The sequence below is a fragment of the Malania oleifera genome, chromosome 8 (genome assembly GCF_029873635.1).
Source record: "Malania oleifera isolate guangnan ecotype guangnan chromosome 8, ASM2987363v1, whole genome shotgun sequence".
Lineage (NCBI taxonomy): Eukaryota > Viridiplantae > Streptophyta > Magnoliopsida > Santalales > Ximeniaceae > Malania > Malania oleifera.
The window spans coordinates 9,917,293-9,989,381 of record NC_080424.1 but is presented as its reverse complement, the minus strand read 5'-3'; the positions used below and the strand labels follow the sequence as shown (position 1 = coordinate 9,989,381).

General features: G+C 38.3%; 2 protein-coding genes across 4 annotated transcripts; one reads left to right on the top strand and one right to left on the bottom strand.

Annotated features, from left to right (window-relative positions):
• Window positions 1–14,398: 14,398 nt before the first annotated feature.
• LOC131162577 (uncharacterized) lies at window positions 14,399–23,606 on the top strand. Its single transcript, XM_058119192.1, has 2 exons — window positions 14,399–14,473; window positions 23,136–23,606. Exons 1-2 carry the CDS (start codon window positions 14,399–14,401, stop codon window positions 23,604–23,606), a joined length of 546 nt encoding a protein of 181 aa, XP_057975175.1.
• A 12,316-nt stretch (window positions 23,607–35,922) lies between these two features.
• On the bottom strand, window positions 35,923–55,520 carry LOC131161494 (uncharacterized). 3 transcript variants are annotated; one of them, XM_058117298.1, is made up of 3 exons: window positions 55,088–55,520; window positions 37,336–37,471; window positions 35,923–36,529 (listed from the first exon to the last, which is right to left on the bottom strand). In XM_058117298.1, exons 1-2 carry the CDS (start codon window positions 55,184–55,186, stop codon window positions 37,337–37,339), a joined length of 234 nt encoding a protein of 77 aa, XP_057973281.1. In that variant the 5' UTR covers window positions 55,187–55,520; the 3' UTR covers window positions 35,923–36,529; window position 37,336. The 3 variants fall into 3 exon arrangements, with proteins under 3 accessions (XP_057973281.1, XP_057973280.1, XP_057973279.1); XM_058117297.1 differs by lacking the exon at window positions 35,923–36,529 and adding an exon at window positions 36,879–37,254; XM_058117296.1 differs by lacking the exon at window positions 35,923–36,529 and adding an exon at window positions 36,879–37,168.
• Window positions 55,521–72,089: the final 16,569 nt, after the last annotated feature.

Genomic DNA, 72,089 nt, shown 5'->3' with positions numbered 1-72,089 from the left:
GGACCGCCATGCACGAGACGCCCGAATGCAGAGGCCCACCCCCCGGACTCCTGGATAGTTGAGTGAGAAACGAGCAAGGAATGCCAGACGAGGCTGAGAAGAGTGAGAGAGAGAGAGAGAGAGAAGGAGAGAGTGAGAGAGTGAGCCGAAGGGGAAGAGAGAGAGAGTGTGTTAGCTTCTTTGAGAAGCTTAAATTATCCGGATTTTCATATATATAAAACAGAGGATTTCGTCGACAAGCCCGTTCTTCGTCGACGAGTCCTTCACAAATTTCATTAACGAGACCCTATATTCGTCGACGAAATTCATGCTGCCTCAAAACCCCTCTCAGTCTTTTCTTATCGACGAGCCCCTCTGTTCATCGACGAATTCTCTTAAGCCTTCGTTGACGAATCCCCTGTATTCGTCGACGAAGTCCTACTGATCCCCCATTTTTCCGTTAGTCCTTCCAAAGTTCAATGTCGTTAACGAAGTTGAAGGCCTCCTTCTGTTTCTGGTTTCCAAATTCCTTTTCTTTTATTATTTAACTACCATTTGATTCGGGTAGTTACATCCTCCCCTCCTTATAAAAATTTCGTCCTCGAAATTTACCGTCCACATAACTCGTCATCCCTTATAAGGCTAAATGGTCTACTTATTTTTATTACCTACCCTCACTTGTGGCGGAGGAATACCGTGGTTACACTCCAAGTCCTGGAAGATTACATGTACAAAAGAAAACTTCTCCCAGAACTAAAAATACCACACTAATTAACCATTACATGTACCTGCAAAAGAAAATATTATCTATCCACTTGTATTTTATCCAATCCGATCTACTGGAATAAATGCGGATATCTCTGTTTCATCTGCTCCTCAGACTCCCAAGAAGCTTCTTCAATCGTATGATTCCTCCATAAAACTTTACCTGAGGAATCTTCTTGTTATGTAACTCCTGCACCTTCATATCCAGAATCTGTATTGGCACCTCCTCATACCTCAGTGAATCACTAAGCTCCAATTCATCGTAACTGATGATATGAGAAGGATCTGGGGCGTACTTCCTCAACATAGCAACATGGAATACGTCGTGGATCCTGGACAACATAGGTGACAAAGCTAGCCTGTACACTACCGGTTCCACTTTATCTAGAATCTCAAATGGACCGATAAACCTAGGACTAAGTTTACCTTTCTTCCCAAATCGTATAACCCCTTTCATCGAAGCTATCTTCAGAAACACATGATTGCCCACATCAAACTCTAAATTCCTGCGGCGATGGTCGGCATAACTCTTCTGTCGGCCCTGAGCTGCACTGATCCTATCCCTGATAAGCCAAACTTTATCACACGCTTGCTATACAAGCTCTGGCCCCACAATTCGCTGCTCACCCACTTCATCCCAAAACAAAGGAGAACGACATCTCCTACCGTATAGAACCTCAAATGGTGTCATACCAATGCTAGACTGATAACTGTTATTATACGCAAACTCTACCAATGACATGTACTAAGTCCAACTACCCCTAAAGTCCAATACGCACGCACGAAGCATATCCTCTAGTATCTATATCGTCCTCTCAGTCTGCCCATCTGACTACGGATGGAATGTTGTGCTAAACGATAACTAAGACCCCATAGCCTCCTGCAAACTCCTCCAAATCGTGATGTAAATCGCGGGTCTCTATCCGACACAATCGATACTGGCACCCCATGAGAACGAACTATCTCTTGAACGTAAATCTCCACTAAACGGCTGAAGAAGTAGCTGATCTTGATAGGGATAAAGTGGGCAGTCTTCCTCAATCGATCAATAATCACCCACATGGCATTCTAGCCATGCAACGCCGTCGGCAGTCCTGACATGAAGTCCATGGATATATGATCTCACTTCCACTCCGGGATAAATAACTGCTGCAACTGCCCTGCCGGCCTCTGGTGCTCAGCCTTTACCTCCTGGCACGTCAAACACTGGGCTATATACTCGGCAATCTCCCTCTTCATACCACTCCACCAGTATGACTCTCGCAGATCTCTATACATCTTCGTACTACTAGGATGAACTGTATACAAAGATCTATGAGCTTCCTCTAGAATGGTCTTTCTGATCTCAATATCGGCAGGAACACATAATCTGGTACGGAACTGCAAAGCTCCGTCATCTACAATACTGAATTCCTCCCCCTGACCACTCTGCACTCTGTCCATCACCTCTACCAATTCTGGATCCTTCTTCTAGGCAGCTTTAATTCTTTCCTGCAAATTAGACTGTACTACCAAGCTAGCAATACACACTGGAAGATCACTCTCCACCAACTCTATGCCGAGTCTCTCCAGATCCATCATAATCAGATGCTGGATCTCCATAACTACTAACACCGGTTCCCTGGATTTTCGGCTCAGCGCATCAACTATCACGTTTGCTTTCCCTGGGTGATAGCTGATGGTACAGTCAAAATCTTTAATCAGCTCCAACCACCTTCTCTGCCTCATATTTAGTTCCTTCTGCATGAAGAAATACTTTAAACTCTTGTGGTCGGAAAAGATCTCACACTGCTCGTCGTACAGGTAATGCCTCCAAATTTTCAATGCACGTACTACTGCAGCCAATTCAAGATCATGGGTAGGGTAGTTCTTTTCATATTCTTTCAACTGCCTAGACGCATACGTAACTACCCTGCCATGCTACATCAATACACAGCCAAGTCCTTTCAAGGATGCATCACTATAAATTACATACCCCTCACCCCCAGACGGGATGATCAATACTGGCACTATGACTAATCTCTGCTTCAACTCTTGAAAACTCTACTCACAGCTATCGTCCCACTCAAATCTGACATTCTTCCTCGTCAATCGTGTCAAAGGTCCTGACAAAGCTAAGAACCCCTCAACAAAACAACGGTAATAGCCTGCTAGACCCAAGAAACTCCTAATCTCCTGGGCATTCCTCGGTCTAGCCCAATTCACTACCGCCTCAATCTTGCTAGGATCCACAGAAATACCATCTCCAGATATAACATGCCCCAAGAACACAACCCTCTCGAGCCAAAATTCACATTAACTGAATTTGGCGTATAACTTCTTCTCCCGAAGTGTCTGCAAAACCTACCTCAGGTGCTTCTTATGCTCCTCATAGCTCCTCGAATAGACCAGTACATCATCAATAAAAACAACAACAAACCAGTCTAGGTACTGGTGGAAGACTCTGTTCATCAAGTCCATAAATACCGCAGGAGCATTCGTCAATCCAAACGGCATAACAAGAAACTCGTAATGCCCGTACCTGGTCCTAAAGGCCGTCTTTAAGACGTCTTTTGCTTTCACCTTCACCTGGTGGTAGCCAGATCTGAGGTCAATCTTCGAATACACCCGTGTACCCTGGAGTTGATCAAACAAATCATCAATACAGGGTAGAGGATATTTGTTCTTGATTGTTACTTTATTAATTTCCCTGTAGTCCATTCGGTAAGATACTTTAGAAATCGGCGTCATACCGGAAGGTAGATCAATAGAGAAATCTACCTCACGATCGGGTGGCAAGCCTGGTAACTCATCTAGAAAAACATCTATAAACTCCTTCACTACAGGCGTGCTGGCAAGTTTCGACTCATTCTCTGACATCTCTTTTACAATAGCCACAAACCCCTGGCACCCACTCAATAGTAGTCTCCTGGCCTGAATAGCTGAAACTAGCTGGGGCGAGGATTGCACTCGCGACCCTACGAACTTAAATTTCGCTTTCCCTAGAAATCTGAATATCACCTCTTGTGCACGGCAATCTATGCTGGCAAAATTAGCCGCTAGCCAATCTATGCCAAATATAACGTCAAACTCGTGCATGTCTAAAACTATCAAATCAGCAGACAATATTTTCCCCTGAATCTCTACTGGGCAGTCGCGGAGTACCCTACCACACCTCACTACTGATCCAATCGGTGTAGATACCAACAATTCAACATCTAATGACTGTGTTTCAGCCCCACATAGTTTAACATACCCCGAAGACACAAACGAGTGTGTAGCTCCTAAATCAAATAATGCAATAACTTTAAAAGAAAGCATAATCACCATACCTATCACCACGTCACCTGCCGTCTCAACCTCGCCCGGCGTCAAAGTGAACACCCTGGCTGGAGCCGTATTTCTCTGCTGGACCCCACGTGGTGCCTAATAACCTCCCCGGTATGGTCTAGGAACTGGAATTGCATTCGGTGGGGTAGGGCAGCCTCGTACCATATGTCCCGATTTATCACAACGATAACACACTGGAACTGCATTTGATGGGGTAGGACAGTCTCGCACCATGTGCCCCGATCTACCACAGCGGTAGCACACCATACCATTAGCTCGACACTCCCCCCAATGCCTCCTACCACAAGTCTAACAGACTGGAGGACCCTGCCCTGTCTGCATCTCGCGTCCTCCTATCTCCTGTCTCTGTCCTCTTCCATGGTTTCCTCTCCTCCACTAACTCGGTCTATGACCCTGCTGGTAACCAGTAGATGCAGATCTCTTCCTCTGTCCCTGCTCCTCTGCATCAAGACGCTCACCAACCTCTGCCAAAGCTGCCCTATCAACAAACTCAGCAAAGTTCTGGATCCGCAGCACCACCACCTGCTTAAATATACTCTGCCTCAAGCCTCTCTCAAACTGTCTCACCTTCCTCACCTCTTCCGAAACAATATACGGGGCGAAACGAGAGAGCTCGATGAAAAGTACTGCGTACTGCTGAACGGATAGCTGTCCCTACTTCAGACTCAAGAACTCTTCTACTTTAGCCTCCCTAATAGTAGCTGGAAAATATCTATCAAAGAACAACTCTTTAAATCGATCCCATGTCATAGCTATCGGAGTCACCCTCTGCTGCTCCAATAGTCTCACCATAGTCCACCACCTCTTAGCCTCTCCTGCCAGTCTATAGGTGGCAAAGAGGACCCTCTATTCCTTAGTACACTGTAGTACAGCCAAGATCTTCTCAATCTCCTGCATCCAGTTCTCAGCGGCTACAGGATCAACTCCGCCTGAGAATGCTGGAGGATTCATCTTCATGAACTTCTCTATGGTGCACCCATGGCCTGCAAATGGACTACTCTGCTCTTGAGCTCCTAGCGATCTCAGCCATAACCTGCTGAGCCACGCTACGTAATACTGCGTCAAAGTTGGTCCCAGCTGCACCTGATGGTCGTGCACCATCACTACCACTCGCATGGGCACTATTTCCTTATTCTGGATCCATCCTAAAACAACAAACACGACTTAGAACTTCTATCCTTATAGTTTACCGTCCTATCCTCACCACTTATCTCAAAATTCCTAACATATTTCTAATCCCCAATCCTACATTCTAGGAACACAACCCGACAATAGCTTACTATGGATTTTCTGAATCGTCACCATAGGAAAAGCATAGAAACTACCATGGAAGTCCTGATTCCAGACTATAGAACAAAACCTTAAATTATTTCCTAAACTCTGGTATTGTTTCTGCTGCACTCTAAAGTCTACAGAACCTAACAACCTAAGCTCTGATACCAAGCTGTCAAGACCTGCTCATTTTCACATTTTTAAAAAAAATATATATAAAAATCAACATCACACATCTCACATTCCAACTCAGCAGGTCACAATCTACCTAGACCCGTGGATACCAGGGATACATCAGAACATACAGCAGAAGCCTAAATAGTAGAAAGTATAAAATCATATACATCTCATCATAATGTGCAATACAACATACCAGAGTTCTACAATTACTATCTCTCCACATATACATTCCAAAAATGGAACCTAGTGACAATTCCCACAAAAACCCAACTGTCCCTACCAAAAACTTACCCTTCCAAAAAGGGCTGATAATCCACACTATGTTAGCAGGGCTTTTCTCACTCTCCTATCTGGGCTCCTGAAAAGTTGATGAAATTTAGGAGTGAGACAACTCTCAGTAAGGGAAATAACTAATACTAATGTTTGGCAACATGAATATTCTGTGTTCGACATATACCATACATAACATATTCAATGTTGTTTATTAAATCGGGGAAAACATAAGTACATCAAAACATGACATAACATACAACATTTCATAAACATATCTCATCTCATATCATAATAATAATATCATAAAAACCATCCTGGTAGGTTAGCTGGCTGTTGTCATGTATTACCCCTACATGACTGGGTTGTGTGGCCTGAAGGCGGGACCTGACAATGGTTGGTCAACCACTGCTAAATCAATAATCTAGTCTGTAGGTCCGATGGGTCTACCCAGACTGGTCCGTACACCAGGGGCGATAACAGCACACTTTTTGAAAATAACCACATCGACCATCCAATCTCACACCACTCCGTACAGCGGCGTTAACACAGATATCATGATCACGAGGACCATGGACACATAGCAACGGTACCGTGCAAGTGCTAACCTAAACCAAGCCGACCAGGTTCTGATATCATATACATATACTAAAATCATGATACATAAATATCTCATATCATTTATTTTCACATCAATCATATCATTTCACATATATACATGTATAATGAAAATCATCGGCCCGTACGCCGATATTACACATTTTATCATAGCTCGACCCGTATGCCAGCTACACATAGCACAGCCTGTATGCTGGCAAACAATAATCACATGGCATGGCCCGTACACCGACAAATCACATCTCATAGCACGGCCCGTACGTCGGCGAATCATAGTCACATAGCATGACCCATACGCCAGAAAATCACATAAAAATCTCAGCCCGTACACCGGTTTTCCATCATAAAATCATCCACATTCCCAGAAAATAGTATTTCTCAACATTTTTACTCATGCCACACAATCGATTTTCCACATATTCAACATACGATCATTTTCACAATATTTTGCAAATATAAAACATATATATGAAAATATATACGTTTTCCATAAATCAAATGACAAGTATATATATAAGCATTTTCTCAAAAATAGAAACTAGCTTAGTTTATCCCCTTACCTGATTCCTGGAAAGCCCCTAATAAAACTGCAGGGTTCCTAACTCTACACCCTGAAAATGAAAAATCCCATAATTAAAGTTCAGTATTTCGAAGCATACAATATTTTCCTCAACTACCAGAAACCCAAATATTGAGTAGAAAGTTTTTACCCAAAAGCATTCAAGTTTAAAAAACCTGAGGGGTTCCCTGACCAATACCCTGAAACTGAAAACCTCTAATATTAAACTTCAGTATTTTCATGCGCACAACATTTCTTATAACTAGCGTAAGACCAAATATAGCTTAAAAAGCCTCACCCCAACTTTGGGATGATTTCCAACTAACTTTCTCCCACGATCCGCTCCAGCAGATTTGGAGAGAACTCCACCAGGAGCGTCGTGGTGACTTCGAATTGTCGATCCGGCGTAAAAATAGCCCAAAAACAAAAAGAGAGAGAGAGAGAGAGAGAGAGAGAGAGAGAGAGTGAGTGAGTGAGAGAGAGAGAGAGAGAGAGTGAGAGAGTGAGCGAGCCGAAGGGGGGGGAGAGAGTGTGTGTTAGCTTCTTTCAGAAGCTTAAATTATCCGAATTTTCGTATATATAAAACATAGGATTTCATCGACAAGCCCGTTCTTCGTCGACGAGTCCTTCACAAATTTCGTCGACGAGACCCTGTATTCGTCGACGAAATTCAAGCTGCCTCAAAACCCCTCTAGGTATTTTCTCGTCGACGAGCCCCTATGTTCGTCGACGAATTCTCTTAAGCTTTCGTCGACGAATCCCTTGTGTTCGTCGACGAAGTTCTGCTGATCCCCCCTTTTTTCGTTAGTCCTTTCAAAGTTCAATGTCGTCAACGAAGTTGACGACCTCCTTCTGTTTCTGGTACCCATATCCCTTTTCTTTTATTATTTAACTACCATATGATTCGGGTCTTTACAAACACACTACTTGCTTCTTATGTAGGAATAAGGGACACATAAAGTTTAATTGTCCACTTAAAAAGAAGTATGTCAAAATAAAAAATGAATGGAAAGTAAACACTAAAAATAGATATGACTTAAAATGAATTAAGAAGGTTTGGGTTCCAAAAGTAACACCTTGAATCCTTCCTTGTATGTATGCTTTTGGACCATTCCATCAAAAGAAAAATGGAACTTGGATAGCAGGTGTTCAAGACACATGACTGGAGATAAAATCAAGTTCACCACACTAGTTCAAAAAGATAAAGGGTATGTCACCTTCGGCGACAATGCTAAAGATAAGATCATCGGAATCGGAAAAATAGGTAATGAATCCTCATTAACAATAGATGATGCTTTACTAGTGGATGGGTTAAAGCATAATCTTTTAAGCATAAGTTAACTTAGTGATAAGGGATTTGACATAGTCTTTAAGCAAAATAAGTGCATAGTTCAAAATTCAAGAAAACATGAAGTTCTATTTACAGCTTATATAGTCAATAATGTATATTGTATAAACCTTGAAAACCTAATTTCTCAAGAAGTAACATGCTTGGCTGCCATGAATGAAGCCAGTTGGCTTTGGCATAGAAGACTAGGATATACAAGCATGGATTTATTCTCAAACTTATCTAGAAAGAAGTTAGTCAAATGTTTACCAAGCACAAAATTCATAAAAGATAAAATTTGTGACGCTTGCCAACTTGGGAAGCAAATTAAAACAAGCTTTAAAAAGAAGAAACATATTTCTACTAGTAGACCCCTAGAATTTATTCATTTAGACATGTTTGGTCCTACTAGAGCACAAAGCATAGGAGGAAAGCAATATGTTTTTGTCATAGTTGATGACTACTCCAAGTTTACCTGGGTACTCTTTTTAGCCTCCAAGGATGAAACTTGTAATATGTTAATAAATGTGTGTATGAGACTTCAAAATGAAAAAGGATACTATATCTCAAATATTAGGAGTGATCAAGAAAGAGAATTCAACTACAAAGAAATTGAAAAATTATGTAATGAACATGGAATAAGTCATAATTTTTCAGCACCTAGAACTCCACAATAAAATGGAGTTGTTGAAAGAAAGAATAGAACTATTCAAGAAATGGCAAGAACAATGCTCAATGAACATAAGCTACCTAAGTATTTTTGGACTGAGGCGGTAAATACTGCATGCTATGTGATAAATAGAGTATCAATAAGATCAAATTTAAATAAAACTCCCTATGAACTATGGAAAGATAGAAGGCCTAACATATCTTACTTTCATGTTTTTGGATGCAAATGTTTTGTATTAAATGATAAAGATGATTTAGGTAAATTTAATACAAAAACTTATGAAGGAATATTCTTAGGATATGCATTAAAGAGTAAAGCTTTTAGAATCTATAATAAAAGAACTCTTACAATTGTGGAATCAATTCATGTAACATTTGATAAGGAAGATCCATCTAATAAAACAATAAATGTTGAAGAAGTGTAAACTACTCAAAAACCAGAAGACATAGAAATTATAGAAGTGAAAGAAGAGAAAAATGAATTAACTTCAAATGATGATGCCACAAAAAATTCTGAGTTACCCAAAGAATGGAAATTTGTAAGAAATCATCTTAGAGATCAAATCATAGGAGAACCATCATGAGGTGTATCCACTAGATCTTCATTGAAAATTTATGTAATCGTTATGCATTCTTATCTCAAGATGATCCTAAGAACGTTGAAGAAGCTCTAAGTGATGATTCATGGATAGTGGCTATGCAAGAAGAATTAAATCAATTTGAAAGAAACAGAGTATTGAAATTAGTTCCTAAATCAGATGAACATTCAATTATTGGAACAAAGTAAGTATTAAGAAATAAAAAGGATGGAAATGGAATTGTGGTAAGAAATAAAGCTAGACTTGTGGCTCAAGGATATAACCAAGAAGAATGAATAGACTATGATGAGACCTTTGCTCCCGTAGCTTGAATGGAAGCCATAAGAATGCTATTAGCATTTGCATCTCACAAAGAATTCAAAAATTTATCAAATGGGTGTGAAGAGTGCATTCCTAAATGGTTTTATAAATGAAAAGTATATGTAGCACAACCACCAGACTTTGAGGATATTCAAAATCCTAATTATGTGTTTAAATTAAAAAATGCCTTGTATGGATTGAAACAAGCCCCTAGGGCTTGGTATGAAGGGTTAAGTGGATTCTTACTAGAAAAGAGATTTTCTAGAGGAAAGGTAGATTACACATTATTTATCAAAACTAAGAAGGAAGACATGCTCATTATCCAAATCTACGTGGATGATATCATATTTGGTGCAACAAATAATGATTTATGTAAGGAATTTTGTAAGTGTATACAAGATGAATTTGAAATGAGCATGATGGGAGAATTGAACTACTTCCTAGGACTACAAATTAAGCAAGCCAAGAATGACACTTTTATAAATCAATCCAAATATATAAAAGACATACTTAAAAAATTTGACATGGAAAGTAGCAAGCCCATTGGAACTCCCATGAGTACCTCCATAAGCCTTGATAAGGATGAAAAAGGAAAGCTAGTAGATATGAAATATTATCGAGGTATGATAGGAAGTTTGTTATACTTGACAGCTAGAAGACCGAATATAATGTTTATCATATGCATGTGTGCCCAGTTTCAATCAGCTCCTAAGAAATCTTATGAGATAGCCATCAAAAGGATTTTAAGATACTTGATAGGTACTATTGACCTAGGACTGTGGTATTCTAAGGACATTGGTTTTGAAATGATTAGTTATTCAGATGCAGACTATGCAAGTTGTAAGATTGATAGAAAAAGTAAAAGTGGGATGTCATTTTCTAGGATGATCTCTAGTATTGTGGTTCTTGATTACGCGCTTAAATTGCATAATTAGGTGGTTTAATTCATGCACTAAGGCCTATATTTTTAATTAAATATCTAATTACTCTCAATATTTTAACACGGTGTCCTATTTATAATATTTGGGTTTTATTAAGTAATTTATGAATTTTTGGTATTTTTTTTTATCACTAGGCAATTATTAGGAGCTGAAACCAATGCTACTTTGTAATTTGTACGTAATTTTCTTGTTCAAGTTTTGAGCGAGACGATTTGAAATGCTGTGAAAAAATGAGAAAATTGTCTACAACTTTTGTGTTTTAAGCTTCAAGAGAAACGAGCTCTAAGATGGTCAAACTCGGGCTTGTTCAAGGAGAAACAAAAAGAAGAAAAACAAGAAAAAAATAAAAATAAAACACCTTGATTTGACCTATCCATGCAGCCAAGTCCGGGTCCTCGTGGTGCGCTGGGTAGGGCTGCCAAAGGGGGGCCTTGTATATATATATATTTTTCTCCTTCTTCCTTCTCCAGCTTCCCCCCCCCCCCTCTCTCTGCTCTTCTTTTTCTTCTTCTCCCTTTCTCTCCTCTCTTGGCTCCCCTTCCCTCTTTCTCCTTTTTCTTTCCCTATCTCCTCTCTTGGCCCTGGCTACATTCCTCCTTCTCAACCTCTCTAACTCTCTTCTCTCCTTTCTTTTCTCTTCCTCCCTTCTCTCCCTCTCTTCCTTTCCTTTGTTTTCTTTCCCTCCTTCTCTAACTTTCTAAAACCCTCCTCTCTCCTTTTTCCTATCTTCTCTCTAACTCTCTCTTCTCATCTCCCTACTCTCCTCTTTTATCTCCCTTTTTTTCCTAGTTTTTTTTCCCTTTAGCTGCAACTGAAACCTCCCTGCTAATGCCCTACTGCCCCTTCTTCTTCTTCTTTGCTGCCGTGAAGCAACAACTCGAGAAGCCCCTTGATGTGCTGTGTTGCTGCACGAACCTGAGGAACAAGAAGCCACCAACCCGAGAAGCCCAGCTGAGAACTGCCAGCTGCTATGCCACCGCTGCTATTCTTGCTGAAGGTCCAAAGCAGCTGCCTCGACCCTATTGTTCCATGAGTAGCTACTGCCTCTTCTTCAAGCTCCTCTGCTACACCTGCTCCCAGTTTCTGCTCCTTGCTTCCATCTATTGCGCTACTCCTTTACTCACGGCCAACAACAGCTTTGCTGCTTCCTTCTCTAATGGCGTGTTCTCTCTCTCTCTCTCTCTCTCTCTCTCTCTCTCTCTCTCTCTCTCTCTCTCTCTCTCTCTCTCTCTCTCTTCCTTTGTCTTTTCTTTTGGTTGTCTTTTGTTATTGATATTAAAGATTTGAACACTTGTTAATTTTTTTTTTTGGGTGGAAATTTACTTAAAGTTTTAAATTTTTAAATTTTTTTTGGGTGTTATCATTAAAATATATTTCTTTCTTTGTCTCTTAATTATCATCCGCATTTGATTTAATTTTATGCTTGAGTAGTTTTTAGTTGATTAAAGTTCAGGTTGGTCTCTTGAAAGAAAAAAATAATAATAAAATATCAAAGAAAAAATAAATTTTCTTTATGATTTAAATTTGTTGTCTTTCTTTAGAAATTAAATTGTGTTGGGTTTCTTTAAGTTAAGTATAGGTTAAACAAAGTTTGGTTTTTTTTATTGTGTTTAGTTTATTGCTTAATCGTCAAAGTTTTAAATTTGGTTAAGTTCTTGATTGCATTAAAAATTTAGTCTTTGTTTGAGTTTGTGTCCGATTGAGTTTTTTTTTTTATTTTTTATTGCGTGCTAGAGTTATGCTTAAAACTATTGTTTTCAATCTCTTTCCGAAGTTCAATGCGTGTTTCAATTCTTGTTTGGTTATTAAACGTAGGATTTCCATTTCTCATTGTCAATTTAGTGCTTTTTAGGATTTAGAATTTAATTTTCATGTTCTTTTAGTTCGTAAAAGAAAACCTCAAACATCCTGAAAAACCTGAATTTGAACTGTGTTTAGTGACTTTTCATTTTCGATTGGAACTACACAAAATTTGAGATTAAACTGCATTCCCTAAGGAGATGATTTAACCTTTGGGCTAAATATTACACGATAGAACTCCTATACTTGGGATAGCTTTCGAGCTACTCATTTTTTTAGTGAGTCAAGTTTTTGACGCCGTTGCTGGGGAGTGCTAGTTTTAATTTCAAAATTTGTATTTTTTCAATTATTTTTTATTTTTCGTTAAATAAAAAATTAAAAAAAAATTGAAAATTTTGATCATGCTTGCTTGCTATTCTGTTGGTAAATTGCTATTGTCTACATTGATGTTTGATGCCCTGGATCCTAAATAATTCAAATAGATTGTCCAAAATTTCACTTAACACCAATAGTGACACACAAAGCACAGAATCTGACTATTCTCCTATTACTTTTTCGAGTGATTCTGAAATTGATTTGAACAGTCTGTTTGAACATTTTTTTGAGGAAGTCATGGCTACACCTGCACCATGTACACTTCAGGATTTTCTACAGCCTATACGCATATCTACACCTTCCTGCATTGTGTTACCAGAAGATGCACCAAACTTCACAATTAAGCATGGCATGTTATTTTTGATACCCCAGTTTCATGAGATGGATTCTGAGTCTATACCAACATTTGACAAATTTTGAGTTGGTCTACAGCACTTTCATTAATAGGGCTGGAACTGATGAGTATGTCAAACTTCGCTTGTTGCCTTTTTCTTTGAAAGATAAAGCAAAAATCTGGTTTAATTCTCTGCAACCTAACTTTATTACTAGCTAGGCTAAAATGCAGCATGAGTTCTTACATAAGTTCTTTCCTTTTCAGAGAACTCAATTCTTGTAGGAGTAGATAAGTCAGTTCATGCAAAGAGGTGACGAGACGTTCCAAGCATGCTGGGAGAGATTCAAGGACCTAATGAATATATGTCCGCGTCACGGATTTGAATCTTGGAGGTTAGTGAATTATTTTTATACTGCTTTAACCCCAAAATGTAAAAAGTTTGTCCAAACTATGTGCAACGAGGAGTTCTTCAGTAAGGAATCGGATGAGGCTCTATCATTCTTCGATTATTTAGCTAAAAGTGCCCAACAATGGAACACACGTCATGAACGGGCACCAATGGCAGCACAACCTCTCAGAGTGATCAGTGGTGGAGGTAGATACGAGGTCAAAGAGGAAACTTGTCTATAGGCTCTTGTTGCTGCGTTATCTAAGATACTAGAGGTTATGGAATCAGAAAAAGTGAAAGCTGAGGATTGCTCTATTTGTGAGACCTCAGACCACAGAATTCACAATTGTCATTTACTACCAGTTTGACAAGAGAGTAGATCTGATCAAGTGCAATCAGGGAATTTGGTCAACAAATCTCAGAATCAGTCATTCTCGAACACTTATAATCCTGGATGGAGGAATCACCGGAACCTCTCATAGAGGAATGATCAGTCTGGTTCATCTTCCTCATGGTATCATCAAGTTCCTCAATCTTATGCATCACCTCCGCAATCGTTATATCATCTAGTTGCGACTCCTCAACCGCAGTATCAGCCGCAACATATCTCTTAGAGTTACGCACCTTCGAGATTCCAACCAAATTTAGCTTCTATTGCAGCAAAGAAATCTCTTGATGATAGCATAACATAGATGGCGAACATGTTTCAGCAATTCATGCAGATTCACGTCACGGCCAACAATCAGAATAATCAAGCCTTTAGTGAGGTAAGATACACAATGAATAAGATAAGTACACAACTGAATACCTTAGAAAAAGGGAAATTTCCTACACAGCCTCAGCTTAATCCCCAGGTATATCGACAACAACAGCAACCGATGCACAATGTTTCAGAGGATGCTTTTGAGTTAGTTAAGGCAGTTATTACCTTGAGAAGCAGAAAGGAAATTTTTCATCCTGAAATGCCTATTGATCGACAAATAGTTACTCCAACACTTGAAGTGACAGCTGAGATAGATAAGGGGAAAAAAAAATCAGATGAATCAAGTTCAAGTTCAAAGAAGTCAGATAATAAGGAGGATGAGACTGTTAAGAAGTATCAACCTGTGGTACCCTATCCTCAACGGTTAACATCTGGTCAGAAAAATAAATATCACACTAAGATCCAAGAAATATTCAAATAGGTGAAGATCAACATTTCACTTTTGGATGTCATACAGCAAGTCCCTGCACATGCAAAATTTTTGAAAGACCTAGGCATAGTAAAAAAGGAAACTGAACGTGAATAAAAAGACTTTCTTGACTAAGCAAGTTAGTGCATTGATATTGAGTCAGACTCCGCAGAAACTTAGAGATCCCGGTTCTCCTACTATTTCTATCATGATTGGTGAATCTCGTATCGAGAGAGCTTTACTTGATTTGGGGAGCAGTGTGAACTTGCTCCCATATTTGATATATGAGCAACTGGGTTTAGGTGAGCTAAAGAAAACTATTATGATTCTACAGTTGGCAGATAGATCTGTAAAAGCTCCGCTAGGCGTTGTTGAAGATGTATTGGTTCAAGTTGACAAATTTTACTACCCCGTGGACTTCGTTGTTCTAGACATGCAGCAGCCAGTCTCCACCATATATCAGACCCTTATTATTCTTGGGTGACCATTCCTTGCTACTTCTAATACCTTGATTAATTGTCAAAGCAGAGTACTTAAGCTCACGTTTGGAAACATGACATTGGAAATGAACGTGTTCAATGCTCACAAGATGTCAAGAAACCAAGATCTTTGAAAACTTGTCCCTTATGAAAACATATTTAATTGTAGGATTCCTTTGACAAACTCTTTGTTTTATATTTGAAAACTATAAATTAGACTATTTCGTGCTGCCTTGCCTAGGACTGTCGGCTACTCCATGAAGGTAGGTTTCAACAATCAATTTTTCTCTCTAACAGTCCATGCATGGTTGACTAGCCTATGACACGGTTCGATTGATTTGAATATAGAACTAACTCTATTAGGTAGAAAAATGGTTAGTTTGACCTAAAACTCTATATATATGCCTTCTAAGTCTAAGAAACATTAGAAAACATATTTATATTGAATTTTCAAGTGCCTAAACTTTCTTTTCTTTTAATCTCTCTTTGCCTCATCTTGCTCACTATTGAGAGATTTCCTAAAAATTTTTGTGTCATCACTTGCAGATTCTTTAAGAGTTGTATTAATTGAATTTTAATTTGTATATCCTTCTTTGTGAGGATAAATTTCTATAGTAATCTATTTGTATTAACTTCACTTGTGATGCACTTAATATACTAATTTTTTCACACATAGCTAATCTCGAGGTCAGGTAAAGGAAGAGGGTTGCATTAAGTAGCTGACAACTAGCATAAAATTTTTCGAATCACTATGATATGATTCCTTATAAATAATTTGTTAGGGCATCCCCTACGAGCGACGCGTAGCACTATACCACCCGGGTGTAGTGAAAAGTGGGTGAGGGTAGGTTAGGTCGTTGCCTCGAAGCGACGCACCATGTTGGTGCCCGAGTAGGATGTCAAATATATAAAGGTTCCTACATCATTCTAGATGTGGGAAAGTAAGAAGCTAGCTCAGGAAATTATGATAATATTAGTAACTTGAAATATAGAGACACTTATGGGTAAAGGTATGGATTTGTGGAAACAATGATTAGAAGAAAAATTAATATAATTTGCCTTCAAGAAACTAAGTGGGTGGAGGAGAAAGCTAGAGAAATTGGTAAATCAGGATTTGAACTTTTGTACATTGGAAAAATAAAACATAAGAATAGAGTAGGAATTATTGTAGATAAAAACTTAAAAGATAGCATTGTTGATGTAAATAAAGTAGGGGATAGAATTATAAAAATCAAGATGGTATTAGGCCAAGAGATAATAAATATCATTAGTACTTATGCTCCTTAAGTATAGTAGAAAATGTTCAGACACAATTTGGAAGATATGGATAGTATTATGTAAGACATATCAGAGACTGAAAAAATATTCATAGGAGGAGATTTGAATGGACACGTAGGAAGGGATAATAAAGTTTATGAGAGGATACATAGAAGATATGGATATAGAGACAAAAATGAGCTTGGGGAGCTGATCTTAGACTTCACTATATCATATGATTTTATTATAATGAATATTTGCCTTAAGAAGAGAGAAGAACACTTAATAACCTTTAAAAGTGGACAAAATAGAAGTCAAATAGATTTTATTTTAACTAGGAGGGTAGATCGTTTATCATGCAAGGATTGTAAAGTTACTCTAGGTGAAAGTTTAACCACACAACATATAGTCTTAGAGTTAGATATATGTATTAAAAATGGAAGAAAAATGATAAAATAAACTAGTGTAAGAGAATTATGTGGTGGAAACTAAAGGGAGAAAATATAATAAAATTTAAAGATAAAATGATCAAATATGGAGATTGGACTATAAAAGATATGATAGATACAAATATTCTTTGGAGTACATTAGCTAGCTCTATTAAAAATATTGTAAAAGAGATTTTAGTTGAATGAAGAAGAAGATTCTCAAATAGCCAAAAAAGTTGGTAGAGGGATAAAGATGTCTAAAAAGTTGTAAAGACAAAAAGAATTTGGTATAAAATGTGGCAAAAATGCAAAAACATGGATTACTTTGAAAAGTATAAAGAGATGAGAAAAAATGCAAAAAAGGTCATTAATGAAACTAAACAAAAATCATTTAATATTTTGTATGATAGATTAGATACAAAAAAAAGGGAAAGAGATATAATTAAACTTGCTAAAACTAAAGAAATGAAGAGTAAGGATTTAGGAAATGTAAAATGTATAAAAAGTGAGGATGATATTGTCTTGGTTAAGGACGAAGACATAAAGATAGATGACGAAGTTACTTTAAAAAGTTATTTAATGAAAACCAAATTGAAAGTTTAAACTTAAAATTGACAAATGAAGAAAAGAATAGATGAGATTTATTCACAAAATTAGAATTAACGAAATTAAGTTTACACTAACAAAGATGAAAAATGGAAAATCTATAAGACCGGATAACATCCTAATTGAAGTTTGTAAATACTTAGGTGATAATGAAATTATATGGTTAACTAATTTATTTAACACAATTATAAAAACTAAGAAAATACGAAAAATTTGTTAAGCTTAAATGTGCTCATATGTCATCCCCAAAAACTATATATATTTGGTCCCCAAAAGATTAAATGGTTAGGGACGAAACTGACTCTTTCCCCTCAAAGAGTAACATTTAAAAACAACTACCTTTGTCTCTAAATATGCACTCGTGTCGTTCCTAAATATTATTTTTCACCTCCAATAGTCAAAATATAGTCATATTCATTTGGGGATGAAATCATACTTGTTCATCCTTAAATAGGTTTTAGGGAATTGCAAGTATCATCCTTAAATATAATTGATATGTTTAACCATTATCTCGAATGTAGTATATATCGTCCCTATAGTTCAATTATTCATCCGTACATTTAGAAATGAAAGTATCTTAAGTCCCAATTTATTAGTTTATTTTTTAAAAAAAAACCATTTCATTCTTCAACATACATGTCATGTCCCTAATTATATCGATTCATCCCTAAAAAGTCAATATTTAAGGACAAAAGTAAATTTCCATTCCAAAATAGTAATAGTTGGATACTTGTTTCAGCACAAAATTATCATGTATTGTCTCTAAAAACTACATATAACAAATAATTAATGAATTAATTTTATTTGGAAAAACACAATATATGTGTTTTAACAATCTAAAAGCAATAACCATCTTATACAATTGAGGTCCCAACAAATTAAAATGTCTTGTAGAAAATGATAAATGTAAATAATTCTTACACAAAAATTCCAATAAATCATGAACTTAAAATAAATAGAAAATGTCCAAGAAGTTGATAACCAATTTTTATGCATTTCTTTGAGTCGGCTCTTCCTCGATTGTCATTTTCCAACTCTTCAACTTGCATTTGACTGAATAGAAATTAAATAATAAATATTTAGTTAGCCTATTTATAAAGAGATATCCGAAAAAATGCAATATTGTTAATAGTGAAAGAATAATATTTAATGAGATTAAATTATTCAAAAAAATTTGGGTTATGTAAATAAACAAACCTAGATACTAAAATAGATGACCCTCAGCATCATATTCAATGCCACCACTATCATTGTTATCTTCATTTCCTGAAACAATTTATAAAAAATTTCAATTGTATGAAATATTAATGTTCAAAAAATACATTTGTAAACATTATCTCATTCCACCTTCTATGGTAGTGGGTAGATGAAAGTCTAATTTAGACAAAGCATTAAAAATTATATCATACTCCTTTTGTCGTCTACTTGGATCTGAACATCATGTAATGAATCCCTCAACTTGCTTGATTCGCCTCGTGACTTCTTCAATGTACACTTTTCTTGCATTTGATGCCTTTGATGAACTTGGATTTGGACATACTAGTTAAAAGGACACATTTTTCTTTTAGTAATGAAAATTTTTAATTACAAAGAAGCGTTCCATAACATAATGAACAAAAAGTTAGTAAAATTATTGACATGTAAGTAGTGAAGTGACTGTACATGTAAACAGTGCATGCTCAACCATGTTAAACCTTTCATTAAACACCAACCTCACTATTGTATTCCACAAATAGACTCTACACAACTAGTCAACAACATAAGATCATATACCAAAACCACAACTCAAATTCATTGAAGCCTTTAGTATGTCTCCAACTGCCCCTAACCAGCTGGCTTTAATTTAAAACCAGAAAAGTCTGTGTGTGCGCAGTCCGTGTGCGCGCGAGCGCGCATGTGTTAACGAAGAAATGTAGAATTGTGATTTCAGCTGAGGATGTTATACAAGCAGCACCCAAACTGTCACTACTCATTATGGATTTTATGCAGCAGCGGCGACACTTAAATAAATTACAACTACTCTTAAGCATGGAGATTCTATGCTGAATCTATAGTGCCCAATAAACTGTTGTTTATTGTGTTTTAGATAACACTATATATTAGCTTACAAATGAAGAAATTGCAGTGCCCAGTGGATGTTTACAGTGCTTTAAGTAGCAGTGTTCATAAGAACAGCCAATAATACAAGAAATTAAATTGCCTTCATCTGAATGGGCAAAATAGTACCATATTAATGCATTTGATTCCAATATCATTGTTTCATTTTCAGATCACTTTGAACATCCTAAGATTTCACTAACATTCACAAAATCATCTAGTGATGCTTAGAATATGTGATTTCTTCCTGCCAACTTTATGAACTTCATGCCTTGATTGGTTTTACATAAGAAGATATTAAACATAACACATCCAAAAATTTTTCATGGGATTCCAAACTGCCATAAGCGTGTTCCTGTAGAAACAATGCCCTTAACCTCTTTTTTTTGTTTCACTCATGGAGTTATAAAGCATTTCTTCTCTCTGGAGCAAAATTTGTAAGTCATTTGTAATTCAAACAACCATTCTTCCAAGCTTCACTTTTCATGAGCGTCGGTCTGGGAGTAGAGTCTAGAGGGGGAGTGAATGGACTCTTTCGCATATGTTTTATTTTCTCTACAAAATATAAATATTGGCTAAATACAAGTAATTATATCACAATATATAAAATATAAATCATGTACAAGACATAAATAAGAGTATAGAGAAGAGAAGCTAAACACCGATGATTTAACGTGGTTCGGCACTCAGCCTACGTCCACGCCTTGAAACACACTCAAGGATTCCGCAATCCACTACAAACTCCTGTCGCGATGTCCCGGAACCCGTGTGCCCCGAGCAACGAAATTAAAATCATTTTTAATTTTCAAGGAAAAATAGGGAATGTTGGAGTCGCCACTAACCTTTTAGTGTGGTTAGAACACATGATTACTACCCCGTTAGGGTTAGAATGGGTCTACGTTACTAGAACTGGGGTCGGGAGTTCGGTTACGCGAGGGGAAGGTACGAGCACCACCTACGCGCCCGTTCTTAAGAACGGTACCTAATTAATTTAGAATTATCCTCAAGTTAATCTAAAAAGTCTTTAAAATTACTCCTCTAGTGAATTTACTAATACACAAGTAAAATAAACAAATAAATAAATAAATCATACAAAAATATACGTAATATATAAATATTTACATATTCCCTCAGAACTAAAGGTACGTGAAGCCCGAAAGCTCATACCCCCGCATTAAAATCATAGGAATGAAAAAATCAAAAATACTTAATAACAAAAATATAATAATAATAATAATAATAATAATAATAAATGATCATAAAATAATAATAATGATAGTAATAGTAATGATCTACAATAATAATAATAATAATAATAATAATAATAATAATAATATTAATATTAATAACTCGACACATGTATATATACGTATGATAATAATGAATAGCATGTACCCTAATATATGGAAATAATAATATGTGACTATACACACGCTAATATACATATATACTTGCACAAAAATGATAGTAATAATAATACCGCGTTCCAAGATATACAATATTAGCCCACCTCTAAAAATATACGTATGTATGTATATATAATAATTATGGCAATAATACTATTAGTAATAATAAGCATATATTAACAATACTAAACCTGCCTTAATATTAACATATAATTAATGAAAACATGTACAATATGGAAATAATTAAAGAAATAAATTAATCTTGTAATTAACATGTAAGCTATATAATCTGGAAACTACCCAATTCGAAAATCAATATATGGACATGCAAGAATAAGTATGACAATGAATTAATCATTAATGTGCAATAATATACAATGCAATTGATAACAATAATAATATAAATATATAAACAACACTCAACAATAATTGATCCAAGACCCCAATTAAATATAAATAATAAAGATGAATAATGTAATAACAATTAGACAAACCTAACGATGTGAATACAATAAATCAAAAACCCTAAATATATAACCAATACAATGACAATAAATCCAAAACCTATATATACAATGAAAAAAAAGAAAATACTTAAACTCACATAAAGACAATAATATAAATAATAAAACTAAATTTACAATGGTAAATAATATCATAATGTTTAATAAATGTACAAACGATAAAAATCAAATGTATGATCAAAATATTAAATATAAACACCTTAAATATTAGAATGATAATAACAATACGATCAACATATAAAAGAAAACAAGAAAAAAAAATCCTGCAATAAATAAAAAATTGAGGTTAGATGTAAACTTGAATATACATTATTATGAAAGAAAAAAAAAATCCTGCAAAAAAATAAATATAAATATAAATATAAATAAATAAAACCAAAAGAAATATACATATATATATATATATATATATATATGATATGCCCATAATAAATCACACTAATAAGGGCAGGTCAACGCCTGTCCCATACTTTCTCCAAGTCTGACTTTCTGACGAGTGATTAGCTCCGACCTAATAAAGAGAAGGAGAGATTCACGCCGACGCCCTTAAAAACCGAGTAATAGGCGCACGCACGTATGGCCGAAGAGCGATTCGCGCCCCCACGCAATAAATCCGAGCCAACCAGCGGTCAACTCAAGCCCCTATAAGTAGGGACTGGGGATACAAGCAAAGGTAAGTCACATAACACTATTCTACTGTTGCATTTAGCCTTCCTAAAAGCCTTCCTCTTACTTAGGCATCGGAGTGATCCCCCGGAGTACACCCCGGGTCCTCCAAGCCTTTGTTCTTTTCTTCTTTCAGGTCAACGAGAGTCGAAGGAGCATCCCAACCATTTTTTTTTACCCCGCAACAGTTGGCGCCGTCTATGGGAAGTTACTTTTAGAAGGCGATATTATCTTGCTCTTGACTTTCAAACATTCAAGCAATGCCAACCTCACGCAATTCCACCTCTTTCCCTGATAACAAAGAACCATCCCAATCCATCCAATGGACCTCCGATTCATCTGGTGTCAGTAGGGAGGAGTTCCTTGCCTTCCAGAAGGAAATGAAGGACATGCTCAACCAACTCTTACAACAGAAGAGTCAATAGGGGCACGTCCTTCCCCAACCGCAAAAGAAACCCAGCGCAGATAAACAAGCTGACGAACTAAGGGAGAAAGAAGAGAAAACTCAACCCAGCAAGAAGGTAGAAGATGCAAATAGCGTGGACGTCAACCAACAAAGATCCACCGAGCTCGAGGAAAGAATAAAGAAGATAGATTACATAGAGAAGATGATGAAAGAGGGTAGAACCAGGCCCTACCATGGGGAAACATCCCTAAAGTGCGCGGAATCTCCGTTCAGCAAAGAGATCATGGAAGCTCCATTACCCAGCAGATTCAAGATGCCCACCTTTGAGAGATACGAAGGTTTGTCTGACCCCATTGATCACTTGGAAAATTTCAAAATGTTAATGCAGCTGCAAGGAGCTCCGGACGCCATCATGTGCCGAGCGTTTGCTACCACCCTTAAGGGTACCGCCAGAGACTGGTATCGAACTCTTCGACCAGGATCTGTTGGTTCCTTCCAAGGGATGGAGCAAATGTTCATCGGCCATTTCCTTAGTAGCCGGAGAGTTGCCAAAACAACAAGCCATCTAATGAGTATGGTGCAAGGGGACCGGGAGACTTTAAAGAACTTCATGCACCGTTTCAACACAGCGACCTTAGAAATCCACAACTTGGATATGGGGGTAGCCTTGGCCGCCCTGACAACGGCTCTCCAACTCGGAAGTTTCTTATACTCCCTTGGAAAAAAACCTCCAGTAGACATGGGGGAGTTAATGATTCGAGCAGAGAAATACATAAACCTAGAGGAGATAATGGACACGAGAGGAAATCGTCTAGAGCGGAAAAGGAGAAACAACGGCAGAGAATCTGGAGACGCGTAAAGACCTACAAAAAGGCATGAAACTAGTGCGCTGCAAACAGGTCAAAAGAGTAGAGGACAGCACAACAAGTTCTCCACCTACACACCTCTAAATGTACTGCGCTCAGAGTTGCTGATGCAGATCAAAAAGAAGGACTACGTCTCATGGCCCGAACCTATGCGAACGCCTCTACATAAGCGGAACATGTCCAAGTTCTGTGCATTCCATAGGGATCACGGCCACGACACAGAAGAATGCATTCATCTGAAGAAAGAAATCGAAGTCCTAATAAGAAGGGGACATCTGTCAAGATTTGTCAAGAAAGAAAATTCACAAAGGGAATCAATCGAGCAGAGGAGGCACGGCGCAAAAGAGAAGGAAGAGCAAGCTATTGGGGAAATTGCGGTGATCTTCGGAGGATCCGCCAGTGAAGGAGATAGTGGAAGTGCACGCAAAAGATATGCTAAACAGGTGCTGACGATAGAAAAGGGGGAAACCAGTAACAAACGAAACAAGAAAGGTGACGTCATAACCTTTGACAGCGGAGATGAAGAGGGAGTGCAGCAACCGCATGATGACGCACTAGTGCTCTCCCTACTCGTAGCCAATTACATGGTTAGGCGTATACTGGTAGACAATGGGAGCTCAGCCAACATCATGTTCTGGTCGGTCTTGGTAGGGATGAAGATCGGCAAGGAACGATTGAAGCCCGTCTCGACCCCTTTGGTAGGATTTAGGGGAGACACTGTTCACCCCTTGGGAACCATCACGTTACCAGTGACAATAGGGACGACCCCGCAGTAGGTAACAACGTTGACAGAGTTCCTGGTGGTTGACCGACCTTCGATGTACAATGTCATCTTGGGTCGTCCATTCCTTAACGCAGTTCGAGCGGTAACATCAACATACCACCTCAAAGTTAAGTTCCCTACACCACAAGGAATAGGATATGCCAAAGGAGATCAGGCCGCTGCCCGGAGTTGCTATGTAATGGCCTTGAAAGGGAAGATGGAGGCCAAAGAAGCTCTAACGGTGGAAGACCTGGAGGTCAGAGGAGAGTATCCCCAGATCAGTACATTACACGAAGATATCAAACACATACCACTGCAAGGCCATCAGGAGAGAAGTGTACAGATTGGGAATCACTTGCCCGATACTTTGAAAGCAGAGTTGACTGAACTCTTGGACGAATTCTCTGATTTGTTCGCATGGTCGGCTGCAGAAATGCCCGGCATCGACCCTGCTGTGATAGAGCACAGGTTGCAGGTCAACCCCAACCACCGACCTGTAAAAAAGAAAAAAAGGAGCTTCGCGATGGAACGGATCAAAATAATTGACGAAGAGGTGACGAAACTATTGCAGGCCAACGTCATCCGAAAAGTGGACTACCCCGAGTGGCTGAGCAATGTGGTCCTAGTCAGAAAGCCCAATGGAAAATGGCGCACCTGCATAGACTTCACGGACTTGAATAAAGCGTGCCCAAAGGACAGCTTTCCTCTCCCTCGAATTGATCAACTAGTGGATTCGACCTCGGGACACGAGCTCCTCAGCTTCATGAACGCTTACTCAGGGTACAACCAAATCCCTATGAGTCCCGCGGATGAGGAAAAAACTTCTTTCGTCACCGAAAGGGGTTTATATTGTTACCAGGTGATGCCCTTCAGCTTAAAAAATGCGGGGGCCACATATCAGAGGCTAGTGAAAAAGATTTTTAAAGAACAGCTCGGAAAGACAATGGAAGCTTACGTGGACGATATGTTGGTGAAGAGCATGGAAGCAGGGCAACATTGTAAAGACCTGAGGGAAACGTTCGAGCTCCTCCGCCGGTACCACATGAGGTTGAATCCCTCGAAGTGCATGTTCGGCGTTTCTGCAGGTAAATTCCTGGGCTTTATGGTGACTCACAGAGGTATAGAAGCAAATCCGGATAAAATACGAGCGCTGCTAGAGATGGAAGCTCCAAGGACTAAAAAGGAGATACAAGTTCTGACCAGAAGGATAGCCTCCCTCAGTAGATTTATCTCCTGCTCAGGCGATAAAGGCTTACCTTTCTTTAGAGCACTGCGGAAGAAGGGAGGATTCGAATGGGGGGAAGATTAGGAGGTAGCCTTCGAGCAGCTTAAGCAATACCTCGGATCCCCTCCTCTCTTGACAAAAGCAAAGAATGGGGAAGACCTCTATCTATACATAGCTTCCACAGAGAATGCCGTCAGCTCGATCTTGGTCCGGGAAGAGGGTAGAAAGCACCAGCCTATATATTACACAAGTAAGGTGTTAAGTGGCGCTGAAAAGAACTATTGTACGGTGGAAAAAGCCGCCTTCTCCATCATCTGTGCAGCGCGCAAATTAAGACCCTATTTTCAAGCCCATAGGGTTGTTGTGTTAACAAACCTGCCCATGAGACAAATTCTACAGCGACCGGAGAGTTCAGGGAGAATGACGAGGTGGTCGGTAGAATTAAGTGAATTCGACATACAATATCAACCGAGGCCCACGGTCAAGGCTCAGGTACTCACGGATTTTACAGCAGAAAGGCTCCCCGAGTCATCCACCAAGTCGGAGGAGTGGACACTGCACGTTGATGGGTCCTCTAATGCTGCTGGAGGGGGAGCCGGGTTCATCCTTTCTGATCTGGAGGGCAATGAAACTCTCTTCGCCCTAAAACTGGAGTTCTCAGCAACCAACAACGAAGCGGAGTACGAAGCCCTGTTAGCCGGCCTGCGACTGGCGGAAGCATTAGGGGTGGCACAGATCAAAGTACTGAGTGATTCCCAGCTGGTGGTAGAGCAACTCAAAGGAGAATTCGAAGCTAGGGATCCAAGAATGAAGAAATATCTCTCCAAGGCAAGAGAATACATAGAGGCATTCATCTAGTTCGACATAGAACACGTACCTAGAGAAGAAAATAAAAAGGCGGACGCACTAGCGAAATTAGCCTCGACAACCAGTTCGGAATGGAAAGACACTATCTATCTTGAACGCATAGGAAAACCCTCATACGAGGAGGACAAAATTAACTCAGTGGCGTCCGAATTCAGCAAGGACGATTGGAGAGCGTCCTTATTCCTGTACCTCCAGGACGGATCCTTACCAAGAGATAATAAGGAGGCTCAAAAGGTGAGGAAAAAAGCTGCAAGATATACGTTGATGGGACGGGAGCTCTACAGGCGATCCCTTACACTGCCCTACCTCCGATGTTTAAGCAAAGACGAAGGGGAATACATACTACGAGAAATCCACGAAGGAGTATGCGGAAACCACCTTGCTAGTAAGGCTCTAGCCCACAAAGCTATGCGACAGGGATTTTACTGGCCCACAATGAGGAAGGACGCGGTTGAGCTCGTAAAAAAATGTGACAGATGTCAAAGGTGCGCAATTGTACCACACGCCCCCTCAAGTCTACTCTCTCCTCTAACCAGTCCCTGCCCTTTTGCTCAGTGGGGGATAGATATCCTTGGACCTCTTCCACAGACGACTGGCCAGAAAAAATTCTTGTTGGTAGCAATAGATTATTTCACTAAGTGGGTAGAGGCCGAACCCCTAGCCACCATAACAGAGCGGAATATTACACGCTTCGTGTGGACCTCATTAGTCTGCCGCTATGGTATTCCCTTAGCGATAGTTACAGACCACGGGAAGCAGTTCGACAACGAGCACTTCAAAAAGTTCTGTTCGGACCTATCTATTAAGCTTCTCTTCACGTTAGCGGCGCACCCCCAGAGCAATGGACAAGTAGAGAACATGAATCGGACGATTCTGCACGGACTGAGGACCCGACTCGAATCCATGCAAGGCAGATGGACAGAGGAGCTCCCTTCCCTTATATGGGCGTATCACACCACCAAGAGAGCAGCAACAGGGGAAACCCCGTTCATGCTTGTTTTCGGCGCAGAAGCAGTCATCCCAGCAGAGGTGGGCATACCCTCTTGGCGAAGGAAATACTTTAACGAACAGACCAACAGTGAGGAGCTCAAGTCAGAAATAGACCTACTGGAAGAGAGACAGGATCAGGCGAGTTTAAAAGTTGCAGCGTACCAGCAGAGGGTAGCAAAGTACTACAACAACCGCGTCAAAATAAGGAATTTCCATTCAGGAGATTTAGTCCTAAGGAAGAGGCGAAACAATCCGTCCGAGCAGGGGTCGTACAAGTTAAAGCCTAACTGGGAGGGCCCATACAAGGTCACAACAGAAATAAAACTCGGAACATACAAGTTGGAAGATGTAGGGGGAAAAGAAGTTAAGAACACATGGAACTCTGAAATGTTAAAGAAATACTATTCTTAAAAAACCGCTTCTTGCAGCGCTGTAATAAAAGTGTCGCTTACAAAAGTTGCACTACATCAATAAAGGATGAAAAATTCAAAATACATATTTTGTTCCTACAAACTAATTTGCTTTGCTCCCTTCTCCAGCTTCCTCCTCCTCCCCTTCTTCATCCTCTTCCAGATCCTCCGCAGACTCGGGGCTCTCTTCGCCATAGCCATGAGAGCTTACACCATCAAGAGGGATCTCGGGATGTTTAGTCCTTACTTGATCACGACACCTCCTGAATCCAACTCGGTAAGCTTTAGAGGTGTCGATAACAAATTGGTTGGAGTCCTTGTATTTCTTCACTGCAGTTCGGGAAGCAGAAGCAGCAGCAGTAGCTTCTCGGGCAGGAAGTTCCTCCCTACGAAGGCGATCGATCTCTGCCTTCAAAGCTTGCTCGCGGATATCGGCCTCGTGCAGTTCGTTCTGAGCGAGGACATATTTTTCCTGTGCATCCAGTGTCTGGCAATACATCTCCGCGACTTTCTCCTCCTGGGCCAGAGCCATCGTCGCCAGCTATGGAAAAATGCAAAGTATGGAACAGTTAGCAAGAGCAGGCGTAAGCCTAAAAAAAAAAAATATTATAAAGCAAGTAAAGTAGACACCTGGTACGAAGTGTGGCGGATTTTCGCCGAGAGAGCGTCAGGAAGGGTACATTGGGCCTGCACAAAGTCCTCAGCATGCACAGCCCGACGGAGAGCAGACGCAGAACAGGTCGGCTCGTGAAAAATGGCTTCCACTTGAGCTTGCGAGTGCGTTGGAGGAGCAGCATGGACCTCGTCAGTAAGGGCGCCGGAATCACCTACTGCAGGGGCTTCCCTTTAAGAGGATTCTCCTTCGACCTCTCTTCTCTTCTTCCTACTCCTACTCACCCTTTGCTTTCTAGCTTCTCCCATGAGCGATTCATACCTGGTGAAGTCCATATCTGCGAGTATAAAAAAGAAATGGAGTAAGAACACCCACAGTAAAGATAACACCTGAACGTACACATACACAAAATCAGAGGAGAGAATGACTTGAGGAAACGGGGCTGATTCCCCATTGCACAAGGACACGCTCCTGGAGCAGCTCCTCATGAGGGATAATACCTCGTTCACCGAGTGTACGAAGTTCTTTCAGGGTGGCTTGCTCTTCGGGGGAAAGTCTGGGGAGGAGATGGCGCACCCGAACTACAAGGGAAAAAGGGGTGAAAGGAGAAAAAATGGGTTAGACGGATAACCTACTTGTAAGCCCTGAAAAAGAGGGTGGGGAAAGATAACAACGTTACCATCAAGAGGAGAAGACCAGACAAAGGATCCCGTGTAATTCAACTCTCCCGAGACAAAGAAGTAACGGGTTTTCCAATTATGGATGGAAGAACTGCCTGGTGAGAAGAGTTTATAACCTGGTAGAGAGTTGAAATAATACAGCTCCTTCTCTGCAGAATGAGAGCGCATTTGGAAGCAACTTCTAAAAAGTAGGACGGTAGGCTGATGGCCCAAGCGGAGCAGGAGCACAGCAAAACAGGTGAGCGAAAGATAAGAGTTCGGAACGAGTTGTGATGGTGCTATGCGGTAAAAATGTAGTACGTTAGAAACAAAAGGGGAAAAAGGGAGCCTAAGACCCAAGTCTAGATAATCGGTATAGAGGCAGAGCTCCTCGGATTTTTGGTCAAGAGCTGACTCAGTAGCAGAGGGTAACCTAACAGTGATATTCGATGGTACAGCAAAGAAATAACGGGCATTCTGCAAGTCAGACGAGGAGAGCTCACAACGAGTGCTCCGAACTGTTGTAGGTACCCTAAAGGGCTGTTGGAGGTCTCCATAGGAAAAAACAAGCCTGAAGGAAACACTACCTAGACCTAAGGGTCAAGCAGAGCAAGCAACAGCAAAGATCAAGAAGAAAGGAGGCCAACACAGATCAAGACAGTAAAATTTCACATAAACAACAAGGCAATCTTACAAGACAAGATCAAACATACAAAGCTAGCGTAAGAAGAATGAAGAACATGAAGAACAACAAGACAAAAATACTATAGAAAGGAAAGCATACCTAGCACCGAATAAAGGACTTGTGGAATAGAGAGGAGTAGAGAAGGAAGCAGTCCTCTTGGAATGAAGACGAGTGCGGAATGAAGGAGTCCACTGGCCTTTATATAGAGAGGAGGGCACGAATCCCTGTGGCGGGAATCTCAAGAATTTTCATTTACGAGAAGGATTGTGTCTCGAGGGAGGCATAGGAAACAGAAAATCTCTTACAAATGCACAGACGAGGCTTCCCGAGGACAAACGCCACTTCGGAAACACCAAGTTGCCTCGGACACAACGACAGACGGATGGTCATCAATAATGCTTTCCTCCAACCCACTTTCCGAGGTAGGGCGCATTTAATACCTGCTTTTTGATATCTCTCGCAGGACAGAAGCGTGCAAGTGCCTCGGGAAAGTGCGAAGGACGACCCAACAGATGAGCACGACTCATTGGCGCAAGGCCCAAAATGACGAGCACGACTCGTGAGGCCAGACCAACCAACAGATTAGCACGACTCATCAGAGGGATGGCCCAAGCTGACGAGCACGACTCGTGAGGCCAGAACAACCCAACAGATGAGCACGGCTCATCAGAGGGATGGCCCAAACTGACGAGCACGACTCGTGAGGCCAGAACAACCCAACAGATGAGCATAACTCATTAGAGTTATGGCCCAAACTAACGAGCACGACTCGTGAGGTCGGTTAGCTCGGCCTGATTGTTCAAAAAGCTCAGAAGAAACAGCTCGGCACGAGTCCTGCTTCAAAGAGCTCGGACAAAAGAAGCTCGGCGCGAGTCCTGCTTCAAAGAGCTCGGACAAAACAGTTCGGCAGAAATAGCTCGGCACGAGTCCTGCTTCAAAGAGCTCGGACAAAAGAGCTCGGAACGAATCCTTCCCCGACCAGCTTGGCAGAAACAGCTCGACACGAATGCTTACTCGAAGAGCTCGACCCGAACAGCTCGGCAGAAACAGCTCGACACGAATGCTTACTCGAAGAGCTCGGCCCGAACAGCTCGGCAGAAACAGCTCGACACGAATGCTCCCTCGAAGAGCTCGGCCCGAACAGCTCGGCAGAAACAGCTCGGCACGAGTCCTGCTTCAAAGAGCTCGGACAAAATAAGCTCGGCACGAATCCTTCTCCGAACAGCTCGGCAGAAATAGCTCGGCACGAATCCTTCCCCGAGGAGCTCGGCCCGAACAGCTCGGCACGAGTCCTGCTTCAATGAACTCGGTCAAAAGAGCTCGACCCAAACAGCTTGGACGAAACAGCTTTGCACAAAACAGCTCGGCGCAAATAGTCGACACGAGCTACTCAAGTGTTCTACCACAAAAAAAAAAAAAAAAAGGGGAAGACGAGTAAGTGTTAAAACCGAAAGATGCAAACACAAATAATGATTCAAAATTCTATCCAGAAATTTGAAACTGAGAGGGGGACAACTGATATGCCCATAATAAATCACGCTAATAAGGGCAGGTCAACGCCTGTCCCATACTTTCTCTAAGTCTAACTTTCTGACGAGTGATTAGCTCCGACCTAATAAAGAGAAGGAGAGATTCACGCCGACGCCCTTAAAAACCGAGTAATAGGCGCACGCACTTATGGCCGAAGAGCGATTCGCGCCCCCACGCAATAAATCCGAGCCAACCAGCGGTCAACTCAAGCCCCTATAAGTAGGGACTGGGGATACAAGCAAAGGTAAGTCACATAACACTATTCTACTGTTGCATTTAGCCTTCCTAAAAGCCTTCCTCTTACTTAGGCATCGGAGTGATCCCCCGGAGTACACCCCGGGTCCTCCAAGCCTTTGTTCTTTTCTTCTTTCAGGTCAACGAGAGTCGAAGGAGCATCCCAACCATTTTTTTTTACCCCGCAACAATATATATATATATATATATATATATATATATATATATGTAGTGCATGTTCAGTGTGTGTGTGCATGGTGTGAGTGTGTTGGTGTGCAAAGAGAGTTTACCGTCAGGGATCCCGTCGGAGTTGCAGTAGGTGGGGCGTGGTTGCCGGACCTTCGGCTGGTTGCAGATAGCCGGCGCCGAGGATGCAGCAGGTGGAGACTGGTCTGAGGTTGCAGCTGGTGCACGGAGTCGTGGCTGGAGTTACTGCTGCTGTCGGAGATACAGAGCCATGAGTGCTCGACGGCAACGGCGGGGCTGGTATGATGACAGAGGAGATGGGGCAACGGCGACGGCAATGCCTGGACTGTCTGGTGTGAGGCCGGATCTGCTGGTTCGTCAAGTATGGAGGCCGGGAGGTTGACTGCGTTAGGTGGGTGGTGAGGTTGTCGTAATGGTTGTTGCGGTTCTTTTGTGATGGTCGCCGGAGATCTGGTATGGCCGGAGCTGTGCAGAGAGGGCGGCGGTCTGGTGCGGCAGGGGTACTGCTGGAAGGTGGAGATGGAGGTTGGGTGTGGGAGAAGATGGAGATAAAGAGGGGGCTGGGAGTCATGAAAACTGAAGAAGACCACCAAGAAGAAGAAGAAGAAGAAGAAATTTATTTCTTTGGCTCTGCCTGTGGCCTCCGCCCTTGTTTGCTAGCTCCTCTCCCTTTTTTTTTTTTTTTTTTTTCATTTTTCCTCTTTACAGCTTTATGGTAATAAAATATATGGGAATACATGCTAATATGGTAATAATAATAATAATAATAATAATAATAATAATAATAATAATGAGGTTTGAAAATAATGATAATACTAATGAAAATAGAAAAAATAATTATAGTAATAATAAAAATGATAAAACAATAATGAAAATAGTAATAACAAAGTAACAATAAAATAATAATAACAATAAAAATACTAAAAATAATAATGAAAATAATAATAAAATAATAATAATAATAATAATAATAATAATAATAATAATAATAATGGTAGTAATAATAAGAATAATACTAAAAATGATAATAGTAAAATAGTAATAATAATAATTATATTAATAATAATAATAATAACAATAATAAGAAAAGAGCAATAAATAGTGACAATAGTAATAATAATAAAATAATAAAAATAATGGTAATATCAATAATAATAAAAAATTTTGTTATATTGGGCCTGGGAAAAAATGGGATGTCTACAACTCCTTCACCGGCGGAAAAACCTTTACAACTGGGAACAAATTCCTTTCGCTCACCAAGAGCCACAAGGTTCACCAAGAATCCTAACACTTCAGGTTAACAAGAACCTTTAGTCACAGTTCACCAAGAACCCTTTGCGATTTGGCTCACCAAGAACCTTTTACAACTTGAGGAAGAAAATGATTTACAACAACAATGCTCCTTGAATGAATTGATAATAAATACAATCAAACCTCACACAAATCTCTCCAAGTAATGATTCACAACAAGATTAAGGAGCAAGAGAGAAGTTGAGCACTTAAAATATGAACTAAAGTGTGGTGCTCTTGGGAATGATATACGAACTACTAAACCAATCTATAAAAAAAAAATCTTTGGACTTGTATTTATAGGTAAAATGGAGTACTAGCCATTTTGAGACCATTGGGAATGTAAAATAATTGTTTTCTTTGAAAACTAGCCATTCATAGCCATTGGGACTTGAATCACGGCACAAATCATTGACTATTTGACCCAATTCGTCGACTATTTGCCCCAATTCGTCAACGATTAACATTCTGCCTGAAATTGTCGACGAATTACCCAAATCATCAACGATTACCCCAAATCAAAAAAAGTCATCAATATGAAAGTTGTGATATTTTTTCCTTAACTTTCCATAAATATCAAGATCGTCATTTTTGAACTTTTCTAACAAAAGTTATGCCCCAAATACCAAAGGGTGTTCAAGAAATTTGATAAGTGCATAACTGAGGTTTTAAACCCAATTAGGACCAAGTTTGTAAAAGGATATAATACTAACATGATTAAATACTTGTCCTTATGAAAATATATTTGATTTAATTGAATTTTTAGGTATATAAAAATAGTTTTGACTCAACCAGGACCAAGTATATTAAAGTTCACAATACTAAGACCACTTAACACTTGTCCCATTTTAATTAAAATTGAGTATAAGATATTTTCATATAGGTCATGACTTTACCTTTAAAAATTCTTAATTATGAAACAATGAAAAAATTATTTTTCATTTAAGTGATACTATATACTCTTGTGGTATGCATATGCAATTTGCTCAACTCTTGCTCAATAATTATGCGTGAAACAAAGTTACAATAGTTTCTACTTCAAAGACTCCCTATTACACTATGACTTTATTGGATGTGCTTGAATTCTTTTGAGTGAGTGTTCACTTTGATCTTTCCTACTCGAACGTTTACTCAGTCCGATATTTGCCTTTGATCGAGTACCTCCATGTATTTGTTACTTGTACCTATACTAAACATAATTTACAAAGAGAGGATAAACTTGAAACTGCAAATAGGTTAATATCATCAAAATACATTAAGTATAATTATGTAGCCACTAAGGCTAATAATTAATGAGTATAGCTTAAGTTTGGAAAATAAGAGAATGCTAGTTAGTTATATAGAACCAGAGTATAATGGAAATTTAGATTGACCCACAAGTATAGCAAAGAATCTAGTCCAAACAAAAACCTAACAAAATTAATCTAATGAAGATAAGCTCCAAATTCATGGTTCCTAAGTTAATTATGGTCAATATTCAATCAAATGAATCGCATATTGAACATTACATACTTAGGAGTCTAGGATCAATCAGATGCACGAAGTTTGTTGTATCAAACTATACTTATGAATGGTGAACTAAGCCTCATACTAAGACTTGATGTTTGCAGCTCATATGTTTGATTGACATACATAACAATGGGTTTTCCCTCTATTTTCAACTAACAAAATGGTCTAGTTGATACTAACCAAGGATTTTTCTTTTTTCATTTTTGGAGTGGCCTGCCTCTCTAATTTTTTAAAGGTTCTCCTCTATTATGTGCTTTCATTAGAGAGTAAATGGAAAAAAAAAAAAAAAAAATGTTTGTAACTTACCCTATAATCTATACTGCCGCCAAAATCGTTCCTCAATGAATGAATAATAAAGCAAACTGGTGAAACAAAAATATATCCAAAATATGAAAATATTTTGGGACATTATATTTTGTCCCTGAGATAAACATTGAGACAATAATAAATTTGTCCCTAAACAATTTAAATTTGTCCTAAAAGTTTTAGTTCTAAATTTTGATGGAGGGACAGTTGGTGCCACACTTTTAAAGATGAATTTTATGAACAAGACCAAGATTTCAACTGTTGCCAAAGTCCACATTAAGGGACAACTTAAAATTTTTATCCCGACTTTTATACTTTTGGGAACAAATTGTAGTTGTAGCCAAAAAAATCATCACTAAAAGCTTCTGATGAAAAAAAAAAACATTGGAAATATTCTCAAGCAAACCATCAGTCCCTTTTGCCAGCTTCGCAAGAATTTTCGGTCGAGCGGACTTCAATATCCAATTAAATTAAGTCATAAGGAATGTTAAGAAGTTGCATATAATCAAGATTAAGGCATTTTGAGATTTTTTGTTTACCATATATGTAAGCATAATTTAAGATAATTGCATTATATTATGTAATTTTCAGCATTTAGGCATTTGTAATCGGGATGTGCTATGTTCAATAACCATAAGAAGTAGATTGAAGTACTGAACATTATTACCCCTTAATTGATCTTCATTTTTACTCTCTTCTAAATTCTTAATGGGCATGCAAAAAATGCTAGTTCATCCCGCATTATTAAGATAAAAACACTACACCAAGTAGTGTTTCTTAATAGGCCCTGCTGTACATGTGCATGGAGCATGCAAAAACTGTTGGATGAACAAGCATTATTTAGATTTTTTTTTATTTTTTTTTAAAAAAAAAAAACCCTATAGTAAGTAGCTTTTTTTTTTACGTGATAGCCGATCATCTTCACCCAGATTAAAAAAATATCAACTCATCTAGCATTTTTTGTTTAATAAACGCTAGTCCATCTAGCATTTTTTGAGACGTGTCAATTTAAAAAATAAAATTCAGTCCGAACTATTTTTACATAATTTTTTATTAAAATAATATTAAAATCGAAAAACACTCTCCACCGAACAATTTAGGATTTGCGAAAGCTCCGGTCAAATGAAAATGCTACAATATTTAGAAAGTTGTGAATTGAACTAAAACACTCCCTGCTCTCCTTTTCTCTCATTTGTTCTAAAAACACTCGATGCTTCTATATAGTACAATTACAAGGATCCACTGAACGGTTTAGGGTTTCCAAAAGCTCCGATCAAATGAAAATGCTACAGTATTTAGATAGTTGTGAAAAACACTCTCTGCTGTCCTTTTCTCTCATTTGTTCTAGATCTCTTCTTGTACTTCTTCCTCTCATTCTTCTACCTCCTCTCTTCTCTGTTCATCCATGTATTACACTTCCCTATTCTTTCTTAAGAATCACATTCTTTCCAAGTCCATAAAAACTACCCAAAAAACAAAAGGCAGCATCTTTACAATCTTCACTTTGTTAAACTTTTTTTTGGTCCCAGTCGTTGATGCATGAATTACTCCATAGTAGAGATGATTTTTTTCAGTGTAAATTCAGTTCCTCCGTTTTGATTTCTGCTTCTTCTAGTCCCCATGAAAGCCTGTCGCATCACACAGGCATTAGGAAAACACCCCATTTCAACTGTGACAAAATAGTGGCAGTTAATTCTAATTTCAAAGCTTTATGTAGAAAAACCAAAGGGTTTCATTTCTCTGGTAACATCCAAAACAGCAGACAACCTCCACACATGGAACTCATGTAAACCACAGGTTTTGAAAATGTAAGCTACGCAATCTAACACCAGTTGGAGTTCTCACAGTAAGAATTGCCCGTTCCATCCCAGTAACAGAAGGATGCCGCCTCTATTTGAGTTTCCCAAAATATACCTTCACCACCCTTGGTGAGGAAGAAAAACAACAATATTAATCATAAGGCAAAACAAATGATACTGCAGGAAACATCCAGTCACTTCAGTAGTTTACCATCAATAATTTCTTTGGATTACATTTGCTATGTAGACAGTACTGTTATGGAAGATCTTTAACCCCAAAAAATTCTTTAATTATGTAAAGAAAAACCAAGCCCCACAAAACATAACACCAGTTCTATCAGCTGTCGATGCTTGCATCTATGCAATCAATTCTATTACGAACAGATAAGAACTCATCTTCCCATGACTCTACATAAATTCTTCCATCTCGCCACCACGATCACTTCATTGTTTTGAGCTCTATTGCCTCTAAGAACCAAAACGTAAAATTAGTCCATGACAGCACCACACCATGTCCACTGATCTCTTAATATTGTGTTTTCAGAAAGTAGGCCCTAATTTTAGGCATACAAAATCAGGTAGCAGATTCAGCATTTTGGGGGTGGTGGCGTGGAAAACAAAAAATAAATACAAACCTCAATAATGTGTATTATCAAACACCCAAGGTTCATGCAAGAAAAGCTCCCGCCCATTCATTTGCACTATTCCAGCAGCTAAATCCTCTGCGCGTTTCCTAGCTACTTCAGCTTTTCTAGCAGATGCATCAGCATCCTGCAAACACGATAAAAACATATTATCAATTATTTCAGACAAAAAAATTGATTTAATTACCACCTCATGCAAGTAGTATAAATTCCTTCTACATGACGAAATGAAATGTGGACTGTCTGCACTGTAACTTCAGTATTCATGCTGTTCAAAAGAAACCAGACTTTGACTTCCTACGGTCTGCACTCATCTCCTTGTAAGCAAATAGCCAGCCAAAGCACTGATGATGAACATAACACCAGGCCCCCGCCATTATAAGACATTCATAAAACTTGGCTTACGCTTGCACTAAGCAGGACATTTGCAAATTATATGACCATCACACAGACAACAACGGTAACAAAATGATAGGTAAGGTTTCTGCCAGAACCAAGATAAAAAAGGAACTAAAAAATGCATCCATAAGATCTGTTATTAATATTTAGAAGCATCAAGCATTCAAACTGCAAGTCCCCTTCACCCCAGACTGCTGCGTTTGGCATTGTCCTGATGAGGAAACTGACCTAGCTAATAGGCTCATCCCCTTTTTATGAAGGCTCCTTATGACAATGGGGCGAAATGGAGGGCTGAGGATGGGGCTCTGTGAAGACTCCATGCTCCTCCATAAAGTCACTTTATTATTCGATAAAAGGGGAAAGGGTTGCTGATCTGAAGAGACTCCAGGTGCAGAAACAGAGAAAAAGACTTGTGGTATGCAAACCAGAGCAGCCACCAAGGAGCTACAAAAGCTGCATGGTGGATTATCTTCAGTGCAAAAAATAAGAGAATCTATAATTGATGTCAGGGATCAACTGAAGGATCGACATAGACCAATCATGCACAGCTCCTAAGCCCACCTCTTTGACAGCCTTCGGAATTGCATTCACCCTTGAAGATAGGTAAGGTGTCAAGCCCTCCACATTTAAAATATGACTACCGTATGATCAAGCAAATCAAACAAATATGCTTCTAGCCTTGTCGTAATATCTTAGTTAGAAAGTGATTTTCATTCTAAAATTAATTATGGAGAGAATTACAGTAATGCCCAACCTCGCTTAAAAGTTCATAAAACTGCCACCATGAACAGTAACCAATGTAGCAAACAATAATCAACTATAAGTGACCAAAAAGCAATCCCTCATTACTTTTTGAAAAGTACTTATTTTTTACCCCAAAATAATAGTTTTGAAGTACTTTTTGGCAATAAGTGCTTGTTCTTGTACAAGCCAAAACTGTAGTTTCTTACACAGGTACTTATTTTAAGTGATAAATACTATTAAGTACTTCCATTTTAAGTGGATCCAAATTGGGGCTAGAGGTTCCTCAGCAAGACATCAAATCCTCCATACTGAAAATAGGACAAATATTCAAATGATCAAGCAAACCAAAACAAACATGCTTTTGGTCCAAGTTTCTAAGGATTGACTATAGGTCAAGCCTATCAGAGGAGTTTTCCGAGCAGTGATGAAGGTAATATACAAACCATGACACTATCCACACCAACTACAAGCTCATAACCTGTATTACCCATGACAAGTTTACATCCAATGGGCCAACCTCTCATGAGCAGGACGAAGAAATACCCAAAGGCTAAAAAATATGAATATCCGGTGGTAAAAAGAACAAGATGAATAAGTGCATGCGGTTTGTAAATAATTAATTACACACTCAAAGGACTCTTAACACATTGACCTATTCATAGAGTTGTTATGAGAAAACTTTAGAGTAGGTAGCACTAAGTCCCAATTACCCTATTTTCACCCAGCACACATCTAAGAAGATCGCTCGAATTATGATTACCAACATCGATCTCACAATCAATTGGGGGATGACAAGCAAAACAAAACATCAAACTAGTGTCACATATTGTCAAAACTAACAAAACAACGGCAACAAACCAAGCTTTACGTCCCATTAAGTGGGATCGGCGACGTGAACCCCTTTCCACCAATTTACACAATCTTGGGCAATTTCTTCCGACCATTTCAGGGGTTGTTAAATCCTTAGTCTTTCTATCTTGTTTCGAGTTATTTCAAGTCTACCCCTACTCCTCCTACTACCACTAAGGGTAGCTAGATCACTCCACACCGGTGCATTATTTGGCCTACGTTGTAGATGCCCAAACCCTCTCACCCACTCATTCCTTATCTTCTACAAGTGCTATGCCTAACGTACCACAAATATGTTCATTCCTTAAATGTAGGGGTATTCTAAAATCACATAACATGCCCAAACCACTTCTCCATTTTACCCAATCTACTTTAATTCTATATATTACACCTTCTTCAATTTCTCCTTAGGCTTGCATAATAGATCCAAGGCATCGAATTCTACTAGTGTTATAAAATTTTTGAATCTTTTCTCCAACATTCCTACTTATTAAAATTACATTTCATATATCTTATCTTATTTCTACTAATCCTAAACCCTCTAGATTCTAAAGTTTCTCTTCATCATTCTAACTTGAATTATATCCCATTCCTAATTTCATCAATCAAGACAATATCATCTGCAAATAACATACACCATAGAACCTCATTTTGGATACTCTCGGTAAGTTAATCCATCATAATGCAAAAAGACAAGGGCTCAAATCAAATTCTTGATGTTTATGTATGTGGTTTGAAATTCCCTATCATAAGCTTTCTTCAAGTCAATAAAAACCATGTGCAAGTTTCTTTTCTTTTCCCTAAACTTTTCCTTTAATCTTCTTAAAATATATATAGTTTCTGCAATCAATCTCTAGGGCATAAAACCAAACTTATTTCATGAGACCTTCATTTATAACCTTTGTCTTCATTCAATTACCCTTTCTATAATTTTACTATATGACTTATAAGTTTATTTCACAATAGTTATTACAATTTTGAATATCTCCTTTATTTTTGTATATAGGTTTTCCTTCATTCTTCTAGCATTGATTACGCGTCAAAATTGCACAATTAGGTGTTTAAAATCACGAATTAAAGATTATAATTTCAATTAAATGTCTAATTATGTTTAGTATTTTAACATTGAACTCAATTTATAATGTTTGAAGTTTTAGTCTATTTTATCCATAAATTGACGAATATTCATGTTTTATTATTGCAGGTGATTTTCAAGAATCAAAGTTGAAATTAAATTACACGCGAAAGTCATGCACGTGAGGATCGTAGCTTTTCATTGAAAGAGCCGCGTATGTGGGGTTCATGGAGGATAAAGTATAAATGATGCAAATGGAGGCGTTGAGTGCAAAACGAAGCTAATTGGGCGATTATGGACAATTTCGACACTGCTTCGTAACCTGGACATAACTCTCTCATCTCGAGTTCCGATTGAGATGATTCAAGATGTTGTGGAAAGCCAAGAGAACGCTTTACAACTTTCAAGTTACCATGCACTTATGAGCTTTTAACGTGGGCCGTGTATCTGATGAACATTACATGGCCCGAACCAAGCTCCCCTCCCTCCCTTGTTACTTTTTAATACTTGTTTAAGTTATTGTTAATGCTAATTTCGGTTTTGTTTAATTTAAAGTCTTTCTTTGGAATTTAAATATATGTTGAGTTATATTTATTTTTAAGTTTAGTTTAATTGAAATCTTAGTTATTATTAAGTTTTAGTTTATTATTTTCCATTTAAGTTGTTAAGGTGTTGAGTTAATTGTTGGGTTTAGTCTTGTTAATCCATTATTGTAGTTTAAGTTAATTCATTTTTGCTTGAAACTAGTGTTAGATTGAGTTTAATTTTTGTTCAAGTTATTGATCGGGTTAAGTTTAGTTTTTGAGTTAGTGTTTAATTGAGGATTTTATAGTTGAATGCTTAATTTGAGTAATAAAGTTTTCATCTTTGGTCTTTTATCCGAAATTTCAAACATAAGATTTATTTCTTGTCTGAATGTTTAAATGTGGGATTGTTTTCCGCATTTAATTTTGTAATCGTTTATCTTATTTATTTTTTTTTGGATTACGCACCGGGTATCCACGTGTCCGTTTTACGGTCCACGTGACTAATCCTGCGCCCCTTGAAGTTGACCCCACAACTCCAAAGGGAGGGTAAATTCAGGAGTCCGGGAGTGGAAACGAGTCCGGGAGGGTTTGAACACCTGACCTCGTGAGAGACACTCCCGCAGCCCGCACTACCACCTGAACCACACCTTGGGGGTGTAATCGTTTATCTTATTGTGTGGATGAATCATTGGGTGAGAAATACTAGTTGTGTTAATTTTTCCGTCGTTTATTTACCGTTACCCGTTTCTTGTCATTAATTTTATGCATGTGATGTCCATAGTTTATGTTTTGATTCGTTTTAATTTTGTCACAAATTTTCAAAAAAAAGAAAAAAATCTCAGAAATCGAATCTGAACTGTGTTCAATAAACTATATTTTCTTATTTTCTTCTTTATGTTTTACACAAGTTTGGAATTAATCTACATTCCCTGAGGAGACGATCTAACCTTTTGGGCTAAATATTATACGACAAAACTCCTATACTTGGGATAACCTTTGTGCTGCTCATTTTTAGAGTGAGTCATGCATTTTCTTAGTTCATATAATTATATTAAATAAATTAGTTAACCAAATAACTCCATCATCACCTAAGCATTTCAAAACTTCAACTGGGATGTCTTGCATATAGCTCTTCCAGTTTTCATTTTTTTAACTCTAATTTTGTGAATAATTTCAAATTTTTAGCATTTTCTTCATTTGTCAATTTAATTTTAGGCCTTCTTCTTGGTCTTCACTAAATAGCTTACTAAAGTAACTTCACTGTCTATCTTTTATGTCTTCTTCTTTAACCAAGATACTGTCAATAGAACAGCAAAAAGCAAAGAAAAAGATTTCTTTCCTTACTTCAGCCCAAATTTATTTCCTTATATTTCAATTCATTATTTTGTACAGTTAGCATATATTTAGTTTACATGTATAGGGCTTGACAAATTATAGTTTACTTGTATGGGGCTAGAATCATGCTAGATCTTATTTACTTTCCATGTATAGCATTCTTTAAGTCTATATATAGTATACAAAACGCAAGGCCAATTCATTTGGCCATTCACAAAATATTTGACATGGTATCAGAGCCAGCCAACTGCTAGGTTTTTTTCTCCCCTTCGATTTTTTTTCTTCTTGGTTTTGTGACTGTTGTGGTTTTGTTTTCTCTTCTGGAATTTTTTCTCTATTCTTTCGATACCTCTGTGGCTACATGGCTATCGGAACAGCTAGTTTCTGGGTTGCCATTTATTCCTCCAGTTTATGTCCTTGTGATTCTCGGCAGGCAACAATTTTCTGTTGCTGACTTTCGGCAAGCAAGCATAGCAAGTTTCTGGTTTGCCACTTATTTCTCCAATTTTTGTTGCTGTTTGTGACTATCGGTAAGCAGGATTGTGACTTTCGGAAAACAGGCACAGCAGGTTTTTGGTTTGCCACTTATTTCTCCAGTTTCTGTTACTGTTTGTGACACTCGGTAAGCAGGCAACAGCTTTCTGTTGCTGTTCAGCACTTATCTTCTCGGCACAACAAGTTTTTGGTTCAAGATTTAATTTTTAGTGCAGTTTTTTGGTTCAAAATTTAACTTTTTAGTGCAGGGAGGCTGTCCTTGGTTTTTCTTTTCTCGATTTTCTCCATTATTTAGCATGGACTCCGCACCTGTGTGTGCCAAGTTTACAAGCAACAATTATTCAATGTGGGCTTTTCAGTTTGAACTTTTCCTGAAGGGAAAATATCTTTGGGATCATATTGATGGCACGGATTGTGCACCCAATCTTGATAAATCCAAGGAGTCCACAGCTTGTCCTTCATGGGTTGTGCTTGACGCTCAAATTATGTCTTGGCTTCTTGGCTTGGTTGAGTCACATATTGTCCACAACTTGCGACCGTATCGCACCGCTCAATCCATGTGGACTTATTTAAAAACAGTATATCATCAAGATAACGATGCCCGTCGTTTTCAGTTAGAGCATGCGATTGCCATGTTTCAACATGACAATCGTTCCATCCAAGACTATTATTCGGGGTTTCTAACTCTTAGAAATGAATATTCTGATCTGGTTACTACGGATGTTCCTGTGGCTTCTCTTCCTATTATTCAACGTCTTCATAAAACTAGTCGCCGTGATCAGTTTCTTATGAAACTCCACCCTGAGTATGAATCTGTTCGCTCGTCTCTGCTAAATCGATCTCCTATTCCTTCTTTGGACATTTTTTTTTTGGTGAGTTACTTCGTGAAGAACAATGGCTTAGTACTCAAGTTACTATGGCACAATCTCATGGTAGTTCTGGGTCTGTCCCTATGGCTTATGCTGCTCAACGACAAGGACCGCCTACGCATTCTAGCACTTTGCAGTGTTTTTGCTGCAAATAATTTGGACATATCACTACTAAATGTTCCAAGAAATTCTACTCTCATTGCAAGAAGAAGGGTCACATTATCAAAGAATGTCGTATCCGCCTTAAGAAGCATCAAGTTCAAGCATTCCAGACTTCTGTTTGTGCACCCCCACAGTGACTTTTGCGGCCCCTAGCTCTTCTTCAGATGACTTCTTTGTTCTTGCACCTTCTCCAGTGAATTACTGCACACCCGAAATGGTGCAACATATACTAATTTCGGCATTATCAGCAATGGGGCTCCAAGGTAACAATTCTACTAATCTCTGGTATGAGGACTCGGGTGCCTCTAATCACATGACAAATAATCCCACTACCTTGTGTCATGTTCGGCCCTATGCTGGTCAATATGCTATTTAGACTGCCAATGGCAGTTCTTTGCCAATAGCTGCTGTCGGATTCTAAGTTTACTAATGTGTTTCTTGCTCCTCAGCTTTCCACGAATCTTATTTCTGTTGGTCAATTAGTTGATAACAATTGTGCAGTTAATTTTTCTAGTAATGGTATGTTGTGCAGGACCAGGTAATAGGGGAGCCGATCGCGAAGGGACCTAAAGTGGGGCGCTTGTTTCCACTTCTTTTGCCTGTTCCACCACGTTCTCCAGCTAGTTCACAAAAAAATTTTAAATACTAAGTGACTTTCATTGATGATCATAGTAGATTTACTTGGGTTTACTTTCTTCACTCTAAATCTGAGGTTTTTCATACTTTCACTGAGTTTTAAGTGTATGTTGACAATCAATTTTCTGCTTCTATTAAAACATTACATAGAGATTCTGGTGGTGAATATGTGTCTACTGAGTTTTAGGCATTTTTGGCTTCTAAAGGCATTATTCATCAATGTTCATGTCCTGCTACTCCCCAACAGAATGGAGTAGCCGAACGGAAAAATTGTCATCTCCTAGATGTGGTCCATACTTTCTTGCTGGAATCCTCTATTCCATCCTTGTTCTGGGTTGAGGCTCTGAAAACTGCTACTTACTTGATTAATCGTTTACCTTCTCAAGTCCTACTCATGGAGTCTCCCTATTTCCATTTATTTGCTAAGCAACCTAGTTACAATAACCTCCGTACCTTTGGTTGTGTATGTTTTGTTCATTTACCTCCTCATAAGCAACATAAATTATCTGCTCAATCTGTTCAATGTGCATTCTTGGGATACAATGTGTTTCAAAAGGGATTTGTTTGCTATGAACCTACATTACATCGTACACGCATTTCTAGGAATGTTATTTTCTTTGAAAATCAACATTTCTTTCATGTGTCCTATGTACCCTCCTCTCCTACTATGATTCTCCCCTCCTTTGAGGAGCAATTATCAGATCCTCATCCAGTCAATTCTCATTTTCTCATCTGATATCTAATCCTACCATGCTCCAGATTCAGTCAGTTGCAGCACCTCTAGAGTCTTTGGTACGTCGCTCTTCTTGAGTGTCTATACCCTCGGACAGGTATGGGTTTCCCTCTTCAAGTTCTGGTAACTGTGTTTCAGCTCTTACTGCAGCATTGTCCAATTTAGATATTCCCACTTACTACTCACACGATGCTACCAAGCATGATTGTTGGCGACAAGCTATGCAAGAAGAAATTTCCGCTCTAGAGGCCAATCACACTTGGAACATTGAGCCTTGTCCTCCCACCATTGTTCCTCTAAGTTGTAAATGGGTTTACTCAGTCAAGGTCCAATCTGATGGAAGTCTGGATCATTACAAAGCTCGCCTTGTTGCACTTGGGAATAATCAAGAATATGGTGTCAATTATGAAGAGACTTTTGCTCCTGTGGCTAAGATGACTATTGTTCGTACGATTCTGGCTATTGCTGCTTCAAGTGAGTGGCCACTACATCATATGGATGTCAAGAATGCTTTTCTTCACAGGGATCTTAAAAAGTGTATTTATATGAAGCCACCCCCAAGCTTGTTTCCCTCTCCAACTTCACATGTGTGTGGGCTTCGTCGCTCTCTTTATGGTCACAAAGAAGCTTCAAGGGCCTGCTTTGATAAATTCTGCACCACTTTATTACAATTTTCGTTCAAGCAGAGCAAGTATGACACTTCATTGTTTCTTCGGAAATCAGACATGGGTATTGTTGTTCTTTTGGTTTATGTTGATGATATTGTGATTACTGGTTCCAATTCTGCTTTACTTGCTCAACTCAAGACTCATCTCTCAGAGTCCTTTCATATGAAAGATCTTGGGTCTCTCACATATTTTCTTGGTCTTGAGGTGAATCGTAGTCCCTCAAGTATTTCACTCAATCAATATAAGTATGCTAGTGGCTTGGTGGCCACAACTGGCCTTCAAAAGGGTACTTCGGTTCATATGATACTCCCATGGAATAAAATGTCAAGCTTTGCAAAGAGGAGGGTGACTTACTTGCTGATCCCAGTTTATACCAGAATTTGGTGGGTAATCTTGTCTATCTCACCATTACTAGACCAGACATTTCTTTTGTCGTATAGCAAGTCAGCCAGTTTCTTCAGACTCCTCGTCATCTTCATTTGGCTACTGTCCGTAGGATCATATGCTATGCTCAGGGCACTTTTGCCCATGGTTTATTCTTCCCTGCAGGCAATTCTACTCGCCTTGCTGCTTATAGAGATGCTGATTGGGCTGGTTGTGTGGATACGCGTCGCTCCATCATTGGTTGGTGTGTGTTCTTAGGTGATGCATTGATCTTTTGGAAGAGTAAGAAGCAAGACAAAGTTTCTAAGTCATCGACGAAATCTGAATACCGGGAGATGTCTCTTGCTTGTTTTGAAATTATTTGGCTTCGAGGCTTGCTTGCTAAGCTAGATTTTTCTGGGACCGATCCTAACCTCTACATGCTAATAATACGAGTGTTATTTAGATCACAGCCAATCATGTCTATCATGGGCGCACAAAGCCTATTGAAGACGATTGTCACTCTATCCGTGAAGCATTTGACGCTCGTGTTATCACTCTTCCACACATTTCCACTGAATTACAAATTGCGGATATCTTCACCAAGGCTCTCACTCATCATCGACATTGCTTCCTAAGCAGCAAATTAATACTTGTTGATCAACTCACATCAATTTGAGGGGGCTGTCAACGGAACAGCAAACAGCAAAGCATAAGATTTCTTTCCTTACTTCAACCCACATTTATTTCCTTATATTTCAATTCATTATTTTGTATAGTTACATATATTTAGTTTACATGTATAGGGCTTGACAGATTATAGTTTACTTGTATAGGGCTAGAATCATGCTAGATCTTATTTACTTTCCATGTATAGCATTCTTGTAAAGTCTACATATAATATACAGAACTCAAGGCCAATTCATTCGGCCATTCACAAAATATTTGAAAGATACTATCAGCCTCATTTTTTATACATTTTACATTAGCTAAGTCCTTGCTCTTTCTTTCTCTAGCTCAATCAAGTTTAAATATGTCTCTTTCCTCTCCTTTAGTATCTACTCTAATATATAATTATTATATGCTTTACATTTTGCTTCGCTAGTTATCTTTTTTTGCATCGTTTCTTGTCTCTTTGTACTTCTCAAAGTTTTCCATGTTTCTATGTTTTTGTCATATTTTAAACCAAATTCTTTTCGTCTTCACAGCTTTGTGAACTTCTTGATCTCACCACCGAATCTCTTCACTAATCATGGATATTCCTTTACATTCATCTAAAATCTCTTTTTCTTGTTTTTAATAGAGCTAGATATCCTACTCCAAAATCTCTTTTTCTAGTCTTTTTCTTCTAAAATCTCTTTTTCTTGTTTGTACTTTAAATTTTATTATATTTTCTACCTTTAGGTTCCACCACCTAGTCCTATTGCATTGATTTATGCCACACTTTTTCTTCCATTTTGTAATACATTTACCTAGAAGGAATGTTGGCTATTTCTTTTGAGGGTTTTGGAAGAAGGATAAGGCTGTTCTTTGGAAATGTTGTACATTTGCGGTGCTGTGGGGTTTATGGTTCCAGCACAATGCATGGATTTTTTTCAAGGAAAAATTGAATAGGCATCTAGTTTGGAGAAAGATCCATCACTTGGTCTCGTTATAGTGTGTTGGCTTTGGATGCTTAAGGAAGCTAGCTTTTGGAATCAGCGAGACTGGAGGAATTTTTTTCCTTGACATTTCAAAGTAGTTATTTGTGGCTTTTTTTTTTTTTTTTAGTTCCTTTTTCCTAGAATTTTGATGGGACATATCTTATTCTCCTCTTTGTAAATTCCTCCCTTATTAATGGAATCTCTTATTTTTCTATCAAAAATTAAAAAATAAAATAAAATTTTCATCTAGGATAACTTTACAATCCTTACATGATAAATGATACCCTCCTAGTTAATGTTTGACCTTTATTTTGTCCACTCTTTATGTTATCAAGTGTTCTCTCTTCATAAAGCATGTATCTATTGTAGTAAGATCATATGACATGATGAAGCCTAATATCGTATCACTAGAATCATTTTTATCTCAAGATCTATGCCTTCCATGTATCCTCTCGTAACCTTTATTGTCCATTTCAATGTATCTATTCAAATCAGCTCTTATAAATATTTTCTCAATTTCTGATATCCCTTGTATCTATACATATTTTCCTAAAATTTTCTGTTAAGGTTTTTTATTAAACTTATTTAAGAGGCATAAGAACTAAAGACATTTACACCATATTGATTTTTATGATTATATCTTCTACTCTTTTAACATCTATAGCACTATTTTTTAGGTCTTTTCTTACAATGATTTCTACCCCATTCTTATGTTTTTTTTTCTTTTCCAATGTATCAAAATTTAAATTCTAATTTTTTCAATTTCTCTAGCTCCCCCCCCCCCCCCCGGGGGGACCCAGTTGATTTCTTAAAGGCAGATTCTGTTAGTTTTTCTTTTAATTGTAGTGTCAACTATCTCCAAGCTTTTATAAGGCTTAGTTTGGCCCCCTTGTTACCGTTTAAAACCTTTTAAAAAGGAGCTGATGAAATGAGTTTTTTTATATTGTTTTAAAAATGTTTGGCCCCCCTTGTAGAAAAGGAATTGTTAGAAGAAAAAAAAAGTTGGCTTTGAGTGTTTGGTAAAAAGTCTATAAAGTTCTTAAAAGTATAAAAATGATTAAAATAGATATGTATTCTTAAAAACTATAAGTAATGCATTGATAGTTTTGTAATATTTGAAAAAAAATTAAGGACAACAACGGAATTAAATAATTTGTTGGGGAAAAGATAGCCTAAAGCTTTTTAAAAGCTTCAAATCTATAACTTTTAAAAGCTCACAAAAAAGGCTAAAAATTGACTTTTGAAAAAGTTAGAAAAGTTATTTATCAAACAGGTGTGACCCAACTTTTACTTTTAAAAAGAAGAAAAAGAGGCAAAAATAAAGGAGGGGGGGGGAACTCACCCTAAGTGTCACTATATACCATGTTGCTAATCTAACCTAGTCTCCTAAACTCTAGTCTCCTAAACTAACTTCTTTACCCGCTCAATGACCCGGAACCATTGCTTTCAATGACTGGCGTGGTAAAGCTATTGGGTCGATCAGAACCAGTCGGATAGGTGGTCAAACCGGTAACAACGGGTGATGTCAGCATGATGTTATAATATTTTATTTATTTATATGCATTTAATTATGTATATAATCTTATATAAGAAAATAAATCACACTAATTCCATATATAAACTATATAAGCATTAATTAAAGTTCCTAATTAGCTAAATAAAACAAAAAATAATTGCTAATAATCATCTAAATAAAGTTTGAATTAATTTTTATTATTTATCAAAAATATTCTTAAAACTTTATTGTTTATTGTAATTTTATTAGTTTATTATTATAATATTTTTATAATAACATATTATGTGTGTAATGTGCACTATCCTTTTGTGTATGTATTTATAGCTATCTTTATATATTATTTAACCCATTAATGGACAAAACACTTCAATCAGCATGGTGGCAATGGAGGAGCATGTTTTGGGAGGGGGTCCTAGATTCAAAACACTATGCGCCCACTTTCCGCATCAATTTTTTTTTTATAAGTAAAGGGCCGAGTTGACTCACCTTCAAACTCAATTCACATTGATTCAGACCAGGTCTAAGGGGTAGCACCGGTTCACTCAATTTTTAATTCGAGGGTATTGGTCGAACCAGCTTGGTTTCCAATTACAATTGAACCAGGTCGAATGACCTAGTCCAGTTTAGGTTTAAAACCATGGCGGGAACCCTCGCATATTTTGACACCATACCAACACGACGATAGCATATCATTGAGGATGATAACCTAGCCTAGTGTAACAATTTTGGGCCCAACTCCTATGAGGTATTGTCCGCTTTGGCCTATTGGCCTCATGGGTTTGCCCTATAAAAGGCACCTCACATAGTTGGGGCTCAAACCATCCTTATAAGCCCAAAAATCTCCCTAGTACACATTTGATGTGGAACTGTAACATGCTCTCCCGTCCAATCTCTGACGCCCTCATCAGAATGACTTACACTTTTGTGCAGGATCCGCCCACACAATAATACGCCCAATGTGGCTCTAATAGCAAATGTAACGCTTTTGAACCCAACTCTGGCTAGGTATTGTTTGCTTTTACCCGCTAGCCTCACGAGTTTGTCCTATAAAAGGTGTCTCACATAGTTGGCGGCCAAAACATCCTTATAAGCCCAAGGATCTCCCTAGTACACATCTGATGTGGGACCGTAACACCCAACCTTACTCATTTTTTGCTACAGCCACATGGTATAAGTGCATCAAGTTGCTTATAAGGGATACCCCAATGAATAATCAATAAAGATTCATAACATAAACATTGTGAGAAGCAAGACCTTGGGAAGAGCCATGTTGGACAATAATTAAGCGGAATTGGGTTAAGGGATTGTTGTGTTTAAAGTAGTTTATTATGTATTTAGTTTAATTAGTATAAAATTATGTGTATTCTGGGAGCTTGTTTGTAATATTTGTGTAAAGTATGGGTTTGTTTGCAATTCATGTAGTTTTAGGGGTATGTGTGTAATTTTATGTGTTTAGCCTTTCTTATAATTAGTGTGTGAAAGTCATATTGTAAGTTAGTTGTTGATGAATTTGAATTGGAATTGAATGTGAGTTCATGTGAGTTCTCACCCTAGTATCTCCTCTCTCCTCCCTTCCCCTTCCTTCCTATCTTCTAATTTTTCCATGGCTGCAGAACCTTGATGTTGCCCTTGCATCATTTGGTATCAGAGGCCAACTTTGATCTCCATTCTCTTCTTCTTCTTCCTCTCTCTATTTCCCTTATCATTCTCCCTCTGATTCTTCTCTGTTCTGAAATTTCAGTTAAAAAAAAACTGAAAAGAAAGCTCTGCAGTTCTGAACTTTTTAGAAAATTTCAGTTGTGTCCCATTTTTCTAAACCCTTGCTTCCACACTAGATTCTACAACGCAACCCACATCATCAAAAACAGAAACCCTAGAAACCCTTTTCCAAAATTTCATCACCATCCAACCAGCTGCAAAGCCCCACACATCACCTGAAATTCTCAAGCCGCCGACCCACTCAAAATCCACCCTTGCCTGAGTTGTTTTGACACACCACCACTACTATTCAACGAACCACCCTTCAAACTACCATCCCCCAGAAAATCATCACCGGAGCACCATCTCCAGCATTCCACGCACCGGCAACTATGAGTGAGGATTCTGCTGGAATCATGAGAAATTGGTGTTTTCTCCATGATATTTTGACATGCAGCAAGATATTTTGATTGTGTACAATTACATTGCAAGAAAGTGCGATAGTTTTTTGGCACAAAACCCTAGAAATTGTCACTCCAGCATTAAAAATCAGGTTTTGTTGCTGTAATTTGTGGGTTTTCTTTGTGAATTTGTTTCATTTCAGCAGGTCAACCAATATCAAGGCGAATTGAAGAAATTGGGAGTAAGGCTTGTGGGAAATTGTGTTAAAAGGGTGTTGATGATATAAAGCTGCAGCATATATACATGCATAAATCCAGCAACATGATGACAAATTATCATACCTTGGGCACAATTTCAAGGTCTTCAACACCTTTCTCAAATACAGAGAAAAGGTTTGAAAAATCATTATTGATGGAAGATGTCCAATAAATGTGAATTCCATAAATAGAGTCACTCAAATGCAGCTTCATCCAGAACCTCAACCGAAGCCTTATGAGAAGTCTTGGGTTGATAACTCTATTGCACATGTTTATGAAAGATGTTTGGTTCCCATCCAAATGGGTGAATATTTGGCTAATATTTGGTGTGATACCCTACCTATGAAGATTGGCCATGTACTCCTTGGTTCTCCTTGGATGGATGATTTGGGTGTGACTGAAGGGATTGAGAATACATATGTCTTCCACTATAATGGGAAGAAAATCGTTTTGAAGTCCGCTCTACCAATTAACTAAGACAAAGAATCAGTCACATTTACTCAACTTGAAATCACTACAAATAACGAAATGCATATTTTTGAAGACATTGGCTTTCGAAGAGTCCAAGTTTGATTCTCCAACATTTCAAAATTCGAAGCCAAATTTTTCCTAACTAGGAGAGAGTTGATGTAGGACAAGAAACATGACCTTGGGAAGTAAGAAGAATAAGTAAGAAGAATTGGGTTAAGTGATTGTTGGATTTAATTAGTAGTTTATTGTGTATTTAGTTTAATTAGTATAATATTATGTGTATTTTTTGGGCTTTTTTGTAATATTTGTGTAAATTATGGGTTTGTTTGTAATTTATGTAGTTTTAGGGGTAAGTGTGTAATTTTATGTGTTTAGGACATCATATAAATAGTGTGTGAAAGTCATGCTGTAAGTTAGTTGTTGTTGAATTTAATTGGGATTGAACGTGAGTATTCCCCCTAGTATCTCCCCACTCCTCCCTTCCCCTTCCTTCCTCTCTTCTAGTTTCTCCAATGACACAGAACCTACATCACATCGAACAAGTTTTACGCTAGCTGTTAGCCACCTAACGCAACCCTACTCCTTTACTCAGTCTTGGGATTAACCGCATGTGAAAAGAATTAGAACATTTGAGTCCAAACTATCTTCCAAAATAACCCCATTAGACACAACGAAACTTGGCAAATCATGCAATTGAAAACTCCCCAAAAGAATAACTACACATAATGCATTAGAGGTCCACGTACACGTGATGAAATGTGCCATTTTGGAGAATCAATCAACTACAACAAAGATGAAATCACGTCCTTAGGCAATTTTAGGGAATCAAGCTCTCTCTCCAAGTCATAAGTGGTAGAAGGGGTAAAAGAACTATTTTCTTTCCTTGATTTAGCAAGTTGACAAGATTGGCACTCAGAGACTACTCTAGACACATGGATGTTTAAAAAAAGGACAATAAAGCCTACCCTCAACTAAAGCAATGGCCTTATCTCTACCATGATGACCAGTTAAAGCACCAACATGCAATTCCCAAACTTAGATAACCCCTAATGTGGCATTTAGTTCATGGATTCAACCAATGATTCCCCAGAATCCTCATTGATTCCCCAGAATCCTCATTGATTCAAGGGTATTCCCACTTTTGGTTCATATTTCATACTCAGAAACCCCAGTCTAGCAACTACTACATGTTCTCACAAAGCTCTTCAACACCAGCATCCCTATTCCCATTTTAAAAGGTGGTTATTCAATTCCCAAGACAAGGAAATCACCAATATTATTAAGTGATCGAAGAGATCCTAGTTATATTTTGAAAATTAAAAAATATCCTAATTATGAAGTGGCTTGTGCATGGTTAAATGGCATAGTTGGACATCCATATGACATTCATTATTATTATTATTATTATTTAAAAATAATAGTTGCACTATTAAATTAACATTTGAATTATGTAGTAACTTATAATCTTCTCTTAATTGTTGGATTTGATATTGTGTTTTCAATGAGTAGGGAAATTTTTTAATAATTTATTTCAGCTACTAAATTTTTTGCTAAAAATGCCATGTACAATTTTATTTTATTTTTTTTTTTTTTTTTTTACACTTCTCCAACTTAAGGACATTATTGAACAAGAAAGTAACTTTATCATCATTCCAAGAATAAACCAAACAAGGGAATACACATGCCCAAGAATTTGTTAATAATAAGCTTCTAAACCAAACGTGTGAATCATATGCTCCTAGGAACTTGTATCCCAGGTATCAAGAATCTCGGGAATCACAATTCCAAAACAAATCTTAGGTGCCACAAGCCAAACACCACATAAAATAAGTGCAAGGAATTCATAACCTAATGCATTTGAACATGTAGCCCTCATGGATGATAAAGTCTATAAACCATCTACAATTACACTCACTTATGAGAATTTAGATACAATAAGGACAAGTAGAATCCTCATCCTTCAAGCACTCAAATTTTGTGACCTTGGCACCCATGGCGTAAAGGATGACTATAATACAAATAAGGCCATCAGGTACCTTCTTCTTAAATCCAGAATTATGTTTAAGAACAAATGTATACTCATTATGAAACTCTTACTATTTTACCCAAGCAGCATACTTGGCACTAATTTTCCCTATGAACTCAAAGATTGCAAGCGATTCATGAAAAGGGCATAAAATTTGTGGGTAAAAGATAATATCTCCAATGTTGGAGGGACCTAGCCACAACATAAAACTCCATCATATATGATGTATTTATGTTTAGCCTCTGAGAGCTACTCACTAAGAAATGCTATAGGGCATTCCTTGTTCCCTTTTGACTTAAAATTGCACCCATACCTACCCTAAAGGCATCACAAGTGAGATGCAAAAACGCTACTAAAGTCGTGTTGAATCGCTTCAAAAACTCTACAGCTGAAGGACATCAGAGAAACTCACCTTAATGAGTGCATATTAGCACCAAAATGGCAAAACCCTTAATGAATCGACTATAAAAAATATCTAATCATGAATTACAAAACAAGAAAATTCCATTGACAGCAATTCTCTCATTCCTCCTGATTCCTCAACTCCAATAAACTCGAAATCACTCCATTATGATTTCCACACGCTACTTTTGCTTGTTCTCTTTTTCCCAAATTAAGCCTCTTCTAAATTCTAAGCTTCTTGAAACTCAACAAATTACTCATCGAACAAAAACACTAAAAGCAAATAAAAGCATAACCCTACATGCAAATTAACTAGCCTATTGCTTGCTCATTCTTAATCACAACTAATGATTCCGACATGTAACCCTAGGCCCCTCCCTTCATTCCCATAAACGGTGGCATCAAAAAATCAAGAACAATAACCAAACCACCATAACGCTTGCAGGGACAGAAAATGGACGAAGAAAAAAGACCTTCTGGCGTTTCCAAGAGAGAAATTGAGCCTGGGCCATGGGGTTGGGTATGGCCGTCGAATTGTTGGTAGCGGGCTCCTTCTGCTCCTCTGCCCCCATTATTTTCTCTTCTTTCAGAAAAGATCCCTGGCCAGGCAGGTGACTCTGAGGCTCTATATCGTCTAACGTTTGCAGATTCTGATCGATCGCTCTTGTCAGCAGCTAATACTCTCATCAGTTTATGCCTAATGCAATTGACTGTTTGCCCAAACAGAGAGAAAACAAAAAATTTATTGCGGTCTCCGGCATGAATTATACAATGAAGATTGAAGTAATCTTGAACCAAATGGACGGTTTGTTTATCCTCGTTTTGGAGTATGATATTATAAGTAAATCAGATTTGAGTTTTATATAAGTGGATCAATCCGAGCTATTAAACAGGGTAGATAGGTTCGTATTGAGTGACCCGATTCATCCGATGCATTTATTAAACGCATTAGGCAGGTTCAGGTCGAGTCACTCGTTGAATAACCCGTTTATGACATATTTAAAAATAAAATAAATAAGTGTTAACAAATTTTAAAATAAATAAATTATATTTTTTAAATAAATGACTCATTTATAATCTATTTATTAAGCGGGTGAATTTAAATTTATATACTAGTCACCCATTAATAAATGGATCAACCTGAATCCAAACTTATTTAATCCTAGCTTGTTTATGATCCGTCTGAACCTGACTCATTAACCTATTTTGTCACCTCTATTTATCACTTAAAGTAAATATTTTTAAAAAAATAATGATATTTATCTTATATTATAACAAATACTTATTGTAAAAAGTATTTTAAAAAAAAAAAATATGAGGTGATTTTGAGAATCAATCTCAATCACTTAAAAATAGTATTGTATGCGTACGAAGGCATTTTTGTAATTAAGATAAATTTTTGTGACAATTTGATCATTTTGATAGGTTATCCTCTCCCTCTATGGCAGCACAATAGATGGGAGTTATCCTTTAGCCTTTACTCTATGTCTATTTACCTCATTCCCTTTTTTCCAAGTATCGTTTCCTAGCAAGAGCCACTTTATTTGATACTAAATTTCAAATTAAAAATGTTAATTTGGTTTACATTTAACATCAATTAATATACTAATCGTGTGATATAAATATGTATAATAGACTAAAATATAATCTTATATTATTTTACTTAAGAAAATTTACTTTAATGTTAATTAAAATGCCATTTAATTTAAATTAATACAAATTAAAAATGCTAATTTAGTTTAATGTTTTGACATAAATTGATATGAAAATTATGTGTTGTAAATATATACAAAACAAGACTATTATTAATTAAAAATATAATCTTATATTATTTTATTTAAAAAAATTACTTTAATGTTATTTTAAAAGTCATTTAATTTAAATTAATAATAAATGAAAATTTTTAATTTAATTTATACTTTACATATATTAATGTAATAATCATGTGTTAATTAAAATAAGATTATTGTTAATTAAAAATGTAATCTTATACTATTTTACTTAACAAAAATATTTTAGCATTAATTAAAATTATTAATAACATGATTGTTAATTAAAATATTAATTAAAAATATTAATACTTCTATTTTAAAATATTTTTAGAAAAAAGTGATCATATATTATTTTATTATTTACTATAACTTATTAACTAATGATGAAATATAATAATACCAATTTACAAAAAATTTATAATAAAAGTGAAAATCTAAACACTACTCATTTGATCAACACTTATAATAATTATTTATTTTGACTCATAAATTTGTAGACCCACATTTTGACTCAGCTTCTTTACTTCATTTTGTTGGGATCCTTTTTTTTTTTAATGGTCCTATTTTGGGTATAATTGTAACGACCTGCTATTTAACTGGGTTAATTTTTTTTTTTTTATACTGTAACATTTAAAATGCTCTAATACCACACTGGATTAAACTCAATCATCAACCATAGCAGCGAGAAGTAGAAATCAAATAAACATAATCATATGTAATTATATATAATATTAGAGCGCTAAAATGTTTTCCAATATATACATATACGATTGTTCCCCAAAATACCCACGACTGGCTAGAGTTATAAAAAATTAATCCAAAACAATTACTTACTCTCTATTGATCGGGCAATACTGAAACCCCTCTACCTGCGAGCCTGATCTGCTTGACTACCTGGATCACCTGAAAAATGTTAAATTAATTGGGATGAGCCAACACTCAGTAAGACGAAATATGTTATCGCTAGTGTGTGGCAAACGAGTTACAATACTGTGAAAATCTATTACTATATAATCACGTATCACTGAATATGTAAAGTACAATACCAGTAATATAAATCATCATCTTTTATCTGTTGCTTAACATTTCTATACTTTAGGCTTCTACTCAAAATACTTCTAATAAATATATATATTTTCTGTCTCTGTAAATCTGTATAAACATAGCAATAACTGAAATCTTCCTTGTGGATAACTGTGTGTCATGATTTAACCCCTCATGATAGGATTGTGTGGCCCATATGCAGGATCTACCCTAGCTAGCCAACCAGGAATATATCACTATACTCCATAGGTCTGATCAGCCCTCCTCTACCCATATCTCACAGGGAGTCTGTCCACTTGTGGGCTCTATGCGATCGACATTTATACCACGTATTATCTAAATAGGTGGTTGCACTCTATATACTGTATATAGCTACGGTACCGTGCTCTGTAAACTGTATGGTCCAATAGGGTCTGATACTATATAATATATCTCTATATACAACTATCTGTTTTACTATGATTCTGTAATAACTGTATAAACCATGACGCTGTAGAAAATTGTATTTATATCAACTGTGTTTCTGTAATTAACTGTAAATCTGTATGTCATAGTATTGTAAAACTGTATAATCATGGTATTTTTATAATTGTTGTAAAATACATTCACTGTCTGTATATTCTGTAAAATACATCTCTGAAAAATACATTAAAACATATTTCTATACTATATCTATATTCTCAAGCCACACAATAATTTTAAAACATATTAATCATACTTGATAAACTGTATAAATCTCTACTGTGAATAATACTCTAGTAGAATATATATAATTTTATACTGAAATCATACTCAAATAACCTAGCATAGCATATTTCTCTTACCTGATTTATGCTAAAACCCTCCTACTGTAACGGGTCCTACACCCGCAGGGTTCTCCACTCAATACCTTGAAAACCATAAATTCCAAAACAAAACATTACTATTTCTATGTCTATTACATTTCTTACAATTGTTGGAAACCTAAATTCCAAATAAAAAACCTTACCCTAGATTTGGGATGAATTCCGACTTCGTTCCACCAACGATCCGCTCTAACAGACTTGAAGAGAACTCCACCAGGAGCGTCGTGGTAGCCTTAGATTGTCGATCTGGCAAAATAACAAGGCTAGAATCGAAGAGAGAAGAGGGAGAGGCCGTAGGAGAGAAGAGAGAGAGAGAGTATGCGCTAAAATTCTGCGTAAAAACTGAATTTAAACACTATTTATACTACGGGATTCGTCGACGAGCCACATCACCTCGTCGACGAGTCCTATAGAAAGTTCGTCGACAAACTTGCACTTTCGTCTACGAATTTCAGACTTCTCAAAAAATCCTTCTCGGTATCTTCTCGTCGACGAGACGAGACCTCGTCGACGAGTTCCTGAAGTACCCTCGTCGACGAAATCCCTATGTTCGTCGACAAGGCCTGGGAAATTTTCTTGAAAATTTTACCTCCAAAATGCAATTTCGTTGACGAATGCAAAGCGTTCATCGACGAAGTCGGCTGCCTCCTTCTGTTACTGTTTCCATTTCTCTCCTTCTTTATTATTTAAATATTATTATTCTTCGAGTCACTACATTTTCCCCTCCTTATACAATTTTATCCTCAAAATTTACTATCTATATTACCTTCTATCATCCCATAAAGGCAAATGGTCTACTTATTTTATTACCTGCCCTCACTTATGGCGGAGGAATACCGTGGTTACATGGGTAATTCTGAGAGATCACAAATATAAAAGAAAATTCTCCCAAAATCGAAATACTACCTATTTTATACTCTAAATTACAACTCCACTATGCTAAACAAAATAAAATTACTGTTACTTTAATTATATATCACTGCTATGACCCATTAAACAAGTGGGGATATTTTTGTCTAATCTCGCTTTCAAGCTCCCACGAAGCTTCTCTCCACAGGACTTTTATCAACTGTATCTTCTTATTGCGCAGTTCCTGTTCTTTCCTATCTAGGATCTGTACTGGAGCTTCTTCATATGTTAAAGCCTCACTGACTTCCAATTCCGCATGGCTGATGATATGAGAAGGATCTGGAACGTATTTCCTTAGCATAGAAACATGAAATACGTCATGAACTCAAAATAGAGATGGCGGTAAAGCTAGTCGATAGGCTATTGACGCAATCTTCTCAAGTATCTCAAATGGACCAATAAACTTAGGGCTCAACTTACTCTTCTTCTCAAATCTCAAGATCCCCTTCAGTGGAGTTATTCTCTGAAATACATGATCACCCACTTCAAATTTTAGTTCTCGGCGGCGAGTATCCGCGTAGCTTTTCTGCCGACTCTGCACTGCACTGATCCGACCTCGAATAAGTCAAACTTTATCGTACGCCTGCTATACTATTTCTAGCCCCACGACTCTCCTCTCACCCAGCTCACTCCAGTATAAAGGGGAATGACACTTCCTACCATAAAGTGCCTCATAAGGAGCCATACCTATGCTTGCCTGATAGCTGTTGTTGTAAGAAAATTCCACCAATGGTATATACTGAGTCCAGCTACTCCCAAAATCCAAAACACACGCTCGCAACATATCTTCGAGTACCTGAATGGTCCTCTCTGTCTGACCATCAATCTAAGACTGGAAAGTGGTGCTGAATGCTAGTTGAGTCCCCAATGCCTCCTGTAAGCTTCTCTAGAACCGCGATGTAAAACGTGGATCACGGTTTGAGACTATGGATACTGACACTCCATGGGATTGAACAATCTTCTGTATGTAAATCTCTACTAACCTGTTCATAGGATAGCTAACCTTAATAGGCAGAAAGTGTGCTGTCTTCGTCAACCTATCGACTATTACCCAGATGGCATTCTGACCATGCAGCGCTGGTGGTAGCCCCGTAACAAAATCCATAAATACATGGTCCCACTTCTATTCAGGAATAAAAAGTGGCTGTAATTGACCAGCCGGCCTCTGGTGCTCAGCCTTAACCTGCTGGCACGTCAAACACTGCTGCACAAACTCTACTATTTCCCTTTTCATGCCACTTCACCAGAAATACTCTTGTAGATCCCTATACATTTTCGTACTGCTAGGATGAACAGTGTATAGAGATCTGTGTGCCTCCTCTAAAATCGTCCCCCTGACCATCTTGTATTCTGGCTATCACTTCTGCCAATTCCAGATCATCCCTCTGAGCAGCTTTAATTCTCTAATAAAGTGTAGGCTATACAACCAAACTAGTAATAAGCGCCTGAGAATCATCTTCCACTAACTCCACACCAAGTCTTTCCAAGTCCATTTGAATTGGATGCTGAACTACCGCTACTAGCAGTGCTGTGTCTCCTGATTTACGGCTCAAAGCATCAGCCACCACATTTGCTTTACCTGGGTGGTAACTGATGGTACAGTCGTAATCCTTGATAAGTTCCAACCACCTCCTCTGCCGCATGTTCAACTCTTTCTGTGTGAAGAAATACTTTAGACTCTTATGATCAAAGAATATCTCACACCTCTCACCATATAAGTAATATCTCTAGATCTTTAGTGCATGTACAACCGCAGCCAATTCTAGATCGTGAGTAGGGTAGTTCATTTCATATTCTTTCAACTGCCTGGACGCATATGCTATCACCCTACCATGCTACATCAGTACACAACCAAGCCCTTTCAAAGACCCGTCACTGTAAATCACATACCCATCACCTCTTGATGGAATCGTCCGAACTGGTGTAGTGACGATCCGCTGCTTTAATTCCTGGAAGCTCTACTCGCACTCTTCATCCCATACAAATCTGGCATTCTTCCTGGTCAAACGCATGAGAGGTCCTAATAAAGCTGAAAACCCCTTAACAAATAGTCGGTAATAACCTGCCAGTCCCAAGAAACTCCTGACTTCCTGAACATTCCTCGGCCTGACCCAATTTACCACCGCATCAATCTTGCTGGGATCTACTGCTATACCGTCTCCTGAGATCACATGGCCTAAAAATGCAACCTTCTCAAGCCAGAACTCACACTTACTAAACTTGGCGTAAAGCTTCTCCTCCCTGAGTGTCTGTAGCACCTGCCTCAAATGCACCTCATGATCCTCAAAACTCCTCAAGTACACCAGTATATCATCAATGAAAACTACTACAAACTGATCTAGATACTGGTGAAAAGCTCTATTCATCAAGTCCATAACACACGACTAGGGCATTCGTCAAACCAAAAGGCATAACGAGGAACTCGTAGTGCCCATACCTGGTCCTAAAAGCTGTCTTTGCGACGTCCTCTACTTTTACTCTCACTTGATGATACCCGGATCTGAGGTCGATCTTGGAATATACCCGTGTACCCTGGAACTAATCAAACAAATCGTCTATACGGGGTAGAGGATATTTATTCTTAATAGTAACCTTGTTGATTTCTCTATAATCAATACACATCCTCAAAGACCCATCTTTCTTCTTTACGAACAACACTAGAGCTCCCCATGGCAATACACTGGGTCATATAAATCCTTTGTCCAGCAAGCCTTGCAATAGTTCCTTTAATTCTCCAAATTCAGCTGGAGCCATACGGTAAGAAACCTTAAAAATCGGAGCGATCACTGGAGGTAAATCTATAGGAAAATCCACCTCGCGCACAGGAGGTAAGGGGGTTTAAAAATTACCTCGTTTTGACGACAATCAATGCTGGAGTGATTGGCAGCCAACCAATCCATACCCAGTTTTATATCAAACCCACACATTTCAAACACAATCAGGTCCAATGATAGCACTCTCCCCTAAATTTCTATAGGATAACCTCTAAGCACCCTTTTACATCTCAACACTAACCCTGACGGTGTAGCTACTGATAGTTCTCTATCTAATATCTGAGTCTCACTTCTAGATAATTTAACGTACGATGCAGAGACAAAGGAATGAGTAGCACCTGAATCAAATAAAGCAATAACAAAATGTGATAAAACAGTAAAAGTACATGTCACCACATCTGCAGCAGCCTCAGCATCACCCGGCGTCAATGCGTAAACCCTCGCTGGGGCCACATTCCTTCGCTGTCCTCTATGAGGTGCCTAATATCCTCCCCGATAAGGCCTGGGAGCTTAGACCTGGTCTGGCGAACCTAGGCATGCACGTGCCATGTAGCCAGATCTCCCACAACGATAACATACATCGCTCCCTACCCGGCACTGCGCCGGATGACGTCTCCCGCACGTCTGACATACCAGGACGATTGGCACACCTTGATTCCCCCGAGGTCCTGCCATTTGCCTCTGAACTCCCCTATCGCGACCTCCTCTCGATGGACCCTACTGGAGCCAGCCTGAAAACCCTAAGGCGCAAGTCTCTTCCTCTGGCTCTGAGCTGCTACACCCCTTTATATACCACTCTCAATGACTGCAGCTCTATCTACAACCTCCATAAATGTCTGAGCTCTAAAGCCAATCACCTGCTCAAACAAATTCTGCCTCAGTCCCTCCTCAAACTTTCTTGCCTTTTTCTCTTCATCAGGTGCTAGATGCGGAGCAAAATGTGACAACTCGATAAACCGGGCCGCATATTGGGATACGGTCATCTGTCCCTGTACTAGATGCATAAACTCTGGTGCCTTCGTGCTCCTAACGATAGTAAGGAAATATCGCTCAAAGAACAGCTCCTTGAATCGGTCCCACGTCACTGGTACTGGAATCAACCTCTACTCCTCTATCAGTCGCGCTAATCTCCACCGGTGCTTCACCTCTCCTGTCAACGTAAATGCTGCAAACACTACCTTCTACTCATCTATACAAGGAAGCACAACCAGTGTCTCTTCGATATCCTGGACCCAATTTTCAGCTACGATCGGGTCATCTCCTCCAGCAAAGGATGGGGGCTTCATCCGCGTAAACTGCTCGATCGAACAGCCATGCTCCCCAGAGCACCTGGCCATATCAGTCATCACCTGCTGAGTGATGCTACGCAGTACAACATCCGTATCTCCTTCACCTATGTTGGAAGGTCCTGGCCTATCCTCCCCAACATTTGTGCCACTGCTTCTTGGGACCATCCTGAAAACAAGAAACACACTTAAGTACCTCATCTCCTACACTGACCTATCATATACCAATTCAAAATTAACTGCCTTCCCTGACCTTAACTCAATATTCAATTCGGTCACCTAGACACACGACCCGACAATAGTTTACTATGATTTTCCTGAAATCATCACCCCAAGAAAAACACAAAAACCATAACTGTAATCCTGTACCCAGACACAGAACAAACCTCAAATCCTTTTACTATACTCTGGTATTGCTTCCACTGCACTCTAAAGTCTACAAAACCTAGCAACCTAGGCTCTAATACCAAATTGTAATGACCTGCTATTTAACTGGGTTTTTTATTTTTATTTTTTATACTATAACATTTAAAATGCTCTGATACCACACTGGATTAAACCTAATCATCAACCTAAGCAGTGAGAAGTAGAAATCAAATAAACATAACCATATGTAACTATATACAATACCAGAGTGCTAAAATGTTTCCCAATATATACATATATGACTGTTCCCCAAAATAACCACGACTGGCTAGGGCTATACAAGAATACTCCAAAACAATTACTCACTCTCTACTGACAAGGCAGTACTGAAGCCCCTCTACCTGCGAGCCTGATTTGCTCGCCTACCTAGATCACCTGAAAAATGTTAAATTAATTGGGATGAGCCAACGCTCAGTAAGACGAAATATGTTATTACTAGTGTGTGGCAAACGAGTTACAATACTGTGAAAATCTATTACTATATAATCACGTATCACTGAATATGTAAAGTACAATACCAGTAATATAAATCATCATCTTTTATCTGTTGCTTAACATTTCTATACTTTAGGCTTCTACTCAAAATACTTCTAATAAATATATATAATTTCTGTCTCTGTAAATCTGTATAAATATAGTAATAACTAAAATCTTCCTTGTGGATAACTGTGTGTCATGATTTAATCCCTCATGACAGGGTTGTGCGGCCCGTAGGTGGGATCTACCCTAGCTGGCCAACCAGGAATAGATCACTATACTCTATAGGTCTGATCAGCCCTCCTATACCCATATTTGACAGGGAGCCTGTCCACTGGTGGGCTCTATGCGATCGACCTTTATATCACGTATTATCTGAATAAGTGGTTGCACTCTATATACTGTATGTAGCTATGGTACAATACTCTGTAAACTATATGGTCCAAAAGGGTCTGATACTATATAATACATCTCTATATACAACTATCTCTTTTACCATGATTCTGTAATAACTGTATAAACCATGACGCTGTAGAAAATTGTATCCATATCAACTTTGTTTCTGTAATTAACTATAAATATGTATGTCATGGTACTGTAAAACTGTATAATTATGGTGTTTCTATAATTGTTGTAAAATACATTCACTATCTGTATATTCTGTAAAACACATCTCTAAAAAATACATGAAAGCATGTTTCTATACTATATCTATATTCTCAAGCCACACAGTAATTTTAAAACATATTAATCATACTTGATAAATTGTATAAATCTCTACTGTGAATAATACTCTAGTAGAATATATATAATTTAATACTGAAATCATACTCAAATAACCTAGCATATCATATTTCCCTTACCTGATTTATGCTAAAACCCTCCTACTGTAACGGGTCCTACACCCGCAGGGTTCTCCACTCAACACCTTGAAAACCATAAATCTTAGAACAAAACATTACTATTTCTACGTCTATTACATTTCTTACAACTGTTGGAAACCCAAATTCCAAATAAAAGACCTTACCTTAGATTTGGGATGAATTCCAACTTCGTTCCACCAACGATCCGCTCCGGTAGACTTGAAGAGAACTTCTTCAGGAGCGTCATGGTAGCCTCAGATCATCGATTCGACAAACGACGGGGCCGGAATCGAAGAGAGAAGAGGGAGAGGCCATAGGAGAGAAGAGAGAGAGAGTCTGCACCGAAATTTTGCATAAAAAATGAGTTTAAGCACTATTTATACTGCGGGATTCGTCGATGAGCCACGTCACCTCGTCGACGAGTCCTGTAGAAAGTTCGTCAACGAACCTGCACCTTTGTCGACGAATTTCAGACTTCTCAAAAAATCCTTCTCGGTATCTTCTCGTCGACGAGACGAGACCTCGTTGATGAAATCCTTGTGTTCGTCGACGAGGCCTGGGAAATTTTCTTTAAAATTTTACCTCCAAAATGCAACGTTGTTGACGAACGCGAAGCGTTCGTCGACGAAGTCGGCTGCCTCCTTCTAGTACTGTTTCCATTTCTCCCCCTCTTTATTATTTAAATACTTTTATTCTTCGGGTCACTACAATAATTGCACCCTAAGAGCATAGGGGAGTAGAACAGGCCTATAGGTTCCTATAGCTATTTCCCTAGTATAGAAAATCCCGCATAGAATATTGATCACAACATGACTTCACTGCTTTGCATCTCTGGTGTCCACCATGTCTTCATCAAGCCCATCTCTGTTCAAGGAAGAAGACATGAAATTAAGATAATGAAGAAGGTGTTGACCCACCCATGTGGGTGCATTTATTTTTTCTTGGGAAGTTGCAGCGCCGTGGAGCATGCGCAGCCTTGAGCATGCTGATTCTCTTTATTGTTGCTTCATTTCTATGTTCCCCTCTAATATATTTATATGTGAAATGCTTTGTAAAGCTGTGTGAGTGTGCAAAGAAAATATATAGAGAGAAGAACTGAGAGTGCTGTGAGTGTGTGGTAGAGGGGTTTGAGCTAGAGTTGAGTGAGTGAGTGTGTGTGTGTTCTCCTCCTCCACTGTATTTTTTCTTGCTAATATAGTGTGACTCCCTATCACTCATGGATGTAGGCCGAGTTTGGCTGAACCACGTAATTTCTTTGTGTTTTTGGTGTGTGATTCTTTGTGTTTGTGTTGCTGTATTCATCCTCTTCCCCCTAACAACTGGTATCAGAGCTTGGAGAGGGTGAGGAGTGTGATTAAATTTTGCATTTACCTTTGGGTTCGGCGATGTTGTGATGAAGCATGGACAGCTTTCACAGAGGCGTGAACGGCGACTTCATACATCGCCATATCAGCTCCTCATTGCTTCCCCGCAAAAATTGTTCGCTGCTTATCGCAATCGGATCTCTCAGCCACGAGTGATTGCAGTGTCTGGTGAGGACCATTTTTTTTTCTCTACGTAGAGACAGAGATAGAGCAAAGGGATGAAGAAGAAGACTGAGTCTTCCAGTGCAAGACTCTAAAAAGGGCTAAGGTCTTTTATTATTAAAATAAAAAAAAGGGGGTGTTGTCACTTTACCTTTTCTTTACAAAAGTAAGGTGGGAGATTTTTTTTCTTCTTCTGCACATTTAATTGCAAGTAGCAGTAGAAGGGTGTATAAGGTGTAAAAGGTGCACGCCTAGAATTTGCAATTTTTTGCCACATCACTAGGGGCCCACCTGCCACATCACCAGTGGGGCCCGCCTACCACATCATCTGTGGGACCCACACATAAATTGGGTCAGACCTATTGCTAGCTATTTTGGTCATTCCAGACGCATTGATGTAGTTGATTTTGCCAAAATCAGCCTCTAAGTTGCTGTTCTATAATGGATGACAATTTATCCAAGTTCGCGCGTAGAGAAATTTGACAATCGGAACAATTTCAGTTTATGGCAAAATATAGTCAAGGATATCTTGATTCAGCATGACTTGATCAAGCCGCTAATTCGGAAGAAGCCAGAAAATATCAATGATGATGATTGGGCAGACATGAAAATGAAAACGGTTAGTACTATTCGTTTATGTCTGTCAAATGAAGTTAAATATTCTGTTTTAAATGAATCATCACCTGTTGAGCTATGGAATAAATTAGAACAAAGATACATGTCAAAATCTCTAACAAACAAGCTATTTTTGAAGAAAAAACTCTATCAGCTAAAAATGGAAGAAAGGGTAAATATTATTGACCACATAAATGATTACAACAAGATCATGACCCAACTAATGAGTCTTGGTGTAAAAGTTGAAGAAGAAGATAAAACACTTCTTCTCCTGGCATCTCTACCACCTTCTTATGATTGTCTTGTCACAGCATTGCTTGTTGGTAAGGAAACCTTGAATTTGGAAGAAGTAATGGCTTCACTACAGGATACTGACACCCTTAGAAATCCAACTATTAACCTCCAAGGGCGTGCCTTGGTCACACAAGGTGAGAAGCAGACCAGGGGTAGAAATCAAAATAGAAATCAAAATCGTGGAAGATCAAGAAGCAGACGGTCCAATTCAAGAGCTCCACGAAATTCCAATAACACTCAGAAGGAATTATGATGGGCTAAAACGAAAATACACATATATGACCAACGGTTATATATATAGTGGTTATGATCCCCGGATCACATGGACAGTTCTATAATTTCTCTTTTGTCATCCCATCTCTAAAAAGAGAATACAAAGAATGCAGAAGGAATTCTCTGGACATTCCGTGTTGATATGGAAGGTCATTCGCACGGCTTGACACATCTTCGAATACTATGAATTCAGGTACGCTTCCGCACTCAGTTTAATGTTCTTGATGATTTGACATGACTGATTCTAGCATGATGATGATTCTTATCAATTAAAGAAATACTCTTTAAGTTCTTACAATTGGTATCAAAGTGGCTTCATGTTGAATCATCGAGAAATAGTTTCTCAATTTTGGGTTGATTTGAATAAATCTTTGTTTTTTTTTAAATTTGGAAATTCGAATCTAAAAAAATAATAATAAGAATATTTTTGGAAATTTTGTTCTTTGCGGGGATTATGAGATATTTAGTTACAGTTTAAATTTAGTTATTATATTTTTTGAGATAAAGATTTGGTTTGAATTTTTATTTTATATATATATATGTTTTGAAACAAAGTTGATTAAAACAGCAAGTCACCAAAGTGACGACTCCTGTGGCAATCAATTTTTTTTTTAAAATATAGTCGACTTGTGTGCATGTAACGTATGTAAAAATTGATTGACCCAAAAGAAGATAAATTTTTGACAAAATTGCACGCACACCTGTGGTAATAAATGCGTGATAATTTTTCAATCTATTTAACATGTGAATAATAATTCGACCCAAAGGATGATTTATTATTCGACATATTCTTATTATCAGCATTTCATTACTGCACCAATGTATCACTTACAAATTAATATATTTGTCCAAAGATAAAATATTAATGGAGTACTCAATATCTTGAGATGGGAATTATCTGTTTTTTGAATTTAATTTTGGTTCAGGATTTATGTGAGCATGTTTTCATTTTTATGGTTGTTTGTTATTCTCTGTTCAGCTATGACTCCTACTAATATTACATCCAACATCAATTATATTCCTATGCTAAATGGCTTGAACTTTAAGTCATGGAAAGAGAACCTTTTAATTGTTCTCGGAGTCATGGATCTCGACCTTGCATTAAGGGTTGATTATTCTCCACCTATTACGGACAAAACTATCTTTGATGAGAAAAAGGACTTTGAAAGGTGGGAGAAATCAAATCGTATGCGTATGATGATCATGAGGAGAGCCATTCTAGAAGCATTTAGGGGCACTATGTCAAATAAAATAACTACAACTAAGGATTTGCTTGCCGATATTGAAAAGAGGTTTGTCAATAATGAAAATTCTGAAACTAGTACACTCTTAACAAGCCCAATTTCAATGAGGTATAAGGGTAAGGGTAACATTAGGGGAGTACATTTTAGAGTTGTCTCATCTTGCTTCTAAGTTGAAAGAACTTAAGCTTGAACTCTCTGAGGACTTGTTAGTGCATTTGGTATTATTATCCCTTCCGGCACAATTTAGCTAGTTTAAGGTGAGCTATAACTATTAGAAAGAGACCTCGTCTCTGAATGAGCTCATCTCACATTGTGTACAGGAAGAGGAAATACTTAAGCAAGATAAGGCAGAGTGTGCTCATCTAGCCTCGACCTTCAAGGAAAAAGGGAAGAAGAGGAAGAAGGATAAGACTGCTGCAGATACAGCACCTCAAAATAAACAGCAAAAGAAACGTACCGAATAGGAAGGTATAAGTTGTTTCTTCTATGGAGCTGAAGGGCATAGGAAGAAGCAATGCACGAACTATAATGTCTGGCGTGCTAAGAAAGTTGAGCTTCTTAATTTGGTTTGTTCTGAGGTTAATTTAATTTCGGTACCTAAACACACTTGGTGGATAGATTCTGGTGCAACCACTCACATCAGGGTATCTATGGTAGGCTCGCCAAGGCTTGGATCCTTAACTACCAAAAATAATATTTATAAAACCTAACTATCCCAAGTTCAATAGAAAGTGGGTAAGTCAGGTGTCAATTCTTAGAGACTTGAAGAATAGTTATTAAACTGCTTCCGAATTAGTTTACTAAAGCTTTGTTATGAAAAAGAAGTGAAAGATGATATTTGGTAATAATGATTGTCTAACAACTACTGGAAAGCATGTAAAGGAAAGTAAGTAAATCTATACTACTGGAGAGCAAGTAAATTTCTAAGTTACCCTACTCCTACAATGCGATAATGTGGTCTGAATCAAATGTTGGACGCCATGCTTCTAACTACGCTCATCCAGACTTCCATAGAAGTACTAACCCGAGTGGGCCAAAGCAGGAGAGGGGTGATTGAGGGCACAGGGTAGCAAGGGTGCACCAACTGTCCGGAGTATGGTTAAGAATCGGTGTATACCCTGTCTCAACAATAACGAACACCTCCATGATTTTGTAGCCGACTATTTCCCTCTAATTGTTACGTAGCACTGCTTATCCTTATCTGCAATCTTTCATCAAACACATAGCAAGTAAATGGAAAGCAGTAAATTGAAAGCGGTAACTGAAAGCATGAGTAAAAAGATAATCCCTTTATCATTCAAAACGTCTATCACTAACGCTAGAAGTACAAGAGGAGATCCTAATATACACAGCTATTGTATGAACACCTTCGGTTGTCACAGGTCGTTGAACACTCCATACATGAATTGAAACTACTTTACTCCTATTCTAACTTGGCTCTCAATGACTTTCTCGGTTTGTCACTGACCTAAGAGAGGCCAAAGAGGAACCCAGGAACCCAGAGCTTGTGTTTGTAGCAAATACTTATAGGCTCTAGGGTTTACAAGGGTTGTTTTACAAGTTAGGAAAGTTTACAGCAAATCTCATGCAGCAGATCATCGCTATCGACCAAGTCGCCCTTCCATCATTCTTATGCATGCCCTGGTTGAAACTCGAGGGAAGTCAAGGATTCAAATCTTCAATGTCTTCAACTTCGTCGCGCCTCAGGGTCTTGTTAGTTGAGCTGATGGTTGAGACTTGCAGTATCTTGATCTTTAGGAAATCTCAGTATCTCGACATGGTTACCTCGAAGGGTCTCTTGGTCGAACACTTCGTTGAGACTCTCAGTATTTCTATTCTTAGTTTTGTCTCAGTATCTCGATGTGGTCGCTCCAGGGTGTCACTTGGTCAAGCGCTTGGTTGAACCTTATAGCATTTTGATCTCAGTCTGAACCTTGGAGTTTGCAAGGGAAGACTAAATTGCCTCTGTGGTTTGCTGGTTATGCCACATAGTCGAGCATCATCTTCTTGTCCATTTATGATCTAAAGCTTCTGTAGACACTCTATTTTGGCTCGGGCCAAATACAACAAAATTACTATTATTATTATTATTATTATTATTATTATTATTATTATTATTATTATTATTATTATTATCATCATCATTACAGAGGGGGCGCGGAGGCTCACCTAAAAAAAAACCTATTCTTTATACCTAGCTACCCCCACACTCCCTTGAGCTATCTCAGACTTACCCTACTGCCTCCCCCCTCGGTGCATTCTCTCCCTCTCTTTCAGCTCCTCTCTTCTCCGCCCCCTCTCAGCTCTCGCCCAAATTCATACTCCCACATCTTCACAACCTTTATCTCACTATCAATGTCCCTACCCACAGCCCAGGCAGCCACAACCGCTCCGGACTGCCACATCCTTTCCTGCACAATCGGCAAGATCTCGAGAAGCCAACCTCCCCGAAGATCTTCTAATTCTCTCTTAGACCACTCGCACCGCCGCTGCTGCTCCACGCTCACCGCACCACCCTGCTGCCTCTCTCGCCGCGTAGCCGAGACGAGTCCCCCAACACTAGTGAGGTCCTTTTCCTCTCGGCCACACCTCTGCGACTCTCCTGCTCCAACTGACCATACCAGCGGCCCTCCAGCCATTCGGCCACACCGTCGGACCCCTGTTGCAAAGCCCCAGTAGCCGAGAACCACCACAGCAACAACAGTCCCAACTCCCCTCTGTAGCTCCCTTGGACTTCCTTGCTCCACAAGCCAAGCCACAGCCGTGAAGACCTGCAGATCACCAGAACTCTCCAACAACCCAGCTGAGACCGTCCTTGGCTCCACCACTGTTACACCGGCACCCAACTCCGGCCCCCTCTGTAAGCCCCTCTGCAGACACACTCACGCGCACAGCAACACACGCACACATGCATGCATTTTTTTTCCTTTTCTTTTTCTTTTTCTTTTTCCTTTTTTTTTCTTTTCTTGGTTTTTATTTGTTTTAATATCTAATGTTTGGGTTTTCAATGTATGCAAGTATGTCTAATTCTCATATTTAGGATTTTAGTTGTTATATATATATATTAAATGATTAACGTTCTTCTTGTAGGGTTTTTATGATTGTTATGTTTGTTCCTATAGTTAAT

What these genes read in the sequence shown, in the direction of transcription:
- LOC131162577 (XM_058119192.1), top strand. Translation starts at nt 14,399, where the DNA reads ATGGCGAACATGTTTCAGCAATTCATGCAGATTCACGTCACGGCCAAC. An exon ending in ATAATCAAGCCTTTAGTGAG is followed by an intron (nt 14,474 to 23,135) that starts GTAAGATACACA and finishes ATGTTAATGCAG; the next exon opens with CTGCAAGGAGCTCCGGACGC.
- LOC131161494 (XM_058117298.1), bottom strand. Translation starts at nt 55,186, where the DNA reads ATGGGGGCAGAGGAGCAGAAGGAGCCCGCTACCAACAATTCGACGGCC. An exon ending in TCTCTTGGAAACGCCAGAAG is followed by an intron (nt 37,472 to 55,087) that starts GTCTTTTTTCTT and finishes TCGTGTTTGCAG; the next exon opens with GATGCTGATGCATCTGCTAG.